The 72,089-nt window shown below is 40.5% G+C and overlaps 1 long non-coding RNA gene across 1 annotated transcript; it reads left to right on the forward strand.

Moving 5' to 3' along the window:
* The first annotated feature begins 4,121 nt into the window (after positions 1 to 4,121).
* LOC138756225 (uncharacterized) lies at positions 4,122 to 52,209 on the forward strand. Its single transcript, XR_011352882.1, has 3 exons — positions 4,122 to 4,165; positions 9,114 to 9,258; positions 51,411 to 52,209. It is a non-coding gene; the product is annotated as an uncharacterized lncRNA (long non-coding RNA).
* Positions 52,210 to 72,089: the final 19,880 nt, after the last annotated feature.

A 72,089-nucleotide genomic window follows, 5' to 3' on the forward strand; every position in this document is an offset into this window, starting at 1 on the left:
TATGGCTCAGTAGAAGAGGTGAGAATTGATTCCTATATGGAATGTCCTTGGTTACTCTCCCTCTCTCTCTCCCCCAGTCTACTGGGAAAGTCTGTGAGATAGTTTCTTCATCATAATTCCCATAACTAGATATTCTACAGCTAATATTCTACACTTAAGCTTACGGTGCAGAAAGCAATCGACATGTGCAGGAGTACAGACGTCACGAAAGAGCATAGAGGGCTCAGTGAGCAAGACAGAGATAGTTCATGCAGTGAATAATTATGGAAAACAGAAGATACCACAAAGTATAGTGGGAGACAGCAGAGCAAAGCCAGCTCATCGCAGAAAGTCATTTGGAGGTGGATGAGAGTGCCAAGCCTGTTCAGCACCTACCTCAAAGAGTGCCACCAGCTCTCAAGAGCAGCCTGAAAGAGAAAATCGGAGGTCAAAATACTGTAAATACTCTTGTGGACATCATCAGAAGGAGAGAGAAGCCTGCCGAGCATGCATAATATGCAAAATGTAAAAAGAACAATAGTCTTCTTAGATAGAAAGTGTCTATCTAAGAAGTCACAAGCAGTGAAGTTTGTGGTACCAGAAGAGCCAACCGAGGATGACAGTGATGAATTGTTATACAACCATGGAGCTTGTGAGCAGTGAAAACACAAAAGGCCAGAAATGCATTGTCCAAGCATATCTTACTATCAACCAATAAAGTGTCAGACATGTATGAGGTGATGCAAAATGGAGATCCAGTCTTGCAAACATACATGGTCAAGCTGAAGCCATTTGGTGGAGAGTTGATACAACCTAGAGGGCAACAGGATTTGAACATACATTGCAATGGCACACTCTGTAGGGTTTGATTCCAGGTGGTGGATTCCGGTCACCAAACTTTGCTATCTGTACAAGTAAGTGAGCATCTTGGACTAGTCACATGCAATGTACCACAACAGGTCGATGTAACAGAGGTGCAGAAAAGTCTGCTCACTAGAGATGAAATCCTATGAGATTACAAGGATATATTCACTGGACTTGAATGTCTCCCTGGGGAATACCATTTGGAGGTTGACGAGAGGGTCAAGATTGTTCAGCACTTACCTCAAAGACAGCTCTCAAGACCAGCCTAAAAGAGAAAATCAAAGAGCTAGAGGACAAGTGATACAGAAAGTCACTGCTCCTACTGAATGGATCAGTAATATGGTTTCTGTGTGGAAACCTGGAAAGCTTAGGGTATGCCTAGACCCTAAAGACCTCAATAAGGAACTCAGAAGATCTCCCCACCCAATGTCAACTACAGAAGAAATTCTACCCCAGCTCACCAAAGCGAAGATGTTCATGATCCTTGATGCTAAGGATGGATACTGGCAGATAAAGTTGGTTGAGACCAGTAGATAATTTATGATTTTTTGGACACCATTTGGATGCTACAGATGGTTGCGCATGCCAGTTGGCATCTCCACTTCTCCTGGGGTGTATCAATGGAGAAAGCATGAAGTAGTCCAGGACCTGCCAGTTGGTGATCTCTTGGTGTATGGATGTAGAGATACACTAGATGAAGCCATTGCTGAGCATGATGAGAACCTCATCAGACTGCTAGAGAGAACACATCAGGTGAATCTGAAGCTGAACTAGAACAAGATGCAGCTCAGGAAGACTGAAGTGAAGTACATAGGCCATGTGTTTAATACTGAAGGACTTTATCTAGATCCTGAGAAGGTCTGAGCTGTACTAGTGATGGAATGACCTTCAGATGTCAAGGCCATTCAGTGCTTCATAGGCTTTCTGAACTAACTTGCAAAGTTCTTGCCCAACATGTCGTCGGAGTGTGAACCACTGAGAAAGCTGACAGAGAAGGATATTAAATGGTTTTTGGGCACAAACAAGAGTCAGCCTACAACCACATCAAGCACTTGGTCACCACTGCACCAGTGCTGAAGTACTATGATGTACATGATGAAGTGACACTACAGTGTGATGCCAGTGAAACAGGCCTTGGAGCAACTCTTATGTAATGCTCATTGCAGAGAGAAACTATGCCCGGATAGAAAAGGAATGTCTGGAGATCGCTTTTGCATGTGAACACTTCAACATTTCAACACTTCAACCAGTACTTGTTTGGCAAAGAGAAGATCATTGTGGAATGGATGCAAACCATCTTCATGAAACCTCTGCTAACAGCTCCCAAACATCTACAAAAGATGTTGCTAAAGTTACAGAAGTACAATCTGGATGTGAAGTACAAACAAGGAAAGCTCATGCACATAGCAGAACTGTTATCAAGTTTAGTTCTACCATTAAAGAAAGCAGAAGATGGCACAGATTATGAGATTTTTGCCATGAGTCAGCAAATAATAATTTCTTTAAATTATTAAAGAAATCAAGGAAATAAACCCAGCTTAGATGCTCAAGCTGACTGACAAGAGACTTCAGAAAATAATAGAATTGACTGAAAGAGATGAACCATTACAAGTACTCAAAGATGTGATGAAAGGTTGGCCAGATACAGTCAACATACCAGTCACCATATGAGACTATTGGGCATACAGGGATGAGGTTACAACCTGTGATAGCATACTCTACAAGGGTATGAGAGTCATGGTCCATAAGCAGACGAGATGGTACAGTGTGTCCATGCAAGGGACCAAGGAATCAAATCAAGTCTGAGGAAGGCTTAAGATGTAATATTCTGGCTCAACATGAGACATGAGATAAGACATGACATCAGACGGTGCAGGGCTTGTAACGAGTTTCAAGCCCAGCAAAGGAACCCCTCCAGACTCGTGCAATCCCAGACCCTGGATGAAAGAAGGAACAGACCAATTCACACTGAATGGAAAAGAACACTTGATTACAGTTGATTACTACTCAGACTTCTGGGAAGTCGATGAGATGGAGTTAACTACAAGTGCAGACACGATTGTGTGTCTCAAATCACATTTCAGCCACTATGGTATCCCAGATCAATTAGTGATTGATAATGGACCACAATTCACCAGTGATGAGTTTCAGCGTTTCATAGGTGAGTGGGAAATACAACACACGACATCATCACTTCATCATCTGCAATCCAACAGCAAGGCAGAATTAGCTGTGAAGATTGCCAATACAATCATGGAGAAATGTGCTCAGTCAGGAACAGATGTGCACAAAGCGATCTTCGAATGGAGAAATACTCCTACAGAAAGAATGTACTGCAGTCCAGTGCAGAAATTAATGTCATGCCAAACACGGACGACATTACCCACAGAAAAACAATTCCTGAAGCCAAAAGTTGTAAAGAGAGTGCAAAGGAAGAAGGGGGAGAAAAATACAAAGACAAAATCACAGTTTGACAGGTCAACAAAGCAACTATAAGAACTGAAAGTGGGAGAAGCTGTCAGAGTGCAGCTCTTCAAAGCTCTTAGTAAAGGACATCATATGTGGAAGCTTGGGGGGTGTGTATGAAAATAATATCACATCGGTCATAAAAGTCAATGGGCAACGGTATCGCCAAAATCAAAAGCACATCAGATCGATATATGAAGCAACCCCAAAAGACCTAGACAGAGCAGATAGCCACATTGATGGATATGTGAATACACAGGCAATTTGAACAACATCAGCAATTCCAGCAACAGTGCCCACGACTGCCGCCACACAGAGTCAATATGTGATCATCAACCACAGGATGCAGCAAGGGACCAGCGTCAACACCACCACGGCCAGTTACAACATGCACGAGAACCATCAAACCGCCAGTGCAATACAAGGATCTTGTAAAATACTGAGAATAGACATCTTTAAATGGAAATTCACTGTAAGATGTTGAACTTATAAAAGAACAATAATAACAACTAAACTGTAAAATTATTAGTTTTTTTATAGACTCGAGATTTAAAGACTGTTGAAAAAAATAATGATAATACATGTTTATGTTCATACTTCGATGGAAATGATGCAAGTCAATTAGCAAATCATTTTTGGTTTTGAAAAAAAAATGAAGGGAGAGATGTTTGGGATTAGGCTTTTTGCACCGGTGGCTTGGCATACATAATGGGATGCAGCATTCCACTGTTGACCTCAGGGGTCACAATATGGTAATAAAGGCTGTCATAGTTACAATGCACAAAGCATTATTCATCCCTTTTTTCTGCTCCCATTTTCAAGTTAGGCTTATGGGATTTTAATGCCAGGGTAAAAGGTAAGCTAATGGGGTTTCAAGTCAGGCTGTACAAAATTTAGCTACTCGAATGTATACAAGTGTAATACAGACGATTCTTTCATTTATTGTTGTATGCTAAATGCTAACATTTCCGCTTATTGCCCAACTATTAACACGGATTTTGAGGCTCAAGCTTATATCACATGTACCACAATGCAGTGATAAAGTTTGTTTTGAGGGCAATCCAGCTACACGTCTCATACACAAGACACAGTACAAATGTGCAGAGTTACAAAGAAAGATCAGTTTGTACAGAGCAAAGGCAACATAATTTTACAAGTGTGAGGTTCATTCAGGAGTCTGATAATGGTAGGAAAGACACTGTCCTTGATCTCAAGGTCATGATTGTTCTCCCCAATGGGAAGGGGATCAAGAGAGTATGACGAGAGTGGGATGAGTCTTCTGTTCAAATTTATCATCATTAGACTGTACACATTTAACCAAATGAAACAGCATTTCTTTGGACCACAGGACACACATATTTACAATATACAGCACATAATAATCACATATGTACATAAAATATCATATGAAATAAATAACTATTAAGAGTTATTAAATCACTTATAAGAGATCTAAGTCTGTCTCTCTAAATGTTGAGACCTGATTTAAAGGTGACAATTCAAAAATATTTCTTCATCAGTGAATCAAAATAAAAGGTTGACTTTGCCTTTATTACCTGGAAATTTTGCAAGTTCCTGCTATAATGTGTTAGGCAAGGCCACAGGTTATAGAGTAAAATACGAATTTATACCGTTATAGGCTTATATCATTTTGTTATTTGCATTTTTTATACATTATATTTTAGAAAATTACATTGGGGTTGGACAGGGAAACACACACCATTTTGAAGCAGATGTCAAGACACCTATATTCAGAGTCTTATTATTGTTCAATTGAAAATCTGAAACAATGGAATGTTTGCTCAAAATGACAGCCTGTCTGTTACTTAAGAGCTATAAGAGCTTGTTTATTGTTCAATTGAAATACTGAAACAATGGAATATTTACTCAGAAAGACATCTAGTCAAACAAGAGGCCATTTTCCACAATGATCCATGCTTTTGGAAAAAAAATGAAATTAAAACAGTATTGCTCAAGTCAGCCATGTGATTAAGATACTTCAAAAAGCAACTTGTGTATCATCAACCAGATTGATCGGAAGACAAAAATGCAGTGACATTCCATGAGATCAACACTATGTTGTGTTCTCCTTGCCAGAAGAAAACAATGATTTGCTGTGGCTAATGTTACAAGCCCAAAGGACCCCAAAATCCAGCAGCAATAGATATTTAAACAAAAGTTGTTTTTAATAATCTTTAAACATGAAAACAGAATCAAACTTATCTCTATATTTAACTAACCCAAATGAACCCCCTTCTAATTCTAAGCGCACATATATGTAATATGTAAAGCCCACCTCACTGACAAAAGGCAAAGGAGGAAAAACCCAACACCCAACCCCAACCAACCAATTTTCCCTTGCAACCGCTGCAATCGTGTCTGCCTGTCCCGCATCGGACTGGTCAGCCACAAACGAGCCTGCAGCTGACGTGGACTTTTTTACCCCCTCCATAAATCTTCGTCCGCGAAGCCAAGCCAAAGAAGAAAAAGATGTAAATTTAAGAAAAGTTCTTTGGTTCTTCTAAGTTCTTTGGATACAGGCAATTCTTATACTGTGCATGTATAAAGTTCACCAGGCTTTGGTGCTTGAAAGGTAAATGTTTAACACTCATGAAGGTTCGTGTAGGGTTTGCAGAGATAGATTTGTTGTTCTAGGATTTCCACAACTGAGGTACCACCTCAATGTCTCGCTGATGAAACTTGCCCCATCAGGGTTCTAGATTGTAACCTCTTTCTTTCAGGCTATAACATATAAATATAACAATTACAGCACGGAAACAGGCCATTAGGCCCTTCTAGTCCGCACCGAACCAAACACCCCTTTCTAGTCCCACCTCCCTGCACAATGCCCATAACCCTCCATCTTCTTCTCATCTATATACCTGTCCAACCTTTTCTTAAATAATACATTTGATTCCGCCACCACTATTTCTCCCGGAAGCTCATTCCACACGGCTACCACTCTCTGAGTAAAGAAGTTCCTCCTCATGTTACCTCTAAACCTCTGCCCCTTAATTCTTAACTCATGTCCTCTTGTTTTAATCTTTCCTCCTCTTAACGGAAATAGTCTATCCACATCCACTCTGTCTATCCCTTTCATAATCTTAAATACTTCTATCAAATCCCCTCTCAACCTTCTACGCTCCAAAGAATAAAGACCTAATCTGTCCAATCTCTCCCTATACTCTAGATGCTTAAACCCAGGTAACATTCTGGTAAACCTTCTCTGCACTCTCTCCACTCTGTTTATATCCTTCCTATAATTAGGATCACAGAGTTCCTTTCTGTTCCCCTTTTTCCAAGAAAAACATCAGATAGATAGCACTTCCAGCCATCCACTGCTCTGGAGCTTTCTGTTTCAACAAGCTTCCTGGCTTGCATTGTTCAGCTGCTTTCAGTGTCACCCACACTAGCTGAGAGAGCTTCTTGAACTTGTCTTCTCTCTCTCTCTCTCTCTCTCTCTCTCGCTCTCTCCCCAACTACCAGAAAGCCCATGTGACTCTCTCACTTGCAAAAACCCCCACCTTCTTCAGCAAACCACAGGAGTTCTCCTCTCTTGGTCCAGCTGTTGTCTTAGATAAACAAAGCCCAGATGTGACCTTTCTGTGAGCACCCTGTAGTTACTATTAATCAGCCAGTTTGTCGTCTCCAAACAATGGTCTATTCATTTCATGACATCATTTCAATTAGCATCTACTTGTGAAATGTGCATTGCATTCTCCATAGTTTTTGCAATGTTCCTGAATATGAATTCTTCAGTCTTTCAAATAAGATCTGTTTTAAAATGTGTGTATGTATGTAACCCACTAATCTTACCAAATTCCTCCCAATATTTATCCATTACACTATTGTAATGGTCACTTGTGACTACCTCGTATTTGGGTAAAGAAATCAAGATCATTCTTGCATTTGGATCATGACCATTTAGATGCCCTAGTCTGTGAAAGCATCATTGAGGTTACAAGCTTCATAACCCACTATGCAAAAAAGGGGGAAGTTGTGTCAAATCATTCATAAGAAGAAACATTTCTCTGTAAGCAACTTAACAAGACTGCGTGAGCTTTAAGAAGTCTGTGACTCGGTGTCTCATAATTACTTATGAATAACAGTTTTAAAAGTTTTAAGTTTCAATACAAGATTTCAAATACTGAACTTTAAATTTGACTTTTCAGAACTGTACCTAAGCTGTAATAGATTGGGCAATCTACTTAAATAAATTTGCATATAGTGGGGTTAATTTTAGTGTTAAGTAAAATATTATATTATTAATAATTATTAATAAAAATTATTGTTTTGAAGATACCATTTTCTTGGTGAATTTCTATTAATGGTAGCCTATGATGTAACAATATGAACAACTATTCACCAAGGACCTTCAAAACATGGGAGCAGCTCCTTTGATGACCAATGAAAACTGAAACTGTGGAAAGACTCAACAACTCATGGAATAATAATACAGAAAGAAACATTGTTCATTTCCCACAAATATTGCTGTTTTCTAATGCAGAACTTAGTAGTCCCTCTAATTTCTGATACTTCGGGGTGATGAGGTGAAAAGCTACCATTTAGAATTTCTGGCAGCTACACCAGAACTGTACTGATTGAACCGACACTTGTTGAAAGGATGAATACATTTTCTTTATGACCTATTGAACCAAAATCTGATATTGATGGTCTGCAAACTATGCCCAAAAGAGTCGCCTTTGTGGATTTTTTAAATACAAAATTTCCACCAACCACCCTTTTAAACATTTCTTGCAAATAAATTCCTTTCTTGATAAGGAGGCCTTATCTATTTTTTTGAATATTTTATTTTAAATTTTTAACCATACTTGCATTCAAATAATTTAAAATACAGATGTAATAATGTATTCAACATTATATACATGATGAAAATATCCCAACACCCCTTCCTCCACCCCTACCATCCCAAGAACAGATAAAAGAAAATAGAAACATATAGAATTAAATATGAAGAGAGGGAAAAAAAAGGAAGAAAGAAGAAAAAAATTAAGAATGCTACAAGTGTGAAAGTGTCTAAAATTCATATCTTTTTCATTATTAATAGGGTTCTATACAGGTTTTAAAAGCTAAGAAAAACATTTAGAAAACTAAAAAGTTAAAAATGTAATTCTTTTTTTGGAAATACGGGCACTTTAAATATCTATGCAATTTTCTCAAGGGGAATACAACTGTGCATTTTGGCATTCCATCGTTCCAAACTCAGGTGTGAGTAAAATTTCCAAACAACTGAAATACATTTTCTGGCCACTGCTAATGCAATTTTAACTAATTCTATCTGGTATTTAGTTAATTTCAATGTAGGTCTTATCCCTATAATATTACAACAGTAATATTACAACAGTAATATTACGACAGTAATTATTACAAAAATAATTCTGGATTTTATAGAAATTGGACTCCTATAATTTGTTCTAAAAAAAGGAGCCCTGATTTTGAAGTTCACTTATATCATCTCCATGAAGGAGATGCAGAACAAACATGAAATGAATAGTGAAAGATGCTTGAAATGAAACTATATCATCATAAGAATAGTGTACCAATCAAAAGTTAGCCTTTGCCCAGTGCCCTTCATAACATTCCCTAGAGCCATTTAAAAAAAACCACTGACCGTAGGATTTGTTTCCCATTGCATGCTGTCCATCAATAACTTTAAAAAAAATGAACAGGAAACAGACTTAAATTGAGCACAAAACTTCACTTAACATCATCGTATCACAGAGAATACTTGTTTCTTCTTAGAATTCTGCTTTTCTTTGTTCCTTTCTTGTTGCTACACTGAGATGCCACCAGAGGGATAAAAACATGAATAATCCTCACAGAATCTTGGACCCAGGACCAACATGGCCCCTGTTGCGTCCTCAGGCTGCAATCACAGGATTGGTGTAAGAAGAGTCCAACTCTCTGTGCTACTACATCAGCCTTCAGGTATTAGATTTAGTAATGGAGGGGTTTTTAGTCTCTCAATAAATAACTGAAATTGGGGATCCTCATCTGCAATTATCTTCTGCATTAACATTGTTGCTTTCCTAAGTAAAACTCTTCTTGAAATTCAAGATTCAATTTAATATCATAGTAATAAAAGTGTTATAATAACATGAAATTTCTTTTTGCCTGCTGCAAGGCAGACAGATTTGCCACTGGCAGGAATTGCCTAAGAGCCTCTTACAGTCAGGCAGAAGCAAAAGAGAGTCCCCCTAGAGTCACAGAGTGTCTGTAGATTTGCCTCAGCACATCAGCAGCCCCTGCAGCCACAGACTTCAGTCCAAACCATCAGCAACCCAAGCTCCAAATCTGAACCTCCAACACAGTTAGGAACCATTCAGGGCCCTCAGCACCTCCTCGCATCCAAGTTCTGACAACTGGTACCCCTCCAGCCAGATTGAGCCAGTCTCCAGCAGTCCTTAGCCCGATGCGAGTCTCCTGACAGCAGTCTCCAGCAGCCCACAGCTTCCACAAGTTCCTCGCCTCAAGTTGCCAGCAGCCCACTACATGCACTGGTCCCTTAGCCGCAGAGCCCCCTCACTGGTCTGCCGCCGTGGTCACCATCCCTGTGAGTCATCTCCTCTGCTTATCCTTCTCAGATGGTGCCTGATCATCATGTCCTCTGGTGCCCTGCTCCAGTCCTCTGCTTCCCTGGAGTTTGCAGCCCTCTGTAGCTGCTGCCAATTAATAGGTGCCGCCATCTTGGACATAGACCCGCAGTCACGGGATTTCAACTAAAACCACTGTTGGCTCCATTAACGGGCCATAAGCCCAGGCAGAACAGATGGCGTCAACTGGGCAGCTGGACCCCACTGGAGCACTGCATCCCCGTTCTCTCAATCCAGCAGGTCTGCACCAGTGGCACTGCTGCCGTCACAGCGACTCCAGCACCACCACTATCTTACTGACTGGATTTTAGCACACAGACTCCAGTTTCTGCATTGAACCAATTGATATACATTTTGAAAATGCCCACTGTAATGATGGAATCATGAGAATTATTAAGGATTATTAGGGCTGTATGTAGAACGTTCTCCTTGCATGCATTAATTTGCACTCTGGAAATCAGAATTTTTTTATATTACAACTCTCATTAAATATGTTCTTCAAAGAAAAATCTCATTTTATTGCACCATTTAAATCAGTTTGCTTTAGAGAATAATTAATCCTGGCTGAAGGTTAATTATCACTTGTCTGACAAAGAAAAGATTTATATGCTAATATTGATTGAGTGTAGAGCCATCATTATCAATCTTCTGTCATTGTTATAGCAATAATTCAATTTACAGCTGCTCTCCTGTCTATCTTTCCAAAGGATTGTTTGATTATGTATTTATGGTTTATGTCTGAACAATGAAGGACAGGAAAATACCCAGTAATCCATTCAGTCTGTAGTCTTCACATTTTTGTTCTAGACCATGCTCAAAAAGCACGTGATCACCTGGAAGAGGCAACAGAGGTCCCAGGCCATGTGGAGTAAGAAAAATCTTAAAAATACTTCTGACCCCTGTAGTTGATTGCCTTTAGTTAAAAGAAAGCTTCCATTAATATGAGGTCTTTTGCCAACGTAGATTAACACAACCATAAAAAGCTATAAAGCATTTTGAAGTGCTTTTGTGATGTGAGATATTTGGAAGATAATTTGTACATAAAAATTAGAAGATTGTTGAGTGAGGGAAAAATATTAGCCATGATAGCGGGGGCAGGAGTAATTTATTACATTAGCAGTATGGGATTGTTTACTTTCTTTTGAGAGGAAACACTGTAATGATAGTGATTGTGGTTGCATGGCAACTAGCAAGGCCTTACTGTTTGATTATAATTGGCTGTCACCGGAGGCTGACACAGAACAGGAGACACACAGTGTGCTGGATCTGTAATGGAGATTTGCAGCCTCATGGCATGCCTCATGTACTGTTCATATCAACTTTAAAGTAAAGAACCTTTTCCTTAATCCATGTGTTGTCTAAGAACTCAAACATACAAATACAAGAAGAAACAAGTACAGGCCTTCAGTTCCATCTCAAAGAAATAATAAATGAAGTGTTACCCTAGATCTTTGTGTTCAAAGGTTGGATATTTCTTTACACATTGAACAGTTTTGCACAGGAGCTCACTTCATTATCTGAGTGTGGCTTTGAGCTTCTGATATTCTACTTTACATGAAACCAGAAACATTCGCTTACAAAGGCTTTTTGTTCTTGACCATTTCCATTGCAGGGTAGCAGATTGTAGAGCACCTCAGGAGACAATTTTAGGCCCAGCTTTCCAAAGGGAAATTTTATGACAAAGGAAGTTAGAGCACTCGTAACTAAACCAAGATTAGAACATTTTTAAACATTGGATGATATAATGCTTATATTATATATCTTATATATTTCTTCTGTGGACAGAACAGATTCAGGTCTTGCTTAAAGGCATTCAACAAATCAGCCTCTTTTGCAAGACAGCATTGAGTTTTGAATTCTGAAAATCTCTGGGAAAAGAGACATTACCTGACATTTAATTTAGTGCTCGAATTGTGAATAGTAATGCTCAGTCTGTCTTGAAACAATCTAACTCTCTCATCTATTCCTTATTCATGTTAACAGTTTTCTTTAAGAAGCACAGGATTCCAACTATTCAAATTTGATATCCTAGAATTCTATGTAAACTCATCAACCACTATGCAAGGCAAACCAAAACAGATGGAATAATTTTTGTGGCCTAATCAAGGTTTATGCATGGAAAACATAATCCCAGTTCATTTATTATCATCCAATTGCCCAAGTACAACCAAATGAAGCAGCGTGCAAAACATGCAAGCACACAACCAGTCAAAGCACACATACAGACAAACAATATATAGCAGGACAAATATACATATAAATGATCAAATATTTTCAGAATCAGAATTTATTGTTATGAATAAGTCACAACATTTGGTGACTTTCATATTATAAACATTCATATTATAAACTATCTTACAACAATAAATTTTAAAAACTAGAGCATGAAAAGTAAGGCAGTGTCTTTAGTTCATTGATTATTCAGGAATATGATGTGTTACAGAGTTCTGTGTTGTGTATTGGCCTATGTGTTGTGTGGTTTTGCCTTAGAGAGCCAAGGTGAAGGTGAACTGCTGAGAGAATGGGAGACAGACTGGGGGCGTGGCAAGATGGCGTAGGGAGCGTACGTGCATTCCCGGTCTCCCCCAGGCAGTTATATAAATACCCGTTTTAAGAATATTTCTTTTCTGTTAAAAGTCTTTGTTTTGTTTATCAATTGTTTTTAGTTTAAAATGGCAACAAAGATTAAGGAAAATAGAGTTCAAATACAGAACAAAACTACACTCTCCGACTTTGGAAGAAACTCGGCCTACTTGCCCAGACAGAACCACGGAGTCAAGGCTGGAATTTTCTTAAGAACGGAGCTCATTAATTGGACTGTCGGATAAGCTGGCCTTGGACACCCCTCTGAAAGATGTTTAAAATGGCAACAAAGATTAAGGAAAATAGAGTTCAAATACAGAACAAAACTACACTCTCCGACTTTGGAAGAAACTCGGCCTACTTGCCCAGACAGAACCACGGAGTCAAGGCTGGAATTTTCTTAAGAACGGAGCTCATTAATTGGACTGTCGGATAAGCTGGTCTTGGACACCCCTCTGAAAGATGGTGATGAATATTGATTTGAAATGTTTTATGAAGATAAATTGCAGTAATTGGCATTGGTTGCCCGTGAGTTTTAAAAATCCAGATAACATTAAAGTTTATTAGTGATTTTTTTTGGTTAGAATATCAGAAGGATGAATTTATTATCTATAAATACAGAACAAAATTACATTCTTTGACTTTGGAAGAAATTTGACTTATTTGCCCAGACAGAGCCGGAGTTGGTGCTGGAATTTTCTCAAGAACAGAACTTATTAAAGTTGATTTCGGACTCCTTTTTGAAAGATGGCGACGAATGTTGATTTGAAATATTTTCTGAAGATAAACATATTTATGGAACTCCTTGACCTGCAATAAGGTTTATTAGTGATTTTTTTTTTGGATGGAATATTGGAAGAGTGAATTTATTATCTGTGAGTATGCATACATTGCAAACAGATTTTAATAGTTTTGAAAAGGTTTTTTTTTAAACTAAACAACAAGATCAGTTTAATGTTGAGAAAATTGGAAAAAACGGAAACTTTATTATTAAATTTGGAAATTCAGTAGAAAGAAACTATGAACAAGATTGATGATTTATAAAATTAAAGTCGAAGGAGCAATGTCCAAGAAGAGTTAAAAATTTTGAATAAGTTTTTCTTGAAAATAAACAATAATTTCAACTTAACATTGAGAAGATTGACAAAGTGGAAAATTTGGTATTAAATTGGGAAACACAGAAGAAAGAACTTATGAATAACATTGATGCTTTAGAAGATCAAGACCGAAGGAATTATGTTCAAGAAAATTTTAAAAGATTTGAAAAAAACTTTTTTTGAAAGTAAGCTACAAATTCAACTTGAGACTGAGAAGAATGAAAGATTCAGTGTTGAACTGGGATGTTCAGAGGTTTTTTAATTCAGTGGATGAAATTCAGGAAGACTTGAAAAAAAACTTTAAAAAAAAACTTTTATTGACTGTAAACAATGTTTAACTCAGTGTTGGGAGGGTGGAAAGGGTGCAAAATTTAATATCAAGTTTGGATTTTCAAAAAAAAGAGTTTATGAATAAGATTGGTTAAATTGATGGAACGGGGTTTTATGGATATAAGAAATGATGATTTTTCGGTTTATACGTGTATTTTGTCTGCCTGGGGGGGGGGGGGGGGAGGGAGTGGTACTTCTGCTCCCGAAAGTCATATGCCACTTGTGGTTTATACCACACCCATTTGGGTTTTTGGGAATTAACTACCACAAGGTGGTTTCCTAAGGGGTTAGGGGAGGTGGGGGTGAAAATTAGAAAATTATTTAGTATCTATTATGTAATATTATAATAAGTCAATTTGAAATGAATGTATGGAGATACTATAAATAAATTTCGAAAAAAAGAATGGGAGACAGACTGAGCATGTGCAGAAATTGATCTAAAAATTGCTGGACTTGGACGATAAGCCACCACTGGGAGTGTTATGGAGTAGAAGGCCCAGAGCATGAGACATGGTCTGGAGGACAGTTTAGAATGTTGGGATTTCAAAAAGGATGAACATTCTGAAGGCAGCCAGAAGGATCTGGACCAAGCCATTGTTCATCTCTTTGCAAGCAACAAAAGAAGACAACTTTGAATTTTGTGCTATCTCTCTCTCTCAAAAATCTTTTGGCCTCAGTTTACAAAACAAACTGAATTTTATTTATAATCTTTGCTTTGGATGAGATCGAAGTTTTGTGAGTCTTGTGTGTTTTGTGTTTGTTTTGTGTCTAAGTTTTTCTGTGGGCTGCTTGGAAATATGACAGACTTTAATTACATATGTTATATTTAGGCTGGGGAATTTATTAGTTTTACACTGTTATAGAGATTTGCATAGTAACCAGTGGGCATTGTTATAAAAGGGGGGATTTTGAATTGAAGTTTGAAGGTGAATTTTTGTTAATAAAGTAATTATTCATCTTTACCCCTGTGCGATATGCCTTCTTTGTGGTTGCTGGTTTGATCTTGCAACAGATGGCAGCGGGGAAGAAGCTATCCTTGTGCCACTGAGTGCTTGTTGTTCGGCTCCTGCACCTTTTCTCCTGATTGTAGCAGAGTGGAAGGTGTGGCCTGGTTAGTGTGAACATTTCTTTGGTTGTTCAGCATTTTTATTGCTGACGGGAAGAAGCTGTTTCTCAGCCTGGAGATGTTGGCTCTGATACACCTATATCTTTTTCCCAACATGAGTAGTTGAAAGATGCTATGCTTGGAATGGTAGGGGACCTGAATGATTTTGTGCTCTCTCTTCTGACAATGGTTCCGGTAGACTACCACAATTTGGGGGGGTGGGGTTAGGATGGTGAGGGACATCCTAGTGATCCTCTCTGCCACTCTTATAATCCTGTGGATTGACCTCTGATTCAATTCTCTATATTAATCCTGTCACACTGTGATGCAGCCGGCCAAGACACTCTCAATAGAGCTCCTAATAGAAGGTTGACACAATGGTGGCAGGTAGCCTTGCCTGCTTCAGTTTTCTCAGGAAGTGACATGTGGGAAATGTTGTGTATCCATGATACTCCTTGACTTATTGCGAAGGTTCCTTCATTCTGATTTTTTTCATCAGATGGAAGAATTAGGGTTAATTAGAGGTCTTGATTTTAGTTTGTATGTGCGATCCATGAAGAACTCGGTCAATGATTGGATGTGGTCCTCATTAATGGACAAAGGCAAAAGGAATCATTAAGAACTGTGTATATGACATGGTGTGACTTGTATACATGATTGTATTCTGCCTGAAGCAAGGTTTCAACTTGAAATGTCGACTGCTCATTTCCTTCTATGGACACCATTTCACCTGCTAAGTACCTCCAACAGTTTGTTTTTTTGTTTGAGATATCAGTATCTGCAGTCTTTTGTGTCTGTATGAGCCAGTATTGTTTAGTTGGAAGCCCTTAATCTTCAAAATAGTAAAATGCATTCTGTAGTGACTTGGTTCCAATATAGTCGCTTGGAGGCTGTTAGGTGTTTGTATCTGTGACACATTTTCAATTATTTCCAATACAAGTTCAGTTGTATTTAAATCCTTTATTTTTAACATACAAAACTTGTAGCCTTCTTCTTTAATGCTCAATGAAAAGTCTTTAAGTGACATTCTGTATGGTTGATTCTTCATAACAAATATTTGTATAAAAGGTTACATGATGTTTAATGTTATTACACATGTTTTAATTGTCAAGAGCAATTGTCGAAACCTAACTCACCCTTTTCTGGTCTCCAACTGATCATTCACACGTGCTCCTTTGTGCATGCACTGGGCCCAGCTGCAATGGCCCACTGCCAGGGGCAAGCAAAACATGCATGTGCCACCATGCTCCTCTAGCACAGCAAACTGCTGGCCTTCGCACATGCAGTAATCCTCATGGCCGCACATGGCCTAGTACCTCTGGGACAGCGCCAACACCCACGGAGACCAACGGGACGTTCCCCAACAACAGGCAAGGAGTGAGCCTTTGGCTCTTACACTGGCCCTAATTATTATGGTAAGAAACTAAGCCTATAATTATAATAATTACTATCATAAAGAAAAAGAAATACACAGAATATATAAATATAAAAAGATGCAAACAAAGGAAAAGTCAATGATCAAAACTGTCAGTTTCATGTAAAAGACAGATTGTCTTCAGCATGTCATTTGCCTTGCTTGCTTTCTTTCTTTCTGTTTTTTCCTTTTAGCACTAGATTTTGAAAATTTATCTGATCCTCATTGATTTTAATAAACAAGTCTCTTTAACCTTACCTCCAAAAGGTTTGATCATCTTTTTCTTTCTTCTCTGCAGTTGGTCATAGATAAGGTAAAATGACACTAATTCTTCAAGCTCCTCAACAGCCGCAGTATTTGTAGAATCCTTTTTTAAAAAAGTAAACAGCTTCCACTTATGGGTCCTGCAAATTTCTTTAACTAGAGCTGGCTTCTACTGGCTTCTATTGCCTCTTCCTGAAATTACAGATCCGATTTTGTTTTTTACATGGATTCGCAAATTCTATGGCAATTAAATTCTTGTCAACCGCTTTCAGGACCTTTCCCTTGGTCACTTTCAAAACTGTAGAATTATTAGATTCATTCTCATCCTTTTGAAATCCAGTTTTATTTCCACATACAAATTAAAATCACACTGGTTTTGTGATTATCTAATATTTCCAAGACATTTTTCAACATTTTGTTCTCTGAAGGCAGTTGCATCACATTGTCAATCACATGCTTCTTTATTCAATCAGTGCAATTTTCTGCTTTCCTCAGTTTTGCAGCATATTGCAGATCTCTTTATGGACTTTGCTGTAACCTCTGGGATACAGAAGCTACTTTCAGTTTTGTTCTCAGTCATTTGTTTTAGTCCTGCCTCTTATTCAATTATACAGGAGGAATCACCAGCAGTATTTGCAACATCTTCCAATACCATATTTTTGTCTACTGTCAACAAAAATAATTCCTTCATTATTGATTTAGATGTCATTGATTTATTTTCACATTGATCTGTTTTCTTTTCTTCAGAAGTAAATTTCTTATTTATAGTCATTTGCTGTTCCCTTAGCTCAAGTTTCACAACCCAAAATTCTGTCGACACTTATCACTAACTGTTCCTGAACAATATTATTCTTTCTTTTTAAAGATCCATTGATTGTCCATCCAAGCATAGTTCTAATACCATAAGGTCTATCTGTCTCACTCAGTATTACTTCTATTGATTCCAGAGCCTTTGGCACATCTAAACCAATTAGCATCTCTATCTCAGAGCTACCTTTCGGTAAATGAACTTTCCTAAAGTATGACCACTGATCCACATCATCTTGATGCGGGATGTTTCCTTTATACACAGGCATAGTCTTCTGGATGTGACCTGTACAGTAAGGACGGGTTACACTTAAATCCCAGGGGGACCAGAATCCTGGCAGAGGTATTTGCTAGGGCTACTCAGGATCCTTTAAACTAGAATGGTTGGGGGGAAGGAACAAAATAGTACAGAGCAGTAAGGAGAAGGTTAGAATGCAAACAAAGAAAGTTTGTAGTAAGTATTTGAATATGGATGGGCAGGTGATAGAGAAGGGAAATGCTCTGGAAGAAGATGAAGGGCAATTGGCAGGAAAAGTAAATAATGTTGTTATTAAAGATGAGGGAAAACAGGGATTAAAAATTGGGAAATCTCTGAAATTCATATATTTTAATGCCAGGAGTATTGTAAAAAAGGTGGATGAGCTGAAGGTGTGGATTAATACTTGGAAGTATGATGTGGTAGCAATTAGTGAGACATGGTTGCAGGAGGGATGTGATTGGCAGCTGAATATCCCTGGGTTTCGTTGTTTTAGGTGTGATAGAGTTGGAGGGGCAAGAGGAGGTGGGGTTGCATTGCTTGGCAGGGAAAATATTACAGCGGTGCCTAGGAAGGATAGATTAGTGGGCACATCCACGGAGGCTATTTGGGTGGAACTGAGGAGTAGGAAAGGAGAGGTTACATTTGTAGGGGTGTATTATAGACCACCCGGAGGGGACCGAGACCTAGAGGAGCAAATCTGTAGGGAGATAGTAGATATTTGTGATAAGCACAGGGTTGTAATTATGGGAGATTTTAATTTTCCACATTTAGATTGGGAAACACATTCTGTGAAAGGACTGGATGGGTTAGAGTTTGTGAAATGTGTGCAAGATGGTTTTTTACAACAATATGTAGAGGTGCCAACCAGAGAAGGAGCAGTGTTAGATCTACTGTTGGCAAATGGGATGGGTCAAGTGACGGAGGTTAGTGTTAGCGAGCACTTCGGGTCCAGTGATCATAATGCCATCAGCTTCAATGTCATTATGGAAAGAGAGAAGTCAGGGCCAAGGGTTGAGGTTTTTGATTGGGGAAAAGCTAGATTTGAGGAGATGCGAAAGGACTTGCAGGGTGTGCATTGGGACAATTTGTTTTATGGGCAGGATGTAGTAGAGAGATGGAAGTCTTTTAAAGATCAGATTTTGCGAGTGCAAAAGCTTTATGTTCCTGTTAGGTTAAAAGGAGGGGCAAAAGGTTTGAGAGAGCCGTGGTTTTCAAGGAATATTGGAAACTTGGTTCGAAGAAAAAGGGAGGCATACATTAGATATAAGAAGCATGGAGTTAAGGGGATGTTTGAAAGATACATTGAATGTAAGAGGAATCTTAAGAGAGGAATTAGGAAAGCTAAAAGAAAGTACGAGGAAACTATGGCAAGCAGGGTGAAAACTAATCCAAAAGAGTTCTACAAATATGTTAATGGTAAAAGGAAAGCTAGAGACAAAATTGGTCCCTTAGAGAATCAGAGTGGAAAACTGTGTGTGGAGCCTAGAGAAATGGGGGAGATATTGAACAGTTTATTTTCTTCGGTATTCACTAAGGAGAAGGATATTGGGAGATGTGAGATAAAAAAAAAAGCAAATTGGGTAAATATGGGGAATATAGAGATTACAAAAGATGTAGTTTTAGGGCTTTTGAAGAATATAAAGGTGGATAAGTCTCCGGGACCAGACGGGATCTTCCCCCAGGACATTGAGAGAAGTGAAAGAGGAAATAGCAGAGGCTCTGGCGGTAATTTTCCAAATGTCATTAGATATAGGGATAGTGCCGGAGGATTGGCACATTCCGCATGTGGTTCCGTTATTTAAAAAGGGTTCAAGGAGGAAGCCTGGCAACTATCGGCCTGTAAGTTTGACGTCTGTGGTAGGTAGATTAATGGAGAAAATTCTTAGCGATAGTATTTATAAACATCTGGATAGACAGGGTCTGATCAGGAGCACTCAACATGGATTTGTGGGAGGAAGGTCATGTTTGACCAATCTGATTGAATTTTTTGAAGAGGTGACTAGGAATGTGGATGAGGGTAGCGCAGTGTTGTCTATATGGACTTCAGTAAGGCCTTCAATAAGGTACCACATGGAAGGTTAGTTAAGAAGGTGCAGTCTTTAGGTATAAATTTTGAGATAGTCAAATGGATTGAACATTGGCTGAAAGGGAGAGGCCAGAGAGTGGTAGTGGATAATTGTCTGTCAGGTTGGAGGCTGGTGACCAGTGGTGTGCCTCAAGGATCTGTATTGGGCCCATTGTTGTTCATTATATACATTAATGATCTAGATGATGGGGTGGTAAATTGGATTAGTAAATATGCAGACGATACTAAGATAGGTGGAATAGTGGATAATGAAGAAGGTTTTCAAGGATTGCAGAGGGATTTGGGCTGGTTAGAAAAGTGGGCTGAAAAATGGCAGATGGAATTTAATGCTGATAAGTGTGAGGTGCTTCATTTTGGTAAGAAGAATCAGAACAGGACATACGAGGTAAATGGGAGAGCATTGAGGAATACAGAAGCAGAGAAAGATTTAGGAGTAACGGTACATCGTTCCCTGAAGGTAGAAACTCACGTGAATAGGGTGGTGAAGAAGGCTTTTAGTATGCTGGCCTTTATCAATCATTGCATGGAATATAGGAGTTGGGAGGTGATGTTGAGACTGTATAAGACGTTGGTGCGGCCTAATTTGGAGTTCTGTGTGCAGTTCTGGTCGCCTAATTATAGGAAGGATATAAACAGAGTGGAGAGAGTGCAGAGAAGGTTTACCAGAATGTTACCTGGGTTTAAGCATCTAGAGTATAGGGAGAGATTGGACAGATTAGGTCTTTATTCTTTGGAGCGTAGAAGGTTGAGAGGGGATTTGATAGAAGTATTTAAGATTATGAAAGGGATAGACAGAGTGGATGTGGATAGACTATTTCCGTTAAGAGGAGGAAAGATTAAAACAAGAGGACATGAGTTAAGAATTAAGGGGAAGAGGTTTAGAGGTAACATGAGGGGGAACTTCTTTACTCAGAGAGTGGTAGACGTGTGGAATGAGCTTCCGGGAGAAATAGTGGCGGTGGAGTCAAATGTATTATTTAAGAAAAGGTTGGACAGGTATATGGATGAGAAGAAGATGGAGGGTTATGGGCATTGTGCAGGGAGGTGGGACTAGAGAGGGGTGTTTGGTTCGGTGTGGACTAGAAGGGCCTAATGGCCTGTTTCCGTGCTGTAAATTGTTATGTTTATGTATGTTTATATATGCCTCAAAGATCACAAACATCATATCTGTGTATTCTAGGAACTTCTAATCCTGAAACCATATTAGTTTCAATGAGCCTTTTTTGTCCTAGGTTTTCTTTTTTCCTTCAAGATTAAGCCTTTTCATAAGCCCCACAGTGCAAAATGACAGTGCTTCCTGGGTCAAGAAATGTATGTATACATCCCACTGCATACCCGTTCTTGGCCTTGACTTGTACAGGCGCTATTGAGAGTTTGGAGTTACCCTTACTGGCTCCAGTAAGACTACTTGTCTGAACTGAGGCTATAAGCACTGGTTTTTTTGCTGATTCACTTGTTTTTGTTTGCTCATTTTCCAGTTTCTTGTTCCTTTTGATGAAAATGCAGCATTCTAGGATGCCTCAAACTGCATATGTTACCAACAAGTCACTTCTTGCAATTTTTACTGATGTGCCCTTTACACATACAGCCAAAACTTACTCTGCTTTCCTTTAAGAAAATGATCTTATTATGTTCCTTCTTTCCCAATTGAGAAAATATTTCCAAAGCACATGCACTTCCACAGAACAAACAACTCTTCTCAACAGGAAAACTCTCCTTTTCTTCAGTTACTTTATCTTTTTCCTTATTTACAATTGACACAGTAGTGGGAAAAGTACTCCTTTTCAATTTCAGACTAGGCTGTGACTTAGACTTCTTTACATTGCTCACTGTTGAAGTGTCCTTGACATTTCCAAATACTGCTACAGTTGCGATCTGCACATGCCAATGAAGGAACTTCACAATATCCTCAAAGGTAGCATTCTATGTTTTGTCTGAAGTTTGTAAACTCTTGTTCTCCACGATACCTTTAGCCTATAAGGCAATTTGCTTGTGATGATTAACATATTAGAAAGTAAGTCAAGCTCACACATATGGTTGATATCTTCCATGGCATGACAACATCCTCTTATACAGAGGGCGTATGCTTGTAAAGCCTTTGCATCCTCCGATTTTATTGACGACCGTGAAAGAACCTTATCTATATAGGGCCTGGCAATTTTATGTTCATTGCCAAAATGATCTTGTAGTCATACCTTCACCTTTGCGAATCCTCTTTCTGGATCCATTCGCAGTTAACTCCTCACCCGTTCCTTTGCCTGTTCTCCAGTGTACTGTTCCAGCTAAGAATGATGATCTCTGGCATTTTTATTCTTACTTTCTATATTATGTTTAATAATTTAATAAATGATTGATACTGAAGTGAATTTCAATAAAAAACTTGAATCTTCTTCTTAGGTAAGGAATGGAGACCTTGTTGCTGCACCAATAAAGCAGTAATTTCATTTTGCTTGGCCATGATTGACAATATATTGTTTTGTTTACCATGGCTTAAAATGGGTTCTGTAGTCAAAAATGTCACATGTTCTTGTTCACCCTGATTTATGACCTGACAGTGGTGAATAGAATTCTGGCTGGATAGATTGAAATCCACTCAAATCTCTGTCTTAGGCAGTAATTAGTGGTGTTTGTTTGAGCCCCTACGATGCCATGCTCAGGAAACTTGTCTATGTATATTCATGCCTTGTGACCGTTGTACAAAAGGCTCTGCCATAGCATCAAATACTACAATGTCACGTGACAACTTCCCACCACCAGACCTCCTAAATAGGTCGTTTGGAACAACAAATCCTTTTGAACTTATCAATTCCTTCACTTCAGCCTTTTTAGCAATGTCTTGATCTAAGATGCAATTGGTCAATTTTTCTCCTCAGCACCAGTTGTTGCCCCTCCTGTTCCATTCGCTGCCTTCTTAGCTGTTCCTCCTGTTCCATTAAGGGTATTTCTCATCAAACATATCTTGATGTGATTCAAGAGCAGCCAACTCAGCCTGAGCCTTTATATGTTGAGATGAAGTTCTTGAAGCATAGAAAGCCCCAGAGCCCATCTTGGAACTTCTTTTGCTTTTCCTGTTTCCAGCATTTGAGACATTGTCTTCTGGATTTATTTCTGGTGCATCAGCTATTGCCCGTAAATCTGGCTCCCCTTCAAACTTGAATCATACATCCTTTTCGCTTTTGTCCTCTTCTTCTTTAATTGCCAGCTTCAGTCTAGCATCGAGAGCACCTTTGTCACCTGTTGTATATAGCCTCTATTGGCGCAGTTCTTTCTTAAGATCTGCCTTCTTCCAGATTTTGATATGTTACTCCTGAATAGCAATGCCAGTGGCAGCTGCAGCCATTTTACTCATCATGTTCCACCATTCTTCAAGTTCGAGCACCAAGCACGCACAATACAAGCCAATTCAACAGACCTCAATGGATAGTGGCAGCAAATCCAAACTGTGTTCAAAACTTGCCACAATACACAGAAGGAGTCCACAGGTATAAGCTTATCGCTTCTAATGGCTGTAGTGTGCTGCTATTAATAAGTGAGTTTCCACCGCACCATCCAACTATACCTGTCCATTTTTTCCCCCAAGAAAACCCAATTTTCTGTTGACTTAATATAGTGACTTAGTTCCAATAAAATATAGTTGCTTGGAGGCTAAGTTAAGTGTTTGTATCTATGACAGGTTTTCAATTATTTCCAATACAAGTTCAGTTGTATTTAAATCTTTTATTTTTTAAACATAATAAACTTGTAACCATCTTCTTTAATGTTCTATGAAAGTTTTTAAGTGACATTCTATGTGGTTGATTCTTAATAACAAAATTGCTTAAACAAAGTTTAACATTATTAAACATGTTTTAACGGTCAACAGAAATTGTTGACATGAATGATCCACTCCTGGGGCTGAGCCAACTGCACATGCGCAACCATGCTCCTGCAGCACCACAAATGGTGCCAGCCTTTGTACATCTACCTGCTGGCACCTGCACACGTGTGCAGTAATCAACATGGCTGTGCATGGCCTACTAACCTCTGGGATGCCATCGACGCCGTGGGGACCAATGGGATGTTGCCCAACAACAGCTAAAGAAGAAACCTTCGACTGTAGCTAGTTGAGGAAAAAGACAGAGGAAATGGAGAAGATGCATAAAAGCTAAAAGGTAAAGGTTTCATTATTGTCTTGCAATACTACATTTAGAATGTAACATACATGAAATTCTTTCACTTTGTCTACCATATGAAAGACAGAGAGTTACCACTTTGTCCATCATCCCTCACAAAAATGAGGCCCCTGCAAGGAACAAACTCATGACCCCTGGTTTACAAGACCAATGCTCTAACGACTGAGCTATCAGAGTGTCAATGTACAAAGGTAATACCAGAAATATCAGAGTTTACAAATGAAGAAAGGATGAATAGATTGAAAAAAAAATGGAAGCTGAACAATGATGACAGAGATCTTTTTGACGAAGTTTACTGACTACAGACAGAAATAATGTTTTCAATTGTGAGAAAAGCCAAACTAGATAGCAACCAAGCAGTCCAACAGGAATTTCAGAAGAAACTCTTTCCAAAAGAGTGTTGAGAATGGAAGACTAAACAAGCATGAAGGAGAAGGGAAAAATAGAGCATAGAGGGTCATTCTAATTTTTGTGTGAAAATAGATGAACAATGTAGAAGATTAATTTGTATGCAACTAAGGACAGTGAAAGCATATGCTCATTGCTTTTCATTTGGTCAGCAATCAGCCTTGGAGTTTGCAGATAAACAATACAAGTAGAAAGAGGTAGCAGGCTGTAAAAACTCTCTGCTGGACCATATAGGAAAGTTTCATAGACTATTGTCATATAACAAAAAAAAACAAGCAGTCAATGGGAATTGATTTCATGACAGTGAGTAATCAGGACTATGAATTTATAAGATATCCCTGTGTTTACAACACATGCTCAAAGACCACAAAGGCCTCCCTGTGAAGAATTGAGAGTAAGGGACTGTTAGTTTATTCTTGGCATAATCACCACAAGGCAACACATTCCTTTCTCTCAGTCTGATATAGATGTATCAAAGTAAACAAACTCGTTAGCAGGAAAAAAAATCACCTTATGGAACAATATTGATTCAATGATATTGAAAAAAAAGAAAAACTAAGAGAGAAAAAAAACATGAAAATATGATTATATATAATACAAACCCTAAACTATTCCAACGTTGCATGAAAATATAAAGAAAAAGTACACCACTAGTAAAAATAAGGAAAGCAAATCCACGAGAATCACAAATTACATAATTATAATTCCCATTAAAGGATATAAAATTAATTCAAAAAGATTAGAAAAAAATTAAATTTTAAACACTTGTTGAACATCTTATTTCCTCCAAAGTTAAGTATGACCTAATATCATGTAACCATTGATTATGAGTGGGTGGACAGCATCTTTCCATCTGATCAAAATTGTTCATCTTGCAATAAGAGAAATGAAAGCCAATATATGATGTTGAGATGCAGGCAATTTCACTACCTTCTGCTCAATCATCCAAACAAGGTTATTAACAGATCTGGTGTTAAGTTTACATTACTAGTTATTGATACATTACGGAAAACCTCCTCCCATTATTTGACTAGGGTCGGACAAGAACAGAACATATGAATTAGTGAACCATATTCATTCCTACACCTGTCACAGAGAGCTAATATTAGGATAAATATGAGCTAATTTAACTTTGACACAACTTTAAATTGTAATAGTGAGTGACAGGTGCATTGTGATGACATATTAATCAACATAAAAATGGAATTCCAAGAATATTCAGGAACTGAGGTTCTGCTCCCATTTCTTTTTAATTTTGTCCAATGAGGTTTGCCTTGACTTCAACAAAGTGTCATATACAACAGATATTACCTTTCCTGAGATGGTTGTAGATTGTAAATTGTTTCTATCAATTTTTAATCCACACAGCTAAGGTTCCATGTATCCTATGCCTCATGACTTTCTGGACAAGTCCCTCATGCGAGACCTTGTGAAATGCTTTACTAAAATCCATATAGACCACATCTACTGCCCTACCTTCATCAATTTCTTTTGTTACCTCCTCAAAAAACTCAATTAGGCTTGTGAGGCACCACCTTCCCCATACAAAGCCAATGCTGTCTATCCCTGATTAGACAGTACTTCAAATGCTCAGGAATCCTATTTAATAGTTTGCACACCACTTATGTAAGATTCACTAGTCTATAATTCCCAGGATTCTCCCTATTTCCTATTTCAAACAACTGGACCATATTTGCCATTTTTCAATCCTCCAGCAGCTTCCCTGTAACCAAGGTGGACTCAAAGATCATAGCCAATGCCCCAGCTACTGTCATGATAATGAATATGTATGAGATGTACCGGAAGTCACGTGGTATGAGAGAGATAAGAGCACAAGCAGGAGAACAAAGGAAACTGGAACATAAAGACTCTGAGAAGTTTACATGACAAAACTTGTGTTCGATGTTTTATTAACTTCACATTTTGGGCCACAAATGTGACATTGGCGACGAGGATGAAAGAAGCTTGAAGAAAATTAAAGACAAAACAAGATTACAGAGGATTACAGACAACTTCAAGGTGATAAGAATTTTCTCTTTGACTCAGTACTTTTGGGGCTGCAATATTTCCTCATGGCTGGGGCAGACGGTGACTTTCTAACACATAGTGGAATTGCTCATTTTGACCCAACGGGTGATGCAAGCATTGTAAGTGTGAAGTGGAAGGCATGGCTGGAAGAATTTGAATCCTACGCCGACAGTCGTGGCCTATTTCTAGATATCGGTACAGTTGAACAAAAAGCGCAGAGGAGGGCGTTACTTCTTTTCACTGCTGGTCCCGCAGTTCGGGAAACATTTAAGACACTTTTGAATACTGGAAGGGAGGATGAGTACCGGAAAGCGGTAGATGCATTAAATGCACACTATGTAGTGACACCGAATGCTACATTTCAACGCCATTTGTTTCGGAGAACGAGACAAGAAGATGGCCAGACTATTGCTCAGTACGTGACAAGACTACGCCAGCTAGCTGTTGGATGCAATTACATGCCAGCTGATTTGGACAACCAATTATTGGATCAAGTCGTACAGCACTGCAGATCAGATAAACTCAGAAGACGTCTAGTGGAAAGAGGGAGTGAGTTGGAACTCACTGATGCTTTAACCATTGCTGCTGCATTAGAGGCTGTTGAAGGGCAATTTCATACCATGACCCTGAAAGACAACTCAAGCCAGCAAATTAAGAGGTTCTCACATCGCCATAATCAGCCAAGATATACGTCGACACAGGACGTGGAGTGTTATCGATGTGGAAACCGAGGTCACTTTGGAAAAGACCCATATTGCCCGGCCAAAGGCAAAGTTTGCAGAAAGTGTGGAGGTAAGGACCACTTTGCAAAGAAGTGCAAAAGCAAGTCCAATGCAGACCAGAAGAGGAAGAGTACAACTTCCAAAGGCAAAGCCTGGGGGAAAGGAAAGTATCCTGGAAAGAAAGATACCATTCGCCAGATAGACGGTGACGATGATGATGCCCAGGAGGGACAGAGGTGTTACCAATTTACGTTGAATGAAGTACATCATGAGAAGGTCCCAGTGATCATTGGTGGAGTGACAGTGCAGGTCATTGTAGACTCAGGCAGTGACAGTAATGTGATTGATCGACATTTATGGGAGAAGTTGAAAAGGAAAAAGATCATCTGTACCTCAAAGAAGTGTTCCAAGAAACTGTATCCATACACAGCAACCAAGCCATTGCAGACCATTGGATGTTTTACTGCAACTGTTGAAGCTGGAGATAAGTACACCGAAGCAGAGTTTATGGTCATAGAAGAGAGGGGAGAACCATTGTTGAGTAGAAGCACAGCGCAAGACCTGGCAATACTTCATATTGGAGCATGTGTCAATTCAATTCAGTCATACGAGGATATGAAGCAAGAATTCCCCGCAGTCTTCCAAGGAGTAGGAAAGCTGAAAGGTCGACAATTGAAGCTAGCGGTAGATGAAACGGTCAAACCCAAGGCACAACCAATGCGCCGAACTCCGTTTGGACTTCGTGGGAAAGTCGAAGCCAAAATTAAAGAATTGATCGAACAAGACATTATTGAACTGGTGGAACATTCGACACAATGGGTCAGTCCCGTAGTGATTGTGCCCAAACCAAAGGGTGACATAAGACTATGTGTTGACATGAGAATGGCCAATGAAGCTATAATTAGAGAACGACACCCTATACCAACAGTGGAGGAAATATTTCAAGAACTAACTACCTGCAAGGTATTCTCAAAAATTGATCTGAAATGGGGCTATCATCAATTAGAGCTGGATCCAGGTTCCCGAGATATAACAACATTTGTGACTCACTGTGGATTGTATCGTTACAAGAGACTATCATTTGGAATTAATGCAGCTTCGGAGATCTACCAGTATGAAATCCATCGAGTGATTCAAGGCATTCCTGGAGTTGCCAACATTTCTGATGACATCACAGTCCATGCACCAACGAAGGAAGAGCATGACAAACGGTTGAGGCGTGTACTATCTAGGCTACAGGAGGCAGGCCTTACGGTGAATGGAAACAAGTGCCAGTTCGGTGTGTCAGAAATGGACTTCATGGGACACAGACTTACACGGGAAGGACTAAACCCTGCAGAGGCCAAGGTGAAAGCTATTGCAGAGGCACGTGCACCTCAGAACGCAACAGAGGTGAGGAGTTTCCTGGGATTGGTCAATTTTTGTGCAAAGTTCATTCCTAATTTCGCTACAGTGGCAGAACCACTAAGGAAACTAACCAGGAAAGGTGTACCATTTCATTTTGGATCTGAGCAGAAGAAAGCGTTCACAGCGCTGAAGCAAAGCCTGACAGATGCAAAAACTCTTGGATATTACGATCCGGCGGCATCAACCAAAGTCATAGCGGATGCCAGTCCGGTTGGTTTAGGAGCCGTATTGGTCCAGATGCATGATGGAGGACCAAGAATCATTGCCTATGCCAGCAGATCGTTATCAGATGTGGAAAGAAGATACTCTCAGACAGAGAAAGAAGCACTCGGACTTGTATGGGCCTGTGAGAGGTTCCATGCATATTTATACGTCATTGAATTTGAACTCATCACAGATCATAAGCCATTAGAGGTGATCTATGCACCTAGATCCAAACCATGTGCCAGAATAGAGAGATGGGTACTCAGACTACAACCCTACAAATATAAAGTAATCCACATTGCAGGGAAAACAAACATTGCTGATCCACTGTCCAGATTGGTGAAGGATGGTGGTCCACAATCCAAGTCAGAATTGGGAACAGAAACAGAAAGCTTTGTACGCTTCGTAGCTATTCAGTCGACACCGAAAGCTGTGACTACGAAGGAGGTCGAGAGAGAATCCGAACGTGATCCAGAACTCATGGAAGCAAGAGAAATGTATCAGGTGTAAAAAGGTACCAGTCCAGAGATACATCGAGTGAAGAGGTTGAAAGGCCAATACGAGATGCTGAAACTGAGAGACCTGATGATGTTCCAGAGGCAGTTACCAGCACTCCTGATGAAGTGACTAGAGCGCCAGAAACACCCGAAGCCGTGGCGAGCAGTATTTCCGACGCCGAGAGTGAACAACCGAGAAGCGACGACAATATCGCAGGCAGGCTGAAACGAAACCGGAAACCGCCCAAACGATACGAAGACTTTGTGCCATAGTTTTAATAAGAACTTTGGGACAGTATTTTAATCTTATATCATAAAGTGCATGTATGAGTGCTGTAGGAAGTAAATTTTATGTAGTTGAGTTATAGTATTACCATTAGTTACGATGTTTGTATGTTTCCGAGGGATATTGGTAAGTGAAGGTAAAGTTTATTTCTGATTAAAGGAGGGATGTCATGATAATGAATATGTATGAGATGTACCAGAAGTCACGTGGTATGAGAGAGAGATAAGAGCACAAGCAGGAGAACAAAGGAAACTGGAAAATAAAGCCACTGAGAAGTTTACATGACAAAACTTGTGTTCGATGTTTTATTAACTTCACATTTCGGGCCACAAATGTGACAGCTACCTCTTCCCTCCCTTCCCACGGCAACTGGTGTATATTGAATCCAGCCCTGGGGACTTACCAATCTTAATGTTTTTAAGAAGATCTAGCATTTCCTCTTCCCTAATCTCAACAAGGTCCAGGACACAAGCCTGTTCAATTCAATCCTTACCCTGATCAACATCCTTTTCTCTTGTGAATACTGAAGCAAAGTATTCATTTAGGACCTCCCCAATCTCCTCCACCTCCAGGCACATGTTGCCCCACTTTCATTCTCATTATCCTTCTGTTCTTCACATATGCACCTTGTGGTTCTCCATAATTCTACTTGCCAAGGAGTTCCTTCCTGGCTACCATATAATTCTCATGATCCTTTCTTGTTTCTTGCTTCCAAAATCAAATGTATGCTTCCTTCTTCCTCTTAACCTGCGGTCTCACCTGTTTTGTCAACCACAGTTCCCTTTTCTCACCACTTTTTCCTTGTTACAGTGGGACAAATCTATCCGGAGCCTGGTGCAAGTGGTCCCAAAACACCCTCCACATTATTTATGTGCTTTTTCTGTGAAGATATGATGCCAATTTACTCTCATTAGTTCCTGCTTCATCCCATCATAATTAGTCCTCTAATTAAACACTTTCTCATTTTGTCTGCTTTTATCCTTGTCCATAGCGATGCTAAAGCTCAAGGAGTTGTGGTCACTATCACCAAAATGCCCCCCCACTTAGCGGTTTGTCACCTGACCGGGTTCATTACCCAGTATTAGATCCAGTCTGGGCTCTCCTCTAGTCAGCTGGTCCACATACTGTGTCAGGAATCCTTCTTGGACACATCTAACAAATTCTGCCCCATCTTGCAATCAAGAGGTACCAGTCAATATTAGTGAAATTGAACAACTCTGTAATTCCTGCAAATCTGCTACTTATCTGTTCCTCAGTGTCCAAAGAGCTATTTGGGGGCCTATAGACTACTCCCAGCACTGTGATTCCTCCCTTCCTATTTCTGACATGCACCCACATTGACTCAGTTGACAATCCCTCTACAGGATCCTCCCTTTCTATAGCCGTGATACTATCCCTGACAAGTAATGCTAATTACTAACACACTCCCATCCTATTCCTTTTAAATCACCTAAACCCTGGTACCTGCATCATTCAAATGCAATTTGCACCAACGTAAGCCAACAATTTGATCAAGATGAATAAGTTGGGACAAAGGGCCTGTTTACATGTTGTAAGACTCTATGGTTTTTGATGTCATGGATGAAACAGAGGTGACATGGGGTGCACCAAAGTCTAAAATGCAGCAAACATACCAGATAGCCCAAAACCTAAGGCATGTTTGCTGCTGTCAGTGCAGGCCAAAGCATTTGTAACTATAAGGTTACAGTCATGACAAATAGACATTTAATGTACCTGGTGACTGACAGGTACAAATGACTCCATTCATTAGTTACTGTTTGCAGGAGGTGCTGCTGAGTGCAATGTCAATGGGTAACAAGAATGGCATCCTGTGTGTGTTGGCTAAGGTGGTCCTGTAGATTCTCAGGGAAATGTATAATCCAAGGACCACAGAACATTACAGCCATTTGGCCCTTCTCATCTGTGCTGAAACATCATTCCTCTAGTCCCATTGACCTGGACCCAGAACATAAATCTCCAGACCTCTCCAATCCATGTATCTATCCAACTTATTTTTAAAACTTAAGAGAGAGCATGTATTTACCACATCAGATGGAAGTACATTCCACACTCCCACCACTCTCCCCTTAAACTTTTCCCCTTTCATCCTAAAGTCATGTCCTCTCATATTTATATCTCCTAATCTAAGTGGAAAGATCATTTACTCTGTCTATGTTCCTTATAATTTTGTAAACATCTATCAAATCTCATCTCATTCTTCTATGCTCCAAGGAATAAAGTCCTAACCTGTTTAATCTTCACTTGTAATTCAACTCCTGAAGACCTGGCAATACCCTAGTAAATTTTCTCTGCACTCTTTCAATCTTAATGATATCCTTCCTGTAGTTAGGTGACCAGAACTGCACACAATTCCAAATTTGGCCTCACCAATGTCTTATACAACCTCACCATAACCTCCCAACTCCTATACTCAATACTGATTTATGAAGGCCAAGATGCCAAAAGCTTTCTTTACAACCCTGTCTAACTGCAATGTCACTTTCAGAGAATTATGTATCTATATTCCCAGATCCCTTTGTTCCTCTGCACTTGTCATTTTACTGTGCCTGTCCTACCTTGTCTTGTCCTTCCAAATTGCAGTTCTTTTCTTTGGCTTGGCTTCGCGGACGAAGATTTATGGAGGGGGTAAAAAGTCCACGTCAGCTGCAGGCTCGTTTGTGGCGGGACAGGCAGACACGATTGCAGCGGTTGCAGGGGAAAATTGGTTGGTTGGGGTTGGGTGTTGGGTTTTTCCTCCTTTGCCTTTTGTCAGTGAGGTGGGCTCTGCGGTCTTCTTCAAAGGAGGTTGCTGCCCGCCAAACTGTGAGGCGCTAAGATGCACGGTTTGAGGCGTTTCAGCCCACTGGCGGTGGTCAATGTGGCAGGCACCAAGAGATTTCTTTAGGCAGTCCTTGTACCTTTTCTTTGGTGCACCTCTGTCACGGTGGCCAGTGGAGAGCTCGCCATATAACACGATCTTGGGAAGGCGATGGTCCTCCATTCTGGAGACGTGACCCATCCAGCGCAGCTGGATCTTCAGCAGCGTGGACTCGATGCTGTCGACCTCTGCCATCTCGAGTACTTCGACGTTAGGGATGTAAGCGCTCCAATGGATGATGAGGATGGAGCGGAGACAACGCTGGTAGAAGCGTTCTAGGAGCCGTAGGTGGTGCCGGTAGAGGACCCATGATTCGGAGCTGAACAGGAGTGTGGGTATGACAATGGCTCTGTATACGCTTATCTTTGTGAGGTTTTTCAGTTGGTTGTTTTTCCAGACTCTTTTGTGTAGTCTTCCAAAGGCGCTATTTGCCTTGGCGAGTCTGTTGTCTATCTCATTGTCGATTCTTGCATCTGATGAAATGGTGCAGCCGAGATAGGTAATCTGAGGCGCCTGCAAGCTCACACTAAGACACAAGAGAAACTTGTCCGTGAACTACTCTTTGCAGACGATGCCGCTTTAGTTGCCCATTCAGAGCCAGCTCTTCAGCGCTTGACGTCCTGCTTTGCGGAAACTGCCAAAATGTTTGGCCTGGAAGTCAGCCTGAAGAAAACTGAGGTCCTCCATCAGCCAGCTCCCCACCATGATTACCAGCCCCCCCACATCTCCATCGGGCACACAAAACTCAAATTGCAGTATCTTACACTTATCTGCATTAAATTCCATCTGCCATTTTCTGGCCCATTTTTCCAGTTGGTCCAGATCCATCTGCAAGCTATGAAAGCTTTCCTCGTTGTCCACAATGCCTCCAATCTTAGTGTCATCAGCAAACTTGCTGACCTAATTTCCCATATTATCATCCAGATCATTGATATATTCAGCAAACAACAATGATCCCAGCACCGATCCCTGCGGCACACCACTAATCACAGGCCTCCAGTCTGAGAAGCAATCATCCACTATCACTCTCTGTCTTCTCCCATTCAGCAAATTTTGAATCCAGTTTACAACCCCTCCATGTGGGACTTGTCAAAGACCTGACTAAGGTCCATGTAGACAACATCCTCAGACTTTCCTTCATTAAACTTTCTTGATAATCTCCTCAAAAAGCTCCACAAGATTCATTAAACATGACCTTCCATATACAAAGCCATGCTGCCTATCCATAGTTATCCCTTGGCTGTCCAAATAATTGGATATCCAATCTCTCAGAACACCCTCCAATAATTTACCTACGACTGACATCAGCCTCAATGGCCTGCAATTTCCTGGTTTACTTTTGGAGCCTTTTTAAAACAACAGAACAACATGAGCTACCCTCCAATCCTCTGGCAACTCACCTGTGGCTAAGAACATTTTAAATATTTCTGCCAAGTCTCCTGCAATTTTTATACATGTGTCCCTCAAGGTCCGAGGGAATATTTTGTCAGGCCTAGGAGATTTATTGACCTTTATTCACTGTATGCAACCTCATTGGTAATTGTCCCCATAACACTTAAGTTCTGCAATAATGTGAAGCTACAAAATTTCTCTGAACAAAATAGTTGATACCCACCCTATGGTTTATTCATGATGTTGTTAGTTATTGGATGTTTTTCACAAGCTCTCCCATGTCTCCTCTCTGTCAAATATAGGAAGTCAGAGCTTTCAGACAATTAATACACAAGAAGGGATTTTGTTGCTTACACCAAGTTGTCAGATCCAAAGATCTCAGAATCTGGAATGGATAAAATGCTGCAAGGCTTCTGAAAGTGCCCATGCAACCAAATTAATATCATCAATGCCTCTAGAATTAAGTTCTCAGCAAGATACAGAACAACAATGTACAGAACAATATCCATTTCTGTAGATCGATGCTTTTGGTTCATAATTCGGTACTGACGATAGACTGAACTGATGCTGTTTTGGATGTGAGATTGGTGTCACTGTGCTTCGCTTTTTCTTAGGATGCTTCAGCATTGCAGAGAGTTCAAGATCAACTTTTTGCAACACATGGCCCACCTGTGGAATTAGTTTCTGACAAAATGTCATGGTTAGGGTCAGTACAATTTGTTAGATTCCTCAACCCAAATGGGATCTGCTACAGCTTTATATTAGTCAGCATCTCACAGGGAAGCCAAATGATCTTCATGTACAGTGAAGGAAGCCATAAGGCATCAGTTCGCAGACAAGAGGTCCTTAAATAATGACTGGCAATGTTTCTGCTCATCTGTAAGGCCAACTTACATTCCACAAGATACACGACCATAAAACATAGGAGCAGAAATAGGCTAATTAGCCAGTTGAGTCTGCCCCACCATCCAATAATGAGCTGATCCATTTTCCCACTCAGACCCACTGCCAAGCCTTGTTTCCATGACCTTGGCTGCCCTGGATAATCAAGAACCTATTACTTTCTGCCTTAAATACACCCAATGACCTGATCTCCACAACAGCCTGCGGCAACAAATTCCACAGGTTCACTGCACACTGGCTGAAGAAATTCATCCACATCTCTGTTCTAAGTGGACAGTCTTTAATCTTGAATATGTGCCCTTTTGTCATACTTTCCCACCATGGGAAACAATGTTTGAACATCTACTCTGTCCACGCCTTTCAACATTTGAAATTTTCAATGAGATCCTAAATTTCAAAGAATATTGAGCAAGAACTGTCAAACACTCCTTGTCTGATAACCCTTTAATTCCCGGAATCATACTGGTGAACCTCATTTATATCCTCTCCAATGTCAGAATCTCATTTCTTAAATGAAGAGCCCAAAACTGCTCGCAATACTATAAGTGAGGTCTCCACCAGTGCCTGAGAAACCCTCAACATCACATGCCTGCTCTTATATTCTATCCATCTTGAAATTAATGCATTGCTTTTGCCTACTTCACTTCAGACTATCCTGCAAAAGGACTCCCAGGATTTCTCTCAACCAGCCATGTTGATGATGGCTTGGTTTGCCTACGTGTCTGAGCTTGGCACAACTTATTTTGGATGGCCAATGGAGGGAAATTAGAGGAGCCAGTAGTAGTAGTAGATGTCACATGAAGGGAGACTGTTTCAGGTGCAAACACTAGATACCAGATCTTGGAGCTCTGACAGGAGAGAGTCAAGGGATTATGTTCGAAATACAGGAAGTCAGCAATTAAATGGTAAAGATGTCCAAGAAGAAGGTGATCAGGAATACAATGTGAGGATAAGCATGAGGCACTTTTAGGTGTTCAGAAGAAGATTAGGCACCTGCAGCTGGCTCATTTAGGTGGCCATGGAATGGACGGCTTTCTGGCACCTAAATGTGCCAGCTGACTGCTAACTGCCTAGCAGCGAAAGCCGGCTACTCGGGACAGTTCCTAGTCTCGCCCACGCTGCCTTCACATCATAGCAGCACGTCAATGTGCTTCCTTCCAAATTCTAGCACAGATAATTTTAAGTCTCCCTCTCCAAAAAAAATGTATTAAACAGGTACCCCATCCCGACAAATTATATAAACTTTTCACATTTCTCTGTTGCTCTGTTTTTATTTGTGCCATGTCACTGAACATTTGAACGTGTCAGTATTGAGATGCCTTGTTGAGGCACTGCCGACACCACTTTACATTTCCTTGGTGAATCTGAAGCATGCTGAAAAATGAAAGCCATCACCTGCGGTTATGTAGGGGAAGGGGGAGGGGAGGTGGAATACATAAAGCATCTAATTTCTTGTCTTGCGAGCACATATTTCTTTGCCGGAGAGAACAATCCATTGCAACCCGCCTCACCTCTAGTGAAGACCAGTTCATCTTGGATGTGTTTGCACGTGTTCTACATTGAATGAATGAAAAATCTGCCCCAAGTCTCCCAGCTCCATCCTCCACCTCGGCAAGACGCAGCCCAGAGAAACAAAGATTGTTAAGTAGAAACTACCAAAAACAGCAAATTTTAAAATCCACATTGATACTCACCTTCCCTCATCAAAATCACTTCCAAGATCGATCACTTGCAAATGCACAATCATATTTGTTAATGTGGAGCAATGTCCTGAATGATGACTGAATGTCAGTGCTATTTCGACGCGTCTATTTGTGGAACGGCCTTATCTATTCTAATATATGTGAGTTGGTTTCATATTGAAGAACCTTATTGAATACTAAGTGGAGTGGCTGGAGGACTCGAGTCTCTTCTCTCTGTGTAACATTAGAGTTTTGATTTAAGTATCTGTGTAAACAGAACTGTTGGGTTAATGTAATAATTTAACCATATTACCATCAAATAGGCATTGCCCTTTAATTCCCAGTCCCTTGAGCTTAATTCGTCAGGCTGTAACTGGGAGGACCATAGTTAGTGAGTTACTTGGTGCCATTCCTAGCCCACGTTAAAGCCACAGAGGTGAGTCTGTCTGGTTCACGGAGTGAATTCATCCTGAGACAAATGAGGAAGTTAACCTGACTAGCCCCAAAGTGGAGCTTTCAAAGAGTCTGCTGATTTTAAAGAAAGGCTTAGGGACCCGATGAGTTGTAACTTTAAGGCGAGAAGGTCCATCAAATCGCAGTGATCCGCTGCAGCCTGTCGATTGCAGCTTGGGGATGTGTCGTGGCCATCAGTTCTCATCGCACTCCTAGTTCTCCTGGAGTCTGGCACAGCTCGGGAAACCTATGCGCCCCGTGTTTGCGGTGCACAATGTCAAAAAGCACACAAGTGCAGTGCCGGTGGGAGGAGCGGGGCTGGGCGATGGCCGCTGAACCAGGGCCATCCGGGGGTATTGTGATCAGAGTTGCCCTCCCTAACTAGCAGTGGTTGACGGACAAAGGGAATTTGTTACCGAGCGCGTCAAACCACAATCCTGCTTTCTCTTTAGATAGCTGCAGGTGCCGGGCGATGAAGCTCACACAGTCGATGGCTGACGACGTCACTGCGACATCATCAGCCCGCCCCCTGGCAGCCAGGGCTGCTTTCAGCTGTCACAGACTGAGACTCGAAGCAGGAGGAAGGTTTGGTAATTAGACCTCCTGACCGGCTTTTCCAGTTTCAGATGGCCACCCGACAGCCACACAGGAGTATAATGTACAGCTTTCCAGTCGGTTATTGTGGCCATCTGAAATTGGCTATGGATTTGAGTTACAGGATTAATTCTGTGATAGATGTTGCTGGGCAGGATATATTTGTGTTGTGAATGAACAAGGATTACAGGAAAAGATAACTAGCCATAATTAGGATACCTGGAGTGGATGCTTCAGTGTTTGCAAATGGAGTTGATCAATTGAACATGTAACTGATTTATTTGTTTGTTCATTTTAAATGGGAAGTAGCACAATGTATTTACTATTTGTGTGACTTTAAAAACTGCAGTACAATTTTGATGTATTGATGTACGAGCCACTTCTCTTTGAGAATCTGCTATTTTCAACGGAGGGTTCTTGTTATAGTTATTGGCTTTATAATTGGCCTACATGCACTAAATTGCACAGAATATTGAGTACAAAAGTTGGGAACATCGTGATACAGCTGTACATGATATTGGTGAGACCAGATTTGGAGTACTCTGCCATTCTCGTTGCCCATCTACAGGAAGGATATCAATATGTTGGAATGAGTGCTGAGAAGATCTACCAGGATGTTGCTGGGACTAGAAGGCTTAATTTGGAGGAAGAGGCTGCAATAGCTTGGGTCTTTATTCCTAGGAGCATAGGAGTGACTTTATGGAAGTTTATAAAATCATGAAACACATGGATATAGTAAATGCTCACAATCATTTTCATAGCGTAGATGAATATAAACTAGAGGACATAAGTTTAAGATGAGAGGGGAAAGATTTAAGAGAAACCTGATAGGCAACTTTTTTCTCTCAGGCTGTAATTGGTATCTGGATTAAGCTGGCGGAGGAAGCTATAGAAGTGGGTTCAATTATAAAAATTCAAAATACTGTTACGAGCCCAGAGGACCCCAAAACCAGCAGCAATAGATATTCATCAAGACAAATGGTTACTTAAACAAAAGTTTCTTTTAATTATCTTTAAACATGAAACAGAATCACACTTTAAATTATCACTATTGACTTAACTAACCTCACTTAACCCCCTTCTAATTCTAAGCACATGTGTATGTAATGTGTGTATTTTCAGAATGTTCTTTGGTTCACAGTCCAATTTCACTTCTCATTCCTCCAAGTTATTTATAAACTTCACCAGGCTTTGGTGCTTGAAAGGTAAATGGTTACCGCTCAGGAAGGTTCTTGTCGGTTTTCAGAGAGATTTGTTGTTCCAGGACATCCACAACTGATTCCTTTTAATCAGCCACTTCAGTGTCTTGCTGACAAAACTTACCCCCTCATGGTTCTCCAAATGATAACCTCTTTCTTTCAGGTCACCACAGAGTGCCATTTTGTTTCTCTTATTCCAAGTGAAACATTAGGCAGCCAGTCCTCTCCTCTTGCATGAACCACAAGGGCTGTGACCAGGCTGAACTATGCCCCATCTTCAAAATGGGGTTTTCCACAAGCTTGGCAGCTTGTCCTGTTCCAGTTGCTGTTGCTGACTGTAAAAGTGATCTCTCTTTCTCTCTCTCTCATACACACACACACACACACACACACACACACACACACACACACACACACACACACACACACACACACACACACACACACACAGAAAAAGCCTGTTTGACTCGCTCTGCTTGCAAAACCACATGACCCTCTTAGAAGAGCAGGTTCTCCTCCAGACTGTCTGTGGCTCTGACAAGCTCTTTCATCTGTTGCATTTTTGTAAACAACAATCAATTAGTGAAGTCTCTTGGGCACTCTCCAAAGCTTTTGCAAAGGCTCTGAGTCCCTGACATGTCTAGCATTAGCAGAGCTCCAGTATTTTAAATAAGATCTGTTTTAAAGTGTTTATACATGACCTACACTAACAACCCTGCCCCAACTTGTCTCCCAAAAACATATTTATATTCTGTCACAAGACACTGACAGATAAATGAACAGGAAGGGTTTACGATATGGCCAAAATGAAGGCAAACAGGACTAGCCCAGCATGCCAACATGGTTATCATGGATGAGTTGAGATGAAGAGCCTTTTCTGTGCTGTATAACTCTATGACTACAGGTACATGTGAGACTTTATAACTATAAAGTTTTTTTTTAATCAATGATTCTATATTAGCATTTCAACATGAAGTGTCCCCTTTAGTCCTGCTTTTATGAAAAACAAGTGGTTATTGTCTTGTGAAATAGATACAGTCATAAACCCCTTCCCATTTTAGTCTCATTAAAGGGGCCTGACACAAAACATTGATTTGACCATTTCTCTCCACAGATGCTGTCTGACCTGCTGAGTCCTTCCAGCTTCTCAGCACTCATGATCAAAACACTAATTCAGCCCCAGCTGGACTGCAGGCCTAATCCTGTACAATGTATTTCAGGAATCTTGCAATGATTCTGGATAGGATTCCACAAGGGAGCCTATTAGAATAGTTACAAAGAAAAGGCATTACTATTATGTGAATAGACTGGAGAATCTGAGTGTCAATGGTTGGAAAAATGGCAATAGTTCAAATAAACATCATTAGTCACTTTAGTAAACAGAAAGCATTCATTTGCAGGGGCATTTTCCTCAGAGAGGATTGGACATGTAGTAAGTTTGCAACAGTGTCTCCACTTTCCTTTGCACACCTCTATTTATCCTTAATGCAGTCTTATGTTGACATTTTTTGAACATATTGGCTTTATTTGCACTTCCTCAAGTTTGCGGGGTTGTTTCATTATGTATGGCTCCTTAGGAAATGTCACCAATTACCTTCACACCTGTACTTCTTGATGTTGATACATTCAGTTGCTGTGTAAACTATAAAAGTGGGTACAATTATGACATTCAAAAGACCTGACAGATAAATGGACAGGAGGGAATTTAGCTTACCATCTTCTTTGTGATTAACAGCAAAACCCCAAGTAAACATTCCTGGTTTTTGGTATTTTTATCCTCTGGAGTCTCTCCCAATATAAATATGCTGGCACCAAAGATGGATCTATCCCCTGAATATCTCTCCAATATTGACATAGTTTGGGACAGACCCAATAATATAGGTACGATGGCCAATCTTCCCACATTCTCTCCAGCATAATTCTGAGGTACTATTGTATCTTAAATACTCTCATTTTAATTTTAATTTTAATTCAAACTCCCTCCAGGTAGGGCTACTTGTTAACTTGTTAAGGCAGATTTCGTCTATAATACAAAAATATTCTAATTCCCATTTCTGTTTTATTTCCATAGTGTTTCCTGTTATGTTATCTTGAAGCCATCTGTATAATTGAGCTATCAGGTTCCTCTTTATCACTCCCTCCATCGTCAGCAGGAAAATCTTTTCTAATGTTGATGGTTTTATACATATCTGTTCCCAATCTGCATGGGTCTGGAGTGCCACACTTGAAGAAATCTAAAAAAATCCACATTCTTCCTGAAAATGTTCATATAATTTCCAAGTTTCCCAACAAAAAAGCAAATCCACAATAGTTAGCCTTTTTTCATTTTCTAAACCTGTTATCTACTTTTCCAGGAAGGAATTCTGGGATAGTTACTATTTTTAAAGCTCTGAATATAGAGTTAAAAAGGTTTAGTTGTTTTCTAAAAGCCAATCAAGTTTTCATTGAGAATTAAATCCATTCATTGTCTATTTTTAATTTCTTCCAGTTTTCTTGGTTTAGGAATGGTAGCCCTTTCAGGGAAATACTGGGGCATGAATTTTGTTCTATACTCACCCAACCCGTTTCCATATCATTTGTTATCCATGTTATCAGGGTCCTCAGCTGTGCTGCCCAGTAGTAATATTTAATGTACAAATTATGGTCTCATTTTTGTTTTGATAATAACAAAATGTTAAGTCTAACTCTAAGTTTTTTATTTTGCCATACGAATCTTGATATCAATTTGTCAAGAGCTTTAAATGCTATCAAAGGAACTCCTATCGGCAAAGGTTGGAATTAAAAGAAAAAGCAGTCTGGGCAAAACATTCATTCAGATAGTTTCAATTCTACCATTTAATGATAAGGGAAGAATCTCCCATCTGAGAATATCTGTCTTTATCTCCTTGAATAATTTTCCATAATTGGCTTCATACAATTTTAAGATAGAGGGAGTGACAGTAACACCTAGGGACCTGAAGCTCTCTCTAGACCAATGAAACCTGACCTGTTTATCTAATTGTGATGGCCATGTGCCCAACAACATGATTGATTCTGATTTTGAATCATTAATTTTATAACCAGATATTACTTCAGATTCTTTTAAAACTTGCATTATGCAAGGCACTGAAGAAATAGGATTCTGTCACATACAGCATGATGTCATCTACAAATAGGTATATCTTATGTTCCACCCTCATCATCTTTTATACCCTTTATATTACCTTCTTGACTCATAATTTCAGCAAGTGGCTCTAAGCATATATTGAGGGGCAGGCAACTCAAACTGTCTTCCTGCCTAACTCCACATTTTAACGTAAAAAAACTGAGAACAATATCCATTAACCCTCACTCTTGACCTTAGGTTTAAATATAGTACTTTCATCCAATTTATAAATTTTGGCTGAAACCCCATCTTATCTAATGTATGGTTGAGATAGAACCAGTATACTCTATTGAAAGCCTTTTGTGCATCTAAACTAAATATCATGTTAAGTCTGATCTTTCTTTTTTTGCACATGACATAATGTTAAGAACATGCCTAATGCTATTGGCTACCTATCTACCAGGTATAAATCCTGTTTGATCAGTGTGTATCAACGGTGTTATAACCTTTTGAATTCTCTATGTTAGTATAGTGCTAAGAATCTTTTGATCATTACAAAAAAGACTTATCGGCCTATAACCTTCACACTGTGGGGTCTTTCCCAACTTTGTGAATAACAGATAATAGCCTCAATAATAGCCTCTGCCCACAATTTAGGATGATTTCCTTCCAATAGGACCTAATTATACACCTTAAACAGAATTGGAGAGAACTCCTCCCTATAACACTTGTAGAATTCTCCCGGAATTCCATCGGTACCTGGAGACTTATTATTCTTACTTTTTTCAATTTTTTAATTGGTTTTTAAGAAAATAATATTAACTACATTGATACATATGATATAAAGACCAGGTAAAAGTAAATTAAAAATACAGAGAGTAAACCACAGTAAACGAGATACATATGATCCATGTTGTCGACAAAATAGGAAAAGTCTATAACTAATCTAATTTTAATCCCAACCTATTATCTGAGTGATTACAATCAAAGCCAGACATCAACTACTAATTTCAATAATAATAGATCAAAGAATGCAAAAAAAAACATTTTTAAATAAAAAGCAAATATAATTGATCTATAAACTTTAAAAATTATTGAAAAAAGAACCCTAAAGAGATTTTTTAACTTGTTTGATTAGATGAGGGACTTCATATTCTTTAGTTTATTACTAACTCCCTTTATTTCCTGTTCTTCTATACATGCTGTCATTTTTACCACATCTTCTTGGGAAAAGACGGGTAAATTTAATCTAGAAAAGAATGCTCTTATCTTCCCCTCTTTGTCTATGATTTTAGGATGGTCCATATAGTTCCTCTTAAAAGGATGCAAATTTTCCTGCTATTTCTCCGGTTGTGAAACTAACTTCCTTGAGGCCGGGTGAAAGACTTTGGAGACCACTCGATTAGCTTCTCTTTATGCAGCTGAAATGCTAAGAGGTGACTAGCTCTGTTCCCCTTCTCATAATATTTTGGTTTGATAATCTCAGGGCCCCTTTAGCTTTCTATGTCAAGAGCTTCTCTAATTTGTGTCTCTATTTGTCTTAATTCAGTTAGGAGTTCTTCATTTTTATTAATTTTTTATGTACTGACTTTAGTACCTTTATTTTACTTTCCAGATTTAATTGCTTCTTCAATCTCTATTTTCTTATTCTAATTGATAAATCAATAATTTTACCCCTTATTATTGCTTTAGCAGCATCCCAAAAGATGGATGGTGTATCTTGACCATTATCATTGATATCAAAATACTCCACCACACATTATTTAATTTCCTGAGTCAGTCAATAGAGAAATGTATGCTCTCCAGTATTTAACACTTTTACATTTCTAAATCCAGGGAGAGGGTTATAGTTGTGTGGTTACTGATTGTTACTGAGTCTATTTTACAATCAATTATTTTACACATATATTGTTTAGGAACACAAGACATATCTATGCGTGAACTACTCCCATGTATGTTTGAGAAGAAACTAAAGTCCCCACTCTTTGGGTTTCTGTGTTTCCAAGGGTCTCCTAACATGTTATTCAACGTTTTAGATTTTTTTGATTGCTTATGTGCTATCAGAGACCTATCCAATCTCCTATCCAGAAAAACATTAAAGTCTCCACCAACAACTATCATACCCTTAGCATTATTTGGAATTATATCTGCAATGTCTCCAAAGAATGAGGAATCATCTTCTGTGGGAGCATAAATATTCAATATTGATATATTTTTTACTAGTTATTGTACCGATTACCATGTCATATCTCCCTAGTGTGTCTTGGATCACTTTTTTCTGCAGAGAAGACTACACTCCTATTGAATAAGATGGCCACCCATTTCCTTTTCCCATAGGAGACACTAAATACATGGCCCACCCACTCTCTCTTATGCTTTTTTTTTATGCTCAATGTCCACTCTATCATAACCAACTTAAAATTCTTGGATGTGGAGTGGCAAAGAATTTTTCTCCTCTTTATTGGGTGATTTAGTCCATGAACATTATAGCTTACTATCTTTAAATTAGTCATTTTCCAACATTTTGTATTCTAAAATTAATTCTATGTGCCATTTATGTTTCTTGTTTTGGTTGGTCTGTATATGAGTGTGATACCTCAGATGAAATTTAAAGGACTGTGTTGCTGTAATATTGCTCCATGTATGAAAAAACATTTGTAAAATAAGCTAATATAGGAAAACAAGAAAAAAAGAAGGAAAAAAAGGTACTTGCCAAACCAACCCAAATGGACACCCAGAAAAATTGGTGTGCCAGCTCCTTGTACAGAGGAGAAAAGATATCACTAGATCTCCCCTGGGTGAGGCCACTTTTTGTGTGGTTGCAACTAAATGAGGTTGCTCAAAATCCTTCTTTGGGAATCCTAACAGTTATAAAGTAAATATCAGGTGTAACCCTCTGCAGTGAGAAAACCCTGTCCAGTCCCTCTCTTAGATATTACTTTTAAGTTAAATACAGAAATAAAATACATAAACAGCCTCGCTATCTATTGTTAAACATGGCATAGATAATTTTGTTTAAAACAACAAATTTATATATATATATATATACACACACACATTGTTTTCCCTTGTCTGTTCAATAATGACAATAGCCTTTTAACCATAACCATATAACCATTTACGGAGTGGAAACAGGCCATGTTGGCCTTTCGAGTCCGCACCGGATCACTGATTTTGTGCGCCCTCTTCAGGCATTGGTCCCGGTAGATCTTCATTCATTAATGATGGACGAATTCAATGCAGGTGGAATCAGTCATAGAAATGTTTGTGAAACGTGCAGTTTTGTTTTAATTTTCCATTCAATTCTCATTTCTGCATTTGTTTCAAACCTGTCTATAATTCTTCACCTGTGGTGCCAAGGAAAATGCAAAGATCTTTCTCTGATGGAGTTGATGGTCCTCTCTGCCCCCTAGTTCTTTGCTGACAACTGCTACAGTTCTCTATTCAGCTTCTCTCTGCGATCCGTTTTGATGAGGATCCCTATCTTTTCCAGTGTGGGCATTGCCTCAGACTGTGTCTGGAAAGCCTCGGCTCCAGAATCTAGAAAATCCTGATCTGCGCTGGGACTGGAGACTTGCCTTTGATGGTTTTCTCCAGTAGTTGTTTAATCACCTGCTGTAGCTCTTTGTGCTTTCTCTGAATTTCTGGAGACTAGCTTTGGTTAAAATACACTCTGTCTCCCTCGTATGATATCTGCCATTGTTTCCAAGCCTGCTGCAACACCACAGTTTTCATGTAATAGTCCAAAAATCTGACTATGATAGATCTTGTAGGGTTTGCTCCATTCTCAGTTTGTCTGCAAGAAGCCTATGTGCTCTCTCTATGTAGATATTTAGGTCTTCCTGCAGTTCTATTTATTTCTTTAAGAGTTCAGTAACATATTGTCTCGTCATTTTTAAATTTATTTTCCCTCTACATCTCCATAAATCTGCAGATTCTTACATCTTGCTCTATTTTCCAGGTCTGAACATTTCTCTGTCAGCTTAGCCTCTGATAACCCTCTCATGTCATATTTATCTGTCTTCTGTTCAGGTTACTCTGTCCTCTATTTCCTTCAGTTTCCCCTCCAGCTTTTCAAATCGAGCAGCTAAATCTTTCATATCATTCTCCACTCTCACTAGCCTCTGTTCATTATCTTCTGAGGTCACTTTGTGTTAACCATATAACAATTACAGTACGGAAACAGGCCATCTCAGCCCCTCTAGTCTGCACCAATTTAAGTGATCTCCTCTAGTCCCTCCTTCCTGCTCCCTGTTCATAACCCTCCAATCCCCTCAGATCCATGCATTTATCCAACCTTCTTTTATACTGAAACAATTGACCTTGCTGCAATCATCTCTTCCGAAAGGTCATTCCACTCAGCCACCACTCTCTGAGTGAAGAAGCCCCCTCTCATGTTACTGCTAAACCTTTTCCCCCTAACCCTTAACTTATGACCCCTCATTCCAATCTCACCTACCTTCAAGGGGAAGAGCCTATTCACATCTACTCTATCTATCCCCCTCATAATTTTAAATACCTCTATTAAATCCCCCCTCAACCTTCTATGCTCCAATGAATAAAGACCCAGTCTACTCAATTTTTCTTTTTATTCTAGATACTTCAATCCAGGCAACATTTTAGTATATCTTCTCGGCACCCGCTCTAACTTATTGATATCCTTCCGATAATGTTCAGGACCAGAACTGTACACAATATTCCAAATTTGGCCTCACCAATGCCTTGAACAGTCTCAACATCACCTCCCAGATCCTATATTCTATGCTTTGATTTATAAAGGCCAGCATACCAAAAACCTTCTTTACCACTCTATCTACATGAGAAACCACTTTCAAAGAATGATGAACCATTATTCCAAGATCTCTCTGCTCCTCTACATTCCTCAATGCCCTCCCCTTCTCTGCATACATCATGTTTTGATTATTCTTCTCAAAATGAAGCACTTCACACTTATTGATATTAAACTCCATCTGCCATCTTTCTGCCCACTCTTCTCAGCAGTCCAAATCCTTCTGCAGTCCCTAAAAACCAACTTCACTATCCACAACTCCCCCTATTTTGGCATCATATGCATATTTATTAACCCAATTTATCATCCCATCATCCAAATCATTAATGTAAATGACAAACAACAAGGAACCCCACACCGATCCCTGAGGCACACCGCTCATCACTGGCTTCCATCCTGACAGACAGTTATCCACCATGACTTTCTGGCACCTACCGTCTAGCAACTGTTGAATCTATCTGACTATCTCAACATTAATACCTAGCACCTGAACCTTCCTTACCAATCTTATTGAAAGCCTTACTGAAATCCATATAGACTACATCTATTGGTCTACCCTCATAAACCTTCTGAGTCACCTTCTCAAAAACTTTTCTTAGTTCACGGATCTCAGAGAGAATTAATGATCTTCATTATCAGACTCACTGCTGTTATGTGGGGGATGGTGTGGTGCCTTCTCCATCTGTCCTTGGTCATCACTTCCTCCCTTTCCTCCATGCTCATTAACTCTACTTTGGCTCCTCACATTCAAATAATCATTAATACTTGAATTATAGCTTATACCTCAGAATTTATTTTATATATGACTGGCTTAGTGGGCTCTTGATGAGTAAGTTGACTACTTAGCTGCCACTTTCATGACATCACTGAAACACTGAAATACAGTTCCTTTCTTTTTCAATCCATTTATTGAGTATTAAACATATATAAGAGGAGAATTACACTACATTCATGTAGTGTGTAAGAAAAAGAGCATATAAGTAGTTAACAAATACATATTAACCATAAATTTCTATTTCTTCTCCTCTTGTAAAACCAAAAGAAAGAAAGAGAAAAAATTATTTTATTGCAAAATCCCCTCTAACTAATCTAAAAAAAAGGAAGAGGGACTGGCAGTCCATTCTGAGAGTAACATAGGAAAACAAGGGGTGTCCTGGTTAAAACCAAATTTACTATGAGGAACTCAGAAAGAATCCAGTATAAAATTATGATTCTTAAACTCGATGGAAATATTGAATAAATGGTTGCCAAACATCTTCAAATTTAAAAGATGTATTAAATGTCTAACCCTAATTTTCTCCAAACTTAAGCATGACATGAAAGCAGAGAGCCATTGAAGTAGAGTAGGTGGGTTAGGATCCTTCCACTTAGGTAATATGGCTTTTCAAGTCAATAATGTTGAAAAAGCAATTATTTGCTCGGCCTATGTCCAGTCTCTGTTGGTATGATTCCAAAAAAAATCGGTTAATAGATTTGATTGTAATTCTAATCTAGAACTTTTGTTAGTGTTTCAAAGACACCTTTCCAGAAATTATCTATCTTTGAATATACAAGTTAAAGTGGCTACCTCAACTTTGTACCTGGTAAAAATGCATGCCAACTTATCTTTAGAAATATGTGCCCAAGGTACCACCAAGGTATGTGTGTTGAACTAGGTTTAAGATTGATTTTGGATAACATAGAGGAGCTCCCAGCAATGAGGCCAATGTATACCCCCTGCCTTCCCGCCCCCACTCCTGCCACTGAATTCCATTCCAATTCTACCCATAAAGGACATTTATGTATGTCTGAGTAATAAATCTAAAAGGTAATATATCAGATTTTAATAGCCTAACAATATAATATAAAATTAGGGAGAGACATTCCTCCATCTTTCTTTTGTTTCTGCAATGAAGGTTTGCTCAATCCAGGATTTTTATTATTCCAAATGTAAGAATATATCTTGGAGTCTACCTTATCAAAAAATATTTTAGGGATGAGGGAAGGTACTGCTTGAAAAATCTATAATCTTTGGTAAAATTATCATTTTAATTGCATTAATATGACCAACTAATGATAGTTGGAGACCATCTGGAAAGTGTTTATTTCATATATTCTATCAAGGGAAGATAATTATATTTATACAGATCCTTAAAAATTCTTGTAATTTTAATACCCAAATAAGTAAATTGGTTCTTAACAACTTTAAAGAGTATTCGATTGTATAAATACTCGTGATTATTAATAGGAAAAAGTTAACTCTTATAAAGATTTAATTTATATCCTGAAAAACTACCCAATTCAGAAAGTAGGGAGAGCATAAAAGGAATAAATTTCTTGGGATCAGAAATATAAACTAATAAATCGTCCAGATATAATGAAACCTTATGTATCGTATCACCTCTCCTGATATGAATATCATTGGAGACTCGAAGGGTAATAGCTAAAGGCTCCAGAGCCAAATTAAATAGCAAAGGACTAAGAGGGAAGCCCTGCCAAACAGGGAGGCTCCTGTACAGCCTAAAATATAGAGACTTTTGACTATTTGTAATAATTGCAGCCATTGGAGCTTGATAAATCATTTTAATCCAGGATATAAATTCTGTACCAAAATCAAATTGGTTTAAGAAAGCAAATAAGTAGGGCCATTCCACTCCATCAAATGCTTTTTCAGTATCAAGGGATTCAACACATTCAAGTTTTTCAGATGGAGAAGAGTAAAAAAAAATTAAATAATCTTCAAATATTACAATGAGAATACCTATTCTTAATGAACCCAGTTTGATCCTTAGATATAACTCTAGGTAGAATATTCTCAAGTCTGTTGGCTAAGGTTTTAGAAAGAATTTTAGAATCTATATTTAATAATGATATCAGCCTATAGGAGGCACCATCAGTTACATCTTTATCTCCTTTGGGAAGTCATGAAATAGATGCCTCATAAAATGCTTTAGGCAAAGTCCCAGAGGATAGAGTCACTGAAGACTTTACATAAATAAAGGATAGAGTATCAATGAAGGCTTTAAAAAAACTCCATTGTATATTCATTGGGTCCTGGTGCTTTACCTGACTGAAGGGAAGCTATTGTGAAGCACAGTTCCAAATGATATTTTGTAATACTTCATAGAAAATTTCAACTTTTTGTTATAAAATTATAACAATATTTGATATTTCTTAGTTGGAGACAATTCCTATTGAGAACACTGATTAAATTAATGATGAGGCAATGTGCAGATAAAGTATCACCTAAAATTTTTAGCCTGGTATGTGTGTAGAGTTAGTGTGTGCCAGGATTATTGTGAATTAAGAGTCCTCTTAAACACAATTAATTTACAACAGTTTTACCATTCTTGAATTTTAAAAATAATGATCAGACCACTTCAGATCTGAGAAATCAAGTTCAGCTTTATGTGTCATCCAATTGTACCAAATCAGTACAAATCAACAAAGGGATCATGATTTTCCAAATGTGCATAGATCCTGTCCCAAAGTACAATTTCCAATATTGTACCATGAATGGATATGAGGTTTATTGGACCATAATTTCCTGGATTACCCTTCATTCCATTCTTGAACAAAGACATAACATTAGCTACTTTCCAGACCTCTGGAACCTATCTGTCACTATTGGGAAGGCAAAGATTATTGTCAAGACCCAGCAATCTGTCTGCTTTCTTCTTTCAATAATCATGGATATATTCCATCATGCCCAGTGGAGTTGTCCATGTTAATGCTTTTCAAAAGACTCAACACCTAATCCTTGATATCAAGATACCCCAACACATGAGCATTCTCAACATTATGCTCCCTATAATTGAACATGTCCTTCTCCTTGATAAATACCAATGCAAAGTACTCAGTATGTAACTCTCTCATTTCCTCTGACTCTAAGCATACTTTTTCTCCTTTGTCTTTAAGTTTTCCTATCCTCTCCCTAGTTATCCTCTTGGTTTTGATGCAAGCATAAAATCCTTTAGGACTTTCTTTATTCCTGCTTGCTAAAGACATTTAATGGTTCTTTTTGGCTTTCCTAATCTGCCGCATGTGCTCTTTCCTACAATCAATATTTCTTTCTGCCCAGCCAGATTCTAAATGATAATTTTACTTAGTTGTGTCTGCTCTAGCCTCTGGTGGGGTGAATAAAAAATGGTTATGATAGGATGAGTGTAAGTGGGTGCTTAATGGTTGATACAGACTCAGTGGGCTGAAAGGCCTGCTTCCATGCTGTATTGCTTCAAGATTCTATACACAGATTTTGATGGAAGTGTGGTGCAAAATTTTACTACAATATAACATCAGGGATAAATTTCAACACTGATAAGTGCATTGCTTGCCTGAAGCTGTGACATTTTCATTGGTCAAAGTGGAGAGGTAAAAACTGACATTGGGTCCAGAAGAATAGAGAATTTTATAAGAAACACCCAGTGGTTGCTTTCAATCAAGTGTACACCACACAGAATTTAAATTGGACTTCGTCACTGATTTACTAATGCTTAGTATTACATCTACTAAGAATTTGCTTTTAGTCCAGAAGCAGAGAGATGAGAACAGTTCTGTGCCAAGACATCAGCAATAAATGGAGAAACGACTAAGATTTGTTTTATACATAAGGTATGTAGAATGAAAGAGTTAAATCTGTCAATATTAGATGGAAATTGAATGTTTATGATGCAAATAAAATAACACTTAAAGTAATAACTTTTGAATGCAATTCTGGGTTTCACAGTGGCCTCTGTGTCAGGTTGGTGATAAAATGAATGCTGTTGTTGGATCATTTCAGTAACAACACACTACCTTCCAGCCAATCTCTGTGTTCTAAAGTTATGGATATAACACTCATTCATTTTTGCTTTTTACTCTCCAGATTCACCGTAATAAAAATTCTGGGGCACAGAATATGTGCAGACTTCACTGCGTCGTCTCATTACCAAGGATCATATTGAGCATAGTGTTGGAGAAAAATCTTTACAAATGTGTAGAGCTGACAAGTGAGGCTTCTGAGCTTGTCACTATTGCTTCACTCATAGCTTTGTCTTCTTTCAAGAATTAATGTAGGCAACCTCACTGCAATGCGCAGCAGACCTCCAGCTGAAAGGTAGCCAGGGTCCTCCACTGATGTTCTCACTGCAGCAACAAGGGCAAGAACAAAGCAACATATGCCATATCATGTAGATTACTGTGTACAAAGGTTTTCTACTCAAGGAATGGTTCTCGTACATCCAAATATGGATCTAAACTGAGAAAGTTTGAAACAGCCAATTATTTCTGAAAGCAAACTACAGAAATTTCATGTTGTTTAACGAAAAATTGTGAACTACATCAACAAGTAGCATTTATTGTTCCTCATTAATACTGTGAGATCTTCAACGATGGCAACAACAAAATAGGCACTCAACTATCAGAATTTGATGTTCAACAAATAAAACATGGACTTTCCGCAACTGCAAACATTACCAGAGACCTATTGCTGCCAATATCCTACAAAAGCATGTTTTTGCTCCATGTAGATATTAGTTCCTTGTTTGTACTTTTGATTTAATGGCTAAATACTTTATTCAACTGACAGACAATTCAAAACTATGATTTCACCTCTTTACACCATTTAATGCAGAGTATCAATTTAAGATATTAAATGGCTTATTGTGCATTGCCCATTTGATGTCACTTTTGACAAAAGCATTATGATAAATTGACAATATCACTGTTGTTTTTTTTAATTAAAACTAGATATAGCTCTGCAAATTAAATTTCTGAAATATGAGGAAATCTACCTCACAGTCATCGAGTTCCACAACAGGGAAACAACCCTCTGTCCAATTTGACTGTGCTTACCAGGTTGTATACCCAAGTCACATTTACCCACATTTGGCTCATATCCCTTTAAAACTTTTTTTATCCACATACATGCTTAAATTTCTTTTAAACATTACAAATTATACCTACCTCTATTAATACTTCTGTAACTGGATTCTGGACTTGCTAACGGAAGTTTGGGGTGGTAGCTGAGCATCGAGCGCCTTCATGCTGAGCAATGGCTCACCTCAGGACTGTGTGCTCAGCCCACTCTTGTTAACACTACCGACCCATGACTGCATCATCAGCTCCAACAAAATTAGCAAGTTTTCAGATAGCATTACAGTAGTTGGCCTCATCAGCAACAACAAAGTGTCACCCTACAGATATGAAGGGAAAAATCTCGTGATATTGTGGAAGACTAACAACCTGAGTTTTAACATGGAGGAGATGATTATGGACTTCAGAAGGACCAGGAATGACCGTGCCCCACCCCACCCCCCCTACCATCCCCACCCACCCCTCAACCACTACATATCAATAACTCTGTCGTGGAAAGAATGGAGAGCACCAAGTTCCTTGCAGTCCATTTCACTAGTGACCTATCTGGGACACAGCTTTAAAGTTACGATTGTGGGCTCCCTCGTAAATGCCATTCACCAGTTCCCATTCCCTAATGAGAATGGTACTTTCACTGATCGAGTTCCATTGCGGCCGCTCATGTAAATCTCATTCGAGAAGGCTAGGGTTCCAGACTCTCATGGCAGTCACTACCCTATCCCACAGGGTATTGCCACCCCAGATCCCTTTCTGCAATTTCTGAGAGGATTGAAGTGTACAAGGCTATCAACCACCATTAGGTCAACCTTCTACAAGAGTTCTATTAGGAGTGTTCTGGCTGGCTGCATCACAGTGTGTCATGGTTGCTGCAGAGAAACAGGTCAGAGGTCCATCCACGAGATCATAAGAGTGGCAGTGGTGACCACTGGAGTCTCTCTCCACAACACACACCCACCCCCCCCACACCTCTTGCAACCCTGATGTGATCTATTAAGATTATTGTCTGAAGAGGGCACGGAAAATTATTGAGGACCCCTTCCACCCCACACACAGCAATCCATCCTCTAAGATCATCCACCTTACTTACAATGGTCACTCTGAGACTATAGAGACCCAGGAATTCTCAGCCAAGAGGCTTACCCAATTGGTAAGCGAGCACCTGTCCGCATGGGTGCCTCGACTGTGGGATGAGCGGGCCCCAACTAGGAAATGAGCAGGCCCCAACTAGGGAGCCTGTCTGACCAGCAGTGTTAACAATGCACTACAAGCATCCCAGAAAGGAATCTGGGGTGGCAATACCCTGTGGGATTGGGTAGTGACTGCCATGAGAGTCCAGAACCCTACCCTTCTCGAATGAGATTTACATGAGCGGCCGCAATGGAACTCGATCAGTGAAAGTACCATTCTCATTAGGGAATGGGAACTGGTGAATGGCATTTACGAGGGAGCCCACGATCATAACTTTAAAGAAAACAGCAAGGTGACCAGCACACTAGTGGGATACTTGGTCACCACCGCGAACCCTGATTTGAGACCAGTAGACCTTCCCCTCATGGAACTAGCTAATGCGAAAACCGTGCGTGACATCATCACCCTCCTGGAAATGGGGGCACCCACCAAGGTTCATAGGGTGGAGATGAGGGTTGAAGCACAACCCTTATTTTACGAGCAAACAGCTATACCTGGATCTGTGTATGCAGTGGTGGACTGCGCCAGCATTGATCATCCTAACTATTTACGTGCTGTGGAAAGAGCTTTGCGGGGGAAATCTGGCATGGGGAAAATCCACACCCCCTCTGGGATTCAGCTCAACAAAGGGGGTGCCTCTCATCCTCTGGACCACGCTGGCTGCTCCTGCCAGCATTGACGCTGCCTTTTCCCCTCCCCCACTCAAAACACTCTCCTGCCCTCAAGGCCAAACTCAGAGACCTGCTGAGACAGGAAGTTTCCCATCTCTGCCAACAGGAAACCTCATCCATCGGGTGTCAGATCTTTACCCCCACCTATAGGATGAAGGCCAGGGCCCCCAGCACAACTGTTCCACTGCCCTCTCCTGCCGGGGGACCTGAGGCCACACATACCTGTAGCTGTACACGGAGAGTGGGGAACATACAGAGGTGGATGGGACTCATTGATATAAGGGCACAACCCACCATCATCCTGATCGACCCCGCCAGATAGAAAGGAACACTGATGCAGATAAAGAAATTAGGGGTTTCCCTTTTATCTGCGGTCATGATTCGCATGGCCATCAGGAACCAAACTCCTCGATCTGTCACAGTTTTAATAGTGGCATCACCTGAATGTATTCTGGGGATCAATATTTTAAAGGGACTATCGGGGTCACACAGGCTGCAGCTGTAGTTAGGGCAGCCAAATGGGAACCAGTCGTAGTTCCCCCTCCCTCCAAGATTATCTTTAGCTGACAGTATAGAGTGCTGGGGGGACACCAAGATATTACAGAGGCCATCCAAGCCTTTCAACAGTCCTGTCTGGCTTGTACGCAAAATGAATGGGACATGGTGCACAATGATAGACTAAGACACCTTAACCTCGCTGCAGTAGTCATGCTAGTGGAGGATATTGCGAGATGCCCAGATAAGCTTTGGTATCTGGTGGCGGATTTATCTAATTCCTTCTTTCCCATACCCCTACAACCCAACTCCCAGGACAATTTGCATTTACCTGAGATGGGATACGATATCTATTCTGTCGCCTACTCAAGGCTAACTTCATAGCCCCACTATCTACCATGATTTACAGAGCATTCAATTTTCTCCAGAGTTGTTAATTGCCCATTATATCGATGACATCCTCCTATAAGGCCTATTTGAGACCATTGTCTCAGAGGCGCTTCATATGCTAATCTCCTCCCTCTGGGAATGGGCTGGTCCATTAATATTGATAAGGTTCAGGGCCCCAACAAGAATGTCTTGTTCCTCGGAATATAGGCACTTCCAGGTGGCCTGAACACTCCAGTGTAAAGCTGCAGAATATCCCCCACTGTGGCTCAATACCCATTCACCTGAATGCACCTCCGAGGCATCAACACCAATTAGCCTCTGGAAAGGAGGATAATCGGCGGAGCATCTGAATGTGCAGCCACTGTAAGCTACCTGACAGCCCCCGCCCTGCTACCATTGGAGAGGAGAGGTCGGTGGGAGTCGTCGGGGGAGGGGGCGGCCAGTGTGGGCTGTGACAGCCAGCTGGCCACTCCTGCACCTCACTCGGCACTTTGGTCTTCAAAACGCGGCATAGCAATGGTGTTCTTCCCTACCCATAATTCCCCATGCAGCTGAAACTGTTGTAGGAAACACAGAGCTTATTTATGATGGATGGCGCTGCAGCACCAGTTGCCCTGCCTCCATCAGCTGTGGAGGGCGCTACGATACGCCTCTGAATAGGAATAGGCCCTTTCAGGTGGACCAGATAATGCTGCAGCAGCCTTTTGGGGCTGCCACCTGACAGATGAGTTAGCAGTTTTAAATCACTCCTGTTGCCAGGTTCAAGGCGGAGGGTTCACCTGAAAGGACGTACTGACTTTCAGGCCAAAGAGGTATTCCCGAAACTGCCATGAATAAGATTTTGAATTTTGCCATCCTCTCAAATAAAACAAACACCTAGAGATCTGTGGGCCTCAGTGGTTATTGGCAGCAACATGTACCCCACATTACCATCCTCCTCAGATCACTCTATAGGGTCTCCTGAAAGAAGCCCACATTCTTATGGGGATCCAAACAATAGGCTGCTTTTAAAACAGCAAAGCAAGCTTTTCAACAAGCACTGTCACTTGCTCCCTGCCCTGCAGGTGTTCCTTTCGAATGACAAGTCTCGGCCAGTGAGACAGTCACCAAATGGAGCCTCTAGCAGAAGATCCAAGGGCGCAGAGTCCTGCTCGGCTTCTGGACTAAATCTCTCCCTCGAGCTGCCGCTTGCTACAGCCCAATTAGCCCCAGTTGCTTGCATGCTATCTGGTACTCCTCGCCACTGAGCATCAAACTGGCACCAACCCTATTGTCCTCTGCCCCTTCTTGCCTATAATGTGATGTGTCAAGTCACCTAATTCCAAAAGCGTCATGCCCAGAGAACCTCAATACTAAAATTGAAATGGTATGTCGCCGACTAAGTTGAAATCTGAAATCTAGACTTGATGAGTTGAATGATCTGCTTCCATATTGTAAAGAAATAATGATCAAATTATGTTGTGCACTTTAAACTTTGGTGTTCCATCAAACACCAGTTAATCAATGGAGACAGCACTAATTTTGACTGAAGGATAAATGCTCAGCATCGTGTGGGAAATTCAGAATATTTCATCTGTCCTCTTGGACATTTTGGGGTGGCACAGTTGGCGTAGCAGTTAGCCCAATGCCTTTTCAGCACTAGCGATTGGAACTTGCCTGGGGTTCCAATTCCATGCTGTCTGTAAGGAGTTTGTTCCTTCTCCCTGGGTCTGTATGGGTTTTCCCTGGGGGCTCCAGTTTCCTCCCACTGTTTGAAATGTACCAGGGATGTAGATTAATTGGGTGTAAATTGGGTGGCACTTTCGCATGGACCAATGTCGCTTGTTACCATGCTGTATGTCTAATTTTTTTTTAAATTTACTTTAAAAAAATGGTAAGAACTGTCAAAAGATTTCCAACTTTGGTGTGTAAATGGGTTCAAAGCAAGAAATATGAAAGACAAAACTTTGCAGGTAATAGTCATTCCATAGCCAAATATAGTTCAGAACAGTGATCAAGTAGACTTTTAGAATAAACCAGCAGTTCAAATTCTCAAACAAAAACAACAGTTACAATTATAACACCTCAAAAGATATAATTCCAAACTTGGCAACACAAGTTGAAGGTTGAAAAGGTTGGTAAAAAACCTAATGAAGTTAGTGGCATGAGGATAGATGAACAGTTCTGTTATAACCAATGCAATTTGTGAATGGTTCATTACTCCCTCATGGGAGACTTGAAAAACTTTCTGCAAAGGGGGACAAAAGGAGGAAATTATGGTCCATGGCAGAACCAACAGCAGAGGGAGGAAGAGGATGGAGTTCTTACAATTAAAATTTAAGGGTCAGAAGAGGGAAAAGTTCATCACCTCTGATAATTTTCCATTGTTCCAGGGTGAATAGAAATAAAATAATGCTTTAGATCAGTTGTTTTCAAATTGCCCCCAACCTCGCATGGAAGGAGAATTTGCCAGGTAGTTTGAAAACCACTGCTTTAGGTTAATGCAAGTATAGGGATGTACTGCATCTGGGCAGGTTTTATGCAGTTTTTCCATGACACCAAATGATGGAAATTAAATGGAAAAGCAAATTTGCAGGAAAATTACACTGGAGGTATGTGAAGTAAACTCACAAGATGGGCAACGGAAGTACCCCATGAACAAATGCTGGATACATTATATTACAGGCAGAAATGGTGATAGAATATTGAAACAGGTTCAGTAGAATTTTCAATGATCAAAATATTTCCTGCTTTATGTGCAAGGCACTGCATTCATTTCTGGGAAATGAAGTGGATCAGGAAGTGAGGGGATATGTTGGTGACAACAGTGTCGTGTCATTTAATTTAGTTATAGGCAAGTACTAGGATCGACCTAGAGTAAAAACTTAAGGTACAAAATTGATGACATTACTGGCCTAGATAAATTGGAGTCAAAATCCAGCAGAGAGAGAGAGTGTGTGAGAGAGAGAGAGAGAGAGAGAGAGAGAGAGAGAAATAAAGCATTGATTATGTTTTAAAGATACTATTTGGAACATTTCCATTAGCAAAAAATGAATTAAATAAAGGCAGTGTCCCAAGATGATAAAGGATGAAAGCAGAATGAAGCAAAAGAGAGTGCAAGACAAATGTTAACTTGATAATTCCAGAAAGAAACAGAAACAAATGATGACACACAAGAGACCGCAGACACTGGAATCTGAAGTTAATCTCCATCTTCTGGAGGAACTTAATGGGTCAAACACCATCTGTGGGAGTAAAACAATGATTGACATTTCAGGCTGAAACCCTTCAGGCAATGACCATTCTTTTTCTTCCACTGATGCTGCCTGACCCACGAGTTCCTCCAAAAGGTTGTGTGAAGAAACAAACAAATACAATAAAACAAATAGTACACGAATGGACTGTAGTTCAGTGTAATTAACTATTAACTGAAAAGCCACAAAATGAAAACTGACGATTGTAACTGGCTCACAGAGTACAGGTGAAAGGTGGTACGTTTTGGAAAGATGATACAAGAAAATATCCAAACAAATTCATAGTAAATACAAAAGAGGGCAAATCTTTAGAGCTTATCAGATAGGTAAACACAACAGCTAATGAGTTTTATAGAAGCATAAAATGCAAAGACCAAGTCTTTAAAAAAACATTGATTTAGACGTGGTGAAAGCGTGGTTCCATTTCTAAGCACTCCAGTTAAGATTTCTGTGCAAAGTTTCAGTGAGGTACACAAGATACCCAACTACCAATGATTTCAGAGTTGATTATAGTTTCATTATAAAGAGCTGTAATGATCCAAAGAATAGAGAATTCATGGAGAGATTTAAAACTCAATAAACAAAGAAAATCTATTTTCAATATCAGAAAGCATCCTAACTGGAAAGTACGAATGCAGAGATTGACAAAAAAAATCAGAAAGAATGAGCAAATGTCTTTAAATAATTATGATTTAGAATACACTGTTAGATTGTGTAATTTAAGTAGAAAGGAAAGAAAATATTTATTTGAAGGAGGAAACAGCAGAAAGAATATGAGGAAAGAACATAAATATATACTCTGAAAAAAATCAATCACAGATTGAATGGGCCAACTTGGTGTAATGTTGCTGTCTCAGCTTTCTTTCTTGAGACCTTGTATTCTTACTTACATAATGCCTTCAGCAGTCACTATTTTCTATCCTTCATTTCTCCCAAGTTCAAACCATTTTTTTTTCTTATTCCTTCAGTTGGTGAATCTTGGAGAGTTGTCACTCTGACGTACTGCATTTTAGTTTCCTGCCAGTTGAGTTGAAATCAAAGAGGTTCGGCATCATGCTTGAGGAGATGCAATAGTCATATTCGTTCTGTCCACCATTATCACTAGAGCAGAAGTATCTGTTTAGTAGATAAGTAAGTAGTAAAGAAATGGCTCATACAGTTATAATCCTAAACTTGGAGGGATCTGTGACATCTTTTGTGTGGCAATTTATGGTGTTCAATAAATACTTCAAGTCTTGGACTTCATTTTTGTTTGTAATTTTAGCTGCAGTGTCCTTTGTTTTTAATATTAAATAGATGATCATTTAATGAATCTGTGACAGACATATAAAATGTAATAACAATATATTTGAGCTATTTATGACATTCCTGGAAAACAATACTGCCTTACTGAATGCTACTTTGAAATGTATTTGAAGACACTGGATCTCTTCCTCTGGATGTCAGACAGCAATTCAGTTATTGCAGGGGTGTCAAACTCAAATTCACAGAGGGTCAAAATTAAAAACTTGGACTAAGTCGAGGGCCGAACTAAATATTTATTGAAAATTTTCAACAACATCTGCATGTTTTCTCTTCTTTCAACATATGTAATGTTAAACTTTAGGATATAACTTTAGGAGGATAATGTTACAGGTCAGGAGTAGGTAGCTCAAGTTCACCCTTTGCTTGACCTGAGGGAAACCTATTTGGTCCCTGTGGCGATGTAGTCAGCATTCACAGGCTGTGTCCATTTTGGCCTGCATCGGGACTCAGCATTTCCTGCTCACTCCTCAGGCTCTAGGCCTCTATTCACCCTCGACCCACCATCCCTCTACCTGACCAGTCCTTTACCCAACCTCTACTCACCCCTCACTCCACTCGCTCTGCCTCTACCCACCCCATCCTATACACGCCCCTCTACTGCCTCTCCCCTCAACCTGTTCCTCCCTCTACCCGTCTCTCACCCTCTAATCACCCCTCCCCTACTCACCCTGCCCCTCCCCTTTTACCTCTTCCCTATCCACCCCTCGTACTACTCATCCCTCCCTCTAACTGCCCCTCGCACCACCATAACTTCCCCTGCCCATTACTCCTCACCTACACCCTCTGCCCACCCCTGCTTACCCACCCACTCAGGCCCAGCACGCTACCGATCAGCCTTTGCGGACAGCCACCATCTCTCTCTTCACATGCATGGCCGAACCAGCCATTGCTAGGGTCCGCGCGGGTGCAAGTGCTGAAGGCCGTGGCGACTGGGAGAAGTGTGCTCGCGCTGTGGAAGGGCTGTCCGGTGCCAGTCGCGCGGGGCTCGCACTGCCTGCGGGCCGTGCGCAGCCTGCCATGCCTGTCGCGCTGACAGGAAATCACAGGCGCTCGCCCATCCGCCGCACCGCTCGACAGGTGGGAGAAGTGATTGGTTGTGCGGGGAGCCTTCCAACTGGCTTGCCGGCTGATGATATCGACAGACTTCTCGTGTTAAAATTTCTCGTGTTACAATGGGGAAGGATGTGCAATGAAGGGGGAGGATGGTGGGGGTGACATTACCAAAAAACAGCATCGGCTCTCGCTGCAGGGCGGGCCACCTCTAATACATTTTTGAAATGATCTTGCGGGCCAGAGTTTGACATGTGTGAGTTATTGGTTCAAATTATGCAAAACACAAACAAAAAGTTTGAATACTTTTTTAAATCTAAAATATAACAGTGAGAATGTTATAATTTTAAGTCTCAGACTTCTTTGGGTTTTTTTTTTTTACGCAGTCACTGAAAATACCAAAATAATGGTGAATCACCTTGACTTGTTGCAAGAAGAGAGCAACCTTCTCTCCCTTTCCCAGAGATAATTACTTTGTGCCTGAATTAAGCACCATCCCATCACAGAAATTCACAGAAAGATGAATGCTCTTTGAGGGTGAAACATGCTTTGTAGATAATTAATCTAATATTATCTTTCATTTTAACTAAATACAGACCCACAGGCAAATTATAATTTTAGCATCCAAGTGCTTCTTCAAGTTCCAGAGAAATTAGATTTTTCCTCTGCCATACTAGATTTCCTTCCCTTCTTGAGAACACAAAATTGGACTGGTCAAGCCACTGGAATGGGTTGCCAATGTTATGTTTCCAAACTAAAACATTATTTGGACCAGAAGACATAGGAGCATAAGTAGGTCATTCAACCATTTTCCCCCTGGCCCCACTGCCAGTCTTTTCTCCATCACCTTTGATGCCCTGGCTAATGCAGGTCCTATCAATCTCTCCCTTAAATACACCCAATTTCTTTGCCTCCACAACTGCCTGTGGCCATAGATGCACCACCTAATTACTAATCCTTGTGTTCACCAACTCAGGTCTTTTCCTTTTTTTACCATGTTTCCCAATTTCAAAATGGGCAATTATTGTCATCAATGAACTTCCTAGATTTGGTAAATAAAGTCCTTCTAGCTAGGAATATCTTATTGCTTGTGCAAGTATTTGTACTGGCCATATCCTTAAAATGTTTGTAAACTTACTGGCTGGAGTTTTTGTGGACATTTCAACCTTTCACAACAATGGCCGAAAGCCCCCACCTGCTCCGAAAAGGGCATCCATTATTCCAATGCCCCAGAAGAGGAAGGTGACTTGCCTCAATGATTATCACCCAGTGGCATAGATGTCTACTAAGTGCTTTGAGAGGTTCATTATGGAGCAATTACTATCTGGACCCACTTCAATTCACATATCATTATAACTGGTCAACAGCAAGTGCCATTTTGCTGGCCCTCTACTCTGCATTAGATCACCTAGTCCACAGGAATACTCTGTTATGATGTTGTTCATTTGCTACAGCTAGGAGTTCAATACCATCATACAGCTAGGAGTACAATACCATCATACAGCTAGGAGTTCAATACCATCATACAAGTAAAATATAATCAAACTAAAGCATCTGGGGCCCAGCTCATCTTTCTGCAACTGCATCCTCAGCTTCCTCGTTGGTGTCAATCAGCAACATTACATCCTCCACGTTGACCATCAACACAGCAGCATCCCAAAGCTGTGTCCTTAGTCCCCTTTTCTATTCCCTGTGCATTCATAATTCCATTGTCAAGTTCAGCTCCAATACAATCTACAAATTTATTGACAACACTACTGTTGGCCAAATAACTGGAAATTATGAAGCAGTGGACATGAAGGAGATCAAGAATCTAGTTGGGTGGTGTTGGAAGAACAATCTTGCTTGCCATGTCATCAAGACCAAGGAGCTTATTGTTAATTTTAAGAAGGGGTCACATACCTGTCCACATTTATAGGACAGTGATCAAGAGAATGAGTACCTTCAAGTTTTTGGGAGTCCATCTTTCAGAAGATCGTTCCTGGAACCAGCACAATGAAGCAAACATGACCAATGCCTCGGCTTTCTCAGGAGTCTGATGAGATTTCAAATGTTTTGAATATTCTATCAAGCCTCTGCAGATGAAATGTGAATAGTATACTGACTGCATCACAGCCTGGTATGGTATTTTGAATGCCCAGAACTCTGCAGAAGATAGCAAAAATAGCCAGACCGATTACAGGTTCAGATCTCCCATCCACTGAATACAACTATGTGAGGTGCTGCCCCAAGAAGACAGCCAACTCCCATTAAGAACCCCCCATCACCCTGGTTACAACCTTTTCTCACCGCCACCATCTGACAGAAGGTATAGAAGCCTGAAATCCAGCACTTCAAGGTTCAAGGACAGTTTCTTTCCAACTACTATCAGGCTTTTCAATCTCCACTTTTTATACAGATCATAGACTCCTTAGACATCATAAAATGACTTGCTGCACTGTTGTAAATCCACTTTTTTCTCCTCTAGGATAATTGTAAATATTTATTATCTATCTTCTGGATTTTTTGTCTCTTTTAATTCATTATGTAGTCTTTTATCAATGAAGCACCTGTTTGGCTGCAGCAAGGATGAATTTCAGTGTACATGGACATTGTACAATGCATCAGTCAATAAATTCATTATTGATTATCGTTTACCAGTGCAGGATGTTTCCTCATCCTTTCCTTTGGTTACTGTTACTTTTCTTTACATAATAAAAAATGATTTACAGAATGTTTGATTGAAAATTTATTCCAGAAGCATTATTTTTATTTAGCTGCTGCAAAAGCCAACTGAACATTTTTCAACTGTTGATATTGAACCTTCCTTCAATTAATACATTTCCTGGAACTGAAACTGGCAGGCTAAGAAATTATATTGCAGAAGGAAAACATTCAGCCCATTGTTCTGTCATTTGAAAAAAAGCACAATTAAATCCTCTCCTCTCAAGTATTGCTTCTGCAGTAACAAAGTATTTTTAAAATTTAAACATAATTCTCAATTCCTCATTGGACATTACCATCTGCTCACCCCACTCATTCACATTCTGCACATTCCAGGAATAATAACTTGGGACCTTAAAAGGAGGAAACCCCACTTTGGCCATTTTTTTTCTATTGACTTTTTTAAAAATGCTATGTTACAATATTTATGGTGGAATTGAAGTTCCATCTATCTTGGTTTGTTCCCCTAGTCACAGGGTTACATTCAAGGGACCCAAACTTTATTAATGCAATAGCTTAATGAGTCACATGATCACCTTTCCTGGCATACACCGGCCAGAATTGGCAATCCAAACTCATTAATTTTCAAGCAATTATATTATTCAAACTTTCCTCTCATTTGTTCCCATCTTACATGTTCCTAGAACTGGTGGTTATATATTATGCTGAATGCTTGGGAGATGGTTCAGAGTTTTCACTGAGAAAAGGATAACTAACCACTTCCTATGTTCAAATGACAGGCGAATCCAAAAGGAACACTAAAACTTTGTTTCAAATAGAATGATCATCCTCTCAATGAACGAATTCAGATTCACTCTTCAGTTTCAACCCTGAGGTTCTCTGGAATACCAGTTTATTTGAGGACCATCTGAAATTCTGATACACCTATACTTCTTTAATATTTCTCCTCCTGTACTACTGAGATTCTTGCACTCATTTGTTTAAATCATACATCTTAATTAGGATTGTCCATCTTTGTATTCTCGATGCTGCTATGGCAAGCATCATTGATTTGATATTACTGGTAGAGGTTTCTGATCGATTACAAGGGTAAATGATCCAACTATTTAAAAATAAAACTGGTACCATTTCTGGCTTATCCCTTATACCGAGCATAAATATTTCATACATTTTTAACAGTTTTTCATCAAAGTAAACTCGAGGTTTCTTTAGCTGAACAAGAAAATCATAGATGCTGGGCTGAATGCAAAACACAAATGCACTGAAGCAACTCAGCAGCTCACGCAGCATGCATTGGAAGTAAAGGCTGGGCAACTTGACAAGCCTGCAGAAAAGGGCTGGAGAAACTCAGCAGGTCACAGAGTGTTCTTTACATAGACATGATATGTCTTCAATATTTCAGGTCTGAGATCTTCATCATGATGTGAATAAAGAGGAGGCAGGCATCTGAATAAAATTGTAGGGGCTGCCAGGCAGGGAAGGAGCACAGGCCCACAGCAAGAGATCAGAGGTGATTATGAGTGGGAGGGCAGAAGAGAAAATGCTGGGAATTGATGGGGGAAGGGAGCTACAGAAAAGAAGACAGAGAAAGAGAGAGATAAATTTAGGGAAGGGCCTAACAGAAACCAGGGAACCAATGTTAATGATATCTGGAGAGTGCCCAGACAGAATATTTGGCGTTGTTCTTCTGATTTGAGGGTGGCCTCGGTTTGGCAGTGCATGATACCATGTTGACAAGTGAGTAGGGTGCAGAGTTGAAATGATTGGCACTGGGAGGTGTCCCCTATTGTAGCAGAGTGAAGGTGCTCAACGAATCGATTTCGCAGTCTGCGTCCAATTACTCTGATGTAGGAGTGGCCACAACAGGAGTGTCTGTTGCAGTAGATGACTCATGCAGATTCACAAGTGATGTTTTGGTTCACAACTCTGCCCTGAATGGTAATGAGGGTGGAGGTGTGGCAGTGATTCCAGAATTTGCTGTGGTCACAGGGGTAGGTACCAAGGGGTTGATTAGTGGAATGGGCTGAGTGGACAATGAGTCCTTGAAAGTGCAGAGGGGAGAAGGGGGATGATGTTTCTGGTGGTGTGATCACGCTGAGGTTGCATAAACTTTGGAGGAGGCTGGAATTCTCTCTTTGTTGCATCTAGGGGTGGATGGGGCCAGGGCAGATGTGTCAAAAATGGTGTTAGAGTTGATTTGATGGTGGTAGAGGGGAAGCCATATTTTTCAAACAAGGAGGACATCTTCGATGATCTAGAATGGAAGACCTCATCTTGGGAGAAAATCTGATGGATATGGAGTAATTGAGAAAAAGGAATGAAATCCTGTACAGGTTTTAACAAGATGACTTTTACCTTTGAAGGAAGAGAACATTCCTCAGCCACATGGTTCTGGTCCAATCAACATTGGGAACGTTGCTTTTTTTTTATACTCGTTTGTCACATTATTAATGGAAGCACATATATTGAGCTTTCCTTCAACTGGCATTGAAGAACCTGTCTATACAAGTTGAATACTTCACAAGCTTTGTCACTAATGCTGAGGCTCCTGTTAAAACTACTTATAGCTTTCAGAGCCAAGGGTTGTATGTTTCAACTTATTTTACCCATTTGTCAGGAGACAGTTGTACGTGCCATGATCTGCGCTGGGATCTTTCATCCTCACTTGCAAGGTCTTCAACAGGTGACTAGAAAATAAACATCAGGGCTGCAGATTCAAATGAGAATTCACAGTGTCTTCAGCAAACCCTACAACACTTCAGACAATTATCACAATTTCATAATTGCATTGAAACCTAATATATGTTGATACAAGAAAAGATGGTTTGCCTTCAAGGCAGCATGCTTAACCCTATTTGCATGATCAGCCTTTAAGCTAGATTTTAGATTTAGATTTCAGATTTATTGTTAGAGCACATACATGACATAACATACAAACCTGAGTATCTTTTTTCCAGCGGGCGAGGAAGAATTACCACTTGTTTACATACATATGTAAACAAATAAAGAACTGTAAACAGATAATGAATGTAAACACATTGACTGTGCCATACAGAGAGAATTAAAGAAAATCAATAAAGTAAGAATCCTTAAATGAGTCCTGATAGAGTTTGTTGTTGAGGAGTTTGATGTTGGAGGGGTAGCAGCTGTTCCTGAACCTGGTGGTGTAATGCTTGTGGCACCGATACCTCTTTCCTGATGGCAGCAGTGAAAATAGAATATGTGGTGGGTGGTGTGGATCCTTGTTGATTGCTGCTGCTCTTTGATAGCAGTGTTCCCTGTAGAAGTTCTTGATAGTGGGGAGGGTTTTGCCTGTGATGTTCTCGGCTGTGTCCACTACCTTTTGGAGGGCTTTTCGCACAGGGGCATTGGGTGTCCCCATACCAGACCATGATGCAACTGGTCAGCAACACTTTCCACCACACATCTGTAGAAATTTACCAAGGTTTCTGGCATCATATCAAATCTTTGCAAACTCCTGAGTAAGTAGAAGCGCTGATGTGCTTTCATCACAATGCCATTAGTGTGTTGGGTCCAGGAAAGATCATTCTAGATAGTGACTCCCAAGAACTTAAATTTGCTGATGCCCTCCACTTCTGATCATCCAATGATCACTGGAATGTATTAAGAACACAGCCCTGTGGTGCTCTGATACTGATGGATGTCCTTACCAATCCTCACTGATTGTGGTTTGGAGTGGAGAAAATCCATGATCCAATTATACATTGGAGTGTTGAGTCTCAGGTCTTGGAGTTTGCGAATCACTTTTGAGGGGATGATGGGGTAAATGCCAAATAGTAGTCGATAAAGATTAATGCATCTCTGCTGTCCAGGTGTTCCAGGGCTTTGTATTGACCCAGTGAGAATGCATCCACCTGATGCTACAATAGCAAACTGGAACAAATCATTATTGCCACTCAGACAAAAGCAGATATGCTTCAACAGTAGCCTTTCAAAAGACTTCATCACTGTTGATGTAAGTGCTTGTTGTGTGTGGAGGAATGTGACCACCCTCCCTGTCAGGAATGTGTGTATTGCAGGTGGTAATATGTCCTCCCTGTCTGCAATGTATTTGGAGTGAAAACCTTGCCTTTGACTAATTCAAATCACTCAGCATCACTGGTTAGACACACAGATTAGCACTGTATTTTGCATCAGCACACAGCATATTTCGTTCTCTCTGCCTCATGGTTTAAGCCCTGGACACAAATCCACACCAGGTCGCTGTGACTTGGAAGGGTCATGGGTGAGATGTGCACTACACTGATGCCGTAGCATTACTATAGTTTAAAATGCTATAGATTGATACTTGCAGTCGAACTGCATCTCCGGACGATCAGAGGTCCGGGAGTGTGTGTATATCCCTGCGTGTACAATGTACTAGAGCTGCCTCCCAATGATCAGGGGTCCGGGAGGGTGTGTAAAACCCCTGTTTATAGTGTGTGAATATTTGCACTGCCTATGTGAATTAGTAATTGTGCACTGCTTAACATTTTCCCATGCTCTTTTATAAATTGTGTGCACGTTTTAATCCTGTTACTATTTTCCCACACTCTATAAATTGTGTGCATGTGTGTTTTATTCCTGTTATGATTTTCCAATGCTCTTCTATAAATTGTTGTGTTTTACCACTGGACACGTGGAGTTTCAATCATGTGGGAGAGGGAGACTGGTTTAATCGTGTGGTAGATTGTATTGAATACTGTGGGTGTGGGTGTCCTGTTGGATGTATGGTTTATTCTGTACATGCTAACTAACAGGGCAGTCGGAAGCAACCCATAAGTAGGAAAGGGACCCAAGGGTCGGAGTTTAAGATCCCTACTTGGACCGATAACTGTCAGGGATTCAGCCATTTGGCGGCGTGGCTGGCAAGCCACATTAGGCCAATAGACTGGAACGACAGGTTGGACCCTCAAGGGTAGAAGATAGGCCACTATGTTGTCTCCCACATGGAGTTAATGGGGATTCCTGAGGCTTGGGGGTGGGGGGGGGGGAGAGTTGAGGGGCAATGCTAGGCTTACTGATATCCCTACTCAAGCCCCAGTGGGATATCATGTCTGAGCTAAGTAGTCAGAAATATAAGGAGATAGAATCCCTGTGAGATGAGTTTTAGGAAGGGCAACACGAGTGTTGGGAACTGCCAGAGGCAGTGCAGACTGCCCAAGGACAAGCAACCTTGAAAGATTGGGAGATAGAATCACTGAAACATGAATGTTTGGAACTGTAAGAGGCACAGCGGGTTGCCCAAGGAGCAACCAAGTTAGACTTTAAAATAAGCACAGCAGTTTCCACATTGATCGAAACAGAGCAGCTGGAAGCTCTCTGGTCTGGCTCACAGCAGGACTCAAAAAAAGTCCAAGCCATTGTCCAGCAGGGGGAGGGGATTGACACGAGTTTACGGGATGGGTCTCTTCTTCTTCTTTGGCTTGGCTTCGCGGACGAAGATTTATGGAGGGGGTAAAAGTCCACGTCAGCTGCAGGCTCGTTTGTGGCTGACAAGTCCGATGCGGGACAGGCAGACACGGTTGCAGCGGCTGCAGGGGAAAATTGTTTGGTTTGGGTTGGGTGTTGGTACTCGCACCAACCCTCTTTTCAATCTTCTTCAGCATGATGCTGAACCAAGCCATGAAAGACCCCAACAATGAAGACGCTGTTTACATCCGGTACCGCACGGATGGCAGTCTCTTCAATCTGAGGCGCCTGCAAGCTCACACCAAGACACAAGAGAAACTTGTCCGTGAACTACTCTTTGCAGATGATGCCGCTTTAGTTGCCCATTCAGAGCCAGCTCTTCAGCGCTTGACGTCCTGCTTTGCGGAAACTGCCAAAATGTTTGGCCTGGAAGTCAGCCTGAAGAAAACTGAGGTCCTCCATCAGCCAGCTCCCCACCATGACTACCAGCCCCCCCACATCTCCATCGGGCACACAAAACTCAAAACGGTCAACCAGTTTACCTATCTCGGCTGCACCATTTCATCAGATGCAAGGATCGACAATGAGATAGACAACAGACTCGCCAAGGCAAATAGCGCCTTTGGAAGACTACACAGAGTCTGGAAAAACAACCAACTGAAAAACCTCACAAAGATAAGCGTATACAGAGCCGTTGTCATACCCACACTCCTGTTCGGCTCCGAATCATGGGTCCTCTACGGCATCACCTACGGCTCCTAGAACGCTTCCACCAGCGTTGTCTCCGCTCCATCCTCAACATCCATTGGAGCGCTTTCATCCCTAACGTCGAAGTACTCGAGATGGCAGAGGTCGACAGCATCGAGTCCACGCTGCTGAAGATCCAGCTGCGCTGGACCATCGCCTTCCCAAGATCGTGTTATATGGCGAGCTCTCCACTGGCCACCGTGACAGAGGTGCACCAAAGAAAAGGTACAAGGACTGCCTAAAGAAATCTCTTGGTGCCTGCCACATTGACCACCGCCAGTGGGCTGATATCGCCTCAAACCGTGCATCTTGGTGCCTCACAGTTTGGTGGGCAGCAACCTCCTTTGAAGAAGACCACAGAGCCCACCTCACTGACAAAAGGCAAAGGAGAATATGTGTCGATGAATTGTGCTAACCCTGGGGAAACTGAGTCCCACTTGCTCCCCCATGTGCTTGAGCCTTTACCAGCCTGACCAGTGGCCACACGTCCCAGGTCTGCCAACTCTCCAAAACGGTGAGGTAGCCAAAAATGGGGGGACCTTGGGTGGGCATGTAGGTGGTTATAGTGATGTAATGGAGCCTGAGGACGACTCTGATAAAGGGCTAAACAGGTAAGGGTACCAATATCACCAGCGGCCAGGTGAACATTTAGCCATGCCACTGCTTCAGTTGGGAGAAAAAATGCTCCCAATTCTCTTCTCTCTCATTGCAAAGCAAGTGCCATGGGTGGTCAGTCTGACTAGTAGATGATTGCCAGCACCTTGTGGTCACCGCCAGAAGGGGTCGATAATGATACCACACCATGGGAATGGGTGATGACTGTGATCCAAGCTAGGTTCCCTGCCCTTAGAATGATGCTGACACGGCTGGCTATAGTGGCACCCCATCGACGTGGGGATGTGGATTGTTAGGGTGTGGGCATTGATTGTGGGTATCTATGGGGGCATTAATGATCACCTCCCAGGGAGCCCTTGGTGGGCTATTTAGTTACCGCCATACACCACCCCCCCTAGTTTTGGAGGGATGGTCTTGCAACCAAAAAGGCGATTAAGTACATCTTGGCGCCTCACAGTTTGGCGGGCAGCAACCTCCTTTGAAGAAGACCGCAGAGCCCACCTCACTGACAAAAGGCAAAGGAGGAAAAACCCAACACCCAACCTCAACCAACCAATTTTCCCCTGCAACCGCTGCAACCGTGTCTGCCTGTCCCGCATCGGACTTGTCAGCCACAAACGAGCCTGCAGCTGACGTGGACTTTTTACCCCCTCCATAAATCTTCGTCCGCGAAGCCAAGCCAAAGAAAGAAAGAAAGACATGGAGTAGAGAGCTCCTGCATAGGTTTCAGGGCTGAGGAAAAGTTCTGCGACGTCTCCCTGCTGGTAACTTACAGAGACGTGTGCTCTCTGGAGAGAGCATTGCGGGCCGGAGCCTCGTTGGGGTGGAGCTTCCTATGCGCTGCCCACTTCGACTTGGACCAGCCTCCCCTCTAGTCTTCCCCGACTGATATATCTTTTGAGCTCCTCCACAACCCCTTCCCAATAGAAGACTACCCTTCAAGCTGCTCCTCTTCTACAAAAACTCATCTCAACAGATTGCTACTCAACAGACTACTGCAACTGAATTACTGACAACTGTGGCCACTACTGCAGCTTGTTTAATCCAAGAACCAGTTTTGTCATTTATTATGTAAAGAACTCTCAAGTTAGCCATTACCATGGTAACCTAAACCTCAGCATTGGACATTTGATTGTACCGATTGCGATTTGTATTATGAGCATGGACTTTGTAATGAACCCTTTGTGTTTTTTCTTACTTTTTCCCCAATCACCCTGTAATAATGATGTATTATAAGTAGTGTCAGGTCATTCGAAGTTATAATTTATAGATTCATGGTTAAAATTTGTAGATTCAAAGTTACAGTTTAAATCAAACCATAGTTTGGAACGTATATATTTTGTTTCAGTTGACAAAGACAGTGTCACCCCAGAACTCCCATTAACAGAAAAACACCTCATGGGGTGGAGTCTTTGGGAGCTTTTATTTAAAAATACTAAATTGGCTAACTTTCAGTCCCGACTCCTCCTGGCTATCGTTACAGGAATCCAACACTGGCACTAGTGGCACCCGTTTGAAGAGAGAATGAGCCTGGAAAGCGGAGTGCTCTGGGTACATCCCAGAAATATGTCTGCCAGACTGCCCCCTGCCTCACCACAGCATAGTAAGGTGACAGACATCTGGGCTCTGTGCTTAGGGAGTGCCCAAGTAGGAGGTCAAGGCACGGGATGCGCAAACCAAAAGAGGGCTCTGGCTCCTGATGGATGACCTTGGATGGCCTGCTTACAGACATTGGTGGTAAGGGTGCTCACATTTGCCAACCAAGCTGGAGAACCCAGGCATATGAGTCGGTGACCAAACAAATTCCTTATTCTAACCTCCCCTCTGACACTGGGGAGCAGCTCCCACAACACCCTGCTCCATCAGAAACACAGCAACCCTGTTTGGTCAGAGGTTGGTGGGGGGGGGGGGGGTGGATTT

The sequence above is a fragment of the Narcine bancroftii genome, chromosome 3 (assembly GCF_036971445.1).
Source record: "Narcine bancroftii isolate sNarBan1 chromosome 3, sNarBan1.hap1, whole genome shotgun sequence".
Classification (NCBI taxonomy): domain Eukaryota; kingdom Metazoa; phylum Chordata; class Chondrichthyes; order Torpediniformes; family Narcinidae; genus Narcine; species Narcine bancroftii.